The sequence below is a fragment of the Anguilla anguilla genome, chromosome 3 (genome assembly GCF_013347855.1).
Source record: "Anguilla anguilla isolate fAngAng1 chromosome 3, fAngAng1.pri, whole genome shotgun sequence".
In the NCBI taxonomy this organism is placed as follows: domain Eukaryota; kingdom Metazoa; phylum Chordata; class Actinopteri; order Anguilliformes; family Anguillidae; genus Anguilla; species Anguilla anguilla.
The window spans coordinates 68,153,764-68,215,141 of record NC_049203.1 but is presented as its reverse complement, the minus strand read 5'-3'; the positions used below and the strand labels follow the sequence as shown (position 1 = coordinate 68,215,141).

Below are 61,378 nucleotides of genomic sequence, written 5' to 3'. Positions count from 1 at the left end.
AAAAAAAAACAAGATGGAAGTCAACGAAGAAGGCGGGTTTGGCACTGCCCCTGCAAAGCATGGCGGCTTTAAATTTTAGGTACTGTGGTCAAGGGCCCTCAGGAGATGTTTTGAAAGATACCTGCCTGCTGCCCACCCGCCAAATCTGGATATTTAATCAGCAGCACTGCATAGGGGGCGGGTGCGCTTGCCAGTGTGTTTAAGAGGAGAAAACCGTCGCTTTTACACGCTGCTTCTGAGATCGCCGCAGTCGTCGTTCATCAAACTCAAGCTAACGTCCTCCGTGTTTATGTATCCTGCAGGGACTGGCATTGGATGTGGCCTTATCATTGAACCCTGTAACCCTCCCCCCCTCCCCCCGCCCCCCGGCCCTGGCCCCGCCCCTGCCCCCCCCCCCCGCCCGCTGTAGTGACAGACAGCGGAACAGAGGCCTCGGGAACGACCTCTGAACTGCCGTCCTTCTCCCGGGCGCGTTAGAAAAGAATGCGCGCGTCTTCGTTCCGCCGCGACGATGTTATCGCTACGGTAACTGGGTGGCGGGTGGCGGGTGGCGGGTGGCTTCCTGGTCGGGCCGCTGCCGCCGCCGTCGTGTGTTTGCGCGTAGAGAATTAAGGCCCCATTAGCGCCATTACGCTCTATTTGCGCACTGCCCCCATCTGTCCTGAACGGGCCCTGTGGGTAAACAGAGAGGCAATTCAGGATGCAGGGCAACAAGTGATCACGAGCTGCAACCCCTCAACAACCTCTGAACCCTCTCCCCCCCCCCCCCCCCCCTCACCATCCCCACCCCCCTTTCCCCCGCTCATTGACAATTATGTTTTATTTGCAACTTCCAGTCACATGGGCGGCACATACGCATCCTGTCGGCGCGCTCCCCAGAAACCCTGCATTGTGTGACTTCCTGCGTCGGGCTCAGGTTTTTCCCACACAGAGGGGGTCATGACTGGGGACAGGGGACAGATGCAGCTGGCCCTGCTCAGTCCCTGTTAAAAAAAAAAAACTCTGGTATGACTCTGGTATAACGAACTTGCGAACTTTTTTTATTAGTAATATACGTTTTAAATTGCAGCCGTTTGTTGCGCACAAACCGCCAGTCAATAAGATAAGGTGAAAAGTGGGTAGATGCGAGAGGGCAGGATTACGCGATTTCGGCCTTATGACACCTGTTTCCTAGCTCCCGGGCACCAGGGTAACCGGAAAATAAACTGTGCGATACGTCTTTTATTCAACCCGGGGATCCCATTGGCGAGGACGCCGCTGGGAGGGCGCGGTATGAGAGGCAGTGCGCAGGCAGGGCGTTCATATCTCAAGGAGCTTTGGTCAATGGTCCTGAATTGGAGGGGCCGGGATTTTGAACGAGGTGGGCGTGCTGCCCGTCTTGTAGCGGGTGGGGTTTATTCTACTTCGTTGGAGCTCAGCAGAGCAGAGTTTTTTTGCTCGTATTCCGGAGGCTGAGCTGCGTGCTACCGGCAGCGTTAGCGAACACAACTTGGAACTAGTTTCATAAATAGTTTTTAAATAAATAAATAAAAACGCCGCGGAAACGCAACAGGTTAAGCGCGTTCTCGAGGAATACAGAAACGCAACGGAGTGCCGTCGGATTACTAAATTTGGGAAAGAGAATCGAATAAGGGGGATGTCTTGTGGCACCTGAAACCTGTTTTCTTTTAAGAACTCAATGTGCGGACGCACTTTGTACGACCCCGGCGCTTAAGGCTGAAGAATTACTCTGATTCCTCGGGTAGATTTGGCTGACGGCATGGGAGCACTTACCGGAGATTTTTCTCGAAGAAAAAATAATCACAGAACACATTTTTGATCGTTAAATCTATTTTTTTTGTGGAGTTGTTTGTCGGGGACAGTGAACACATTTTTCCTTTGGCTGAGCTGTGGCGACTTCACCTGTCATGTGGAATATACAAGGCACGGAGAAGGAAAATGTTTGAAAAAGTTTTTACCCTTCGTAGTTCATTTCTGAAATACCGAAAAGGAAATTAATTTTTCTCCTGTTTATTTTACAGCATGGTGAATTATTTACACGTTAACCTCGGACGAGTCAGGTAATTTTCTTGTTCTTTTTTTACCCCCCTGACCCCTGCAATTCCACTCCTAACAGTCTTTAGTTTAATTTATTTACTGCACGACAAAGGTAGTTTATTTGCCGTCCTCGAGGAAGCACAAATACTTTTCTTGGTGCTGTATCTCCTTCTGACTTCCGCTGTGTTTAGAGTCACCGTGTCTTTGGTCGAGGCGCTCGCGCTGTTGCAACAAATATGCGCGCCTGGTAAGGAATGAAACTCGCTTCAGATTTATTGAAGTGAACACTGTGGACATGCTGTTGGAGCTATTACATTTTCCTCGAGGGATTTTATCTTTCCGAAATGCTGTAATAATTTAAGAAAGAAAGAACGAAAGAAAAAAAACTACCGAGAAAACACTCAAGCCCTTCGGTTTGTAATTTCAGGGGCTATTTACCTTTTTTTTTTTTTTTTCGTCCGTAAATCTTCCCCTTCGTCTCACTTTCCCGACAGTATGGCCGGCCCGGCGAAGCCGCCTCTGCGCGGCGTCGTCAGTTGGCTGCTGGTGCTGCTGCTCTCGCGGCTGCCGCGGCTCGCGCTCGCCGCCTCCAAGGACATAGTGTGCGAGCCCATCACCGTGCCCATGTGCAAGGGCATCGGCTACAACCTCACCTACATGCCCAACCAGTTCAACCACGACACGCAGGACGAGGTGGGGCTGGAGGTGCACCAGTTCTGGCCGCTGGTGCGCATACACTGCTCCCCGGACCTGCTCTTCTTCCTGTGCAGCATGTACACCCCCATCTGCCTGCCCGACTACAAGAAGCCGCTGCCCCCCTGCCGCTCGGTGTGCGAGCGGGCGAAGCGTGGCTGCTCGCCCCTCATGAGCCAGTACGGGTTCGAGTGGCCCGAGCGCATGAACTGCGAGCGGCTGCCGTTGCTGGGCAACACGGAGAACCTGTGCATGGACCAGAACACCAGCGAGAGCACCACCCTCTCGCCGCTCTTCCAGAAGCCCACCCCGAAGGGGCCCTCGGTCCGCCACCGGCCCCCGTCCCCGTCGGGCTGCGTGCAGGAGTGTCGCTGCCGGGACCCCCTGGTGCCGGTCCAGGAGCCGTCCCACCCGCTGTACGGCCGGGTGCGGGCGGGCCCCCTGCCCAACTGCGCCCTGCCCTGCCACCAGCCCTACTTCTCGCCGGACGAGCGCGCCTTCACCGCCTTCTGGGTGGGGCTGTGGTCGGTGCTGTGCTTCGTCTCCACCCTCACCACCGTGGCCACCTTCCTCATCGACATGGAGCGCTTCCGGTACCCCGAGCGGCCCATCATCTTCCTGGCGGCGTGCTACCTCTTCGTGTCGCTGGGCTACATCGTGCGGCTGGCGGCGGGGCACGAGCGGGTGGCGTGCGGCGCCGACGGCCGCCACGTCCTCTACGACGCCACGGGCCCCGCCCTCTGCACGCTGGTCTTCCTGCTGGTCTACTTCTTCGGCATGGCCAGCTCCATCTGGTGGGTGGTGCTGTCCTTCACCTGGTTCCTGGCCGCCGGCATGAAGTGGGGCAACGAGGCCATCGCCGGGTACTCGCAGTACTTCCACCTGGCCGCCTGGCTGGTGCCCAGCGTCAAGTCGGTGGCGGTGCTGGCGCTCAGCGCGGTGGACGGCGACCCCGTGGCGGGCATCTGCTACGTGGGCAACCAGAGCCTGGAGAACCTGCGCGGCTTCGTCCTGGCGCCGCTGGTGGTCTACCTCTTCACCGGCTCGCTCTTCCTCCTGGCGGGCTTCGTCTCCCTCTTCCGCATCCGCAGCGTGATCAAGCAGGGCGGCACCAAGACGGACAAGCTGGAGAAGCTGATGATCCGCATCGGGCTGTTCACCGTGCTCTACACGGTGCCCGCCACCGTGGTGGTGGCCTGCCTGGTGTACGAGCAGCACTACCGGCCCGGGTGGGAGAGGGCGCTGGCGTGCTCCTGTCCGTCCGAGCGGCAGCGGCTGGGGCCCGACTACGCCGTCTTCATGCTGCGCTACTTCATGTGCCTGGTGGTGGGCATCACCTCCGGCGTCTGGATCTGGTCGGGCAAGACGCTGGAGTCCTGGCGCAAGTTCGCCGCCCGCTGCTGCCCGTGCCGCGGACGCAAACCCGCAGCCGCCGCCGCCGCCGCCGCCGCCTCGGTCTACGGCGAGGCCAGCGCCGCCCTCACTGCCCGGGCGGGGACGGTCGGGACGGGGTCCTACCACAAACCCTCGCCCCCGTCGCACGTTTGAGCGAACCCCCCCCCCACTCCCTCCCTCCCTCCCTCCTCAGCAGTGCCCCCATGAGGTCAGGACTGTCCCTCCAATAGGGAAAGCACACTGGTGACCTCTGACCTCTGACCCCTAACGACTCTTCTCATACGGGAGGAGGGCGGGGAGGGTCTCTAATTTATTCCACAGGCTGTAAATATAATGTTTATATCTGCCCCCTCCACCTGCCCCACTGAACCCCCCCCCCCAGAGTCAGTTATGTGGAGACCAAAACTGACTGAAGGAAAAAAAAAAAGAGAAGAAAAAAGGGGGAAAGTGGACAAACTCAAACTGATATGAATTACTTTTAACAAAAGAGAGAGAGAGAGAGAATATGGCCGAGTTCATGTTTACTGTGGTACTTTTTTGAGTTTTTGCTGCTTTGGGTTGCATCGCTTACTTCGAGAGTAGCTTCTAGAGTGAGACGGAACGTCAGGCGGAGGGAAGGAAGGAGGGCGGGGCTTCAGAAGCAGCCTCCCTGACTGACAGCTGCTGAGACACCTTGGGAATGAGGTAATGATGTCATCAAGTAACACTTCAGACTTGCCTAACCCTGGGATTTGAGGTTCATTATTTATTTGCGTACAGACTGGGGCCTAAGAGGCCCCAAAGAGAGCTTGGGTCACAGAGATAAAAGGGTCTCATCTCTGCAGCAGTTTCCCCAAAAACGGGTGCCCCCTACCCCCCCTCACACCCTTGTTTTGGATAAAGATGGGAGCCCCAGGACCCTGGAGACAGAGCAGCCCCCCAAAGCCGTCTCCCTGCAGTTATTGGTCCCCCAGTGTCTCTATCCTGTGGTATTCCACCTGTTCCATATCCCAGGTAGACCAAAAACAGCCCTTTAGGGGTTAGATGTGATCTGTGACAACATTACGTTTATTTGAACCTTTTTTTTTTTTTTTTGCTTGCTGTGTCCGGTGAATTATCGTCCGAAATCACAGAAAAGGTTGTGTGCGTGTGTGTGTGTGTGTGTGTGTGTGTACACACTGTTTGTCGTTACATGTTCAGGACTACAATGGTTGCTAAAATCTAGATTGTACTTCTGTAGTTGTGCAAAAAATGTGCAGAACGGACAGGATGGTGGGACTGGTGATGTTAAGAATACACTGATGCTCTGTCCCAGAATGCATTGCAACCAGAACCAGAGGCAGGCGCAGGGAGTTTTCTAGAACCCCGGTGGGAAGTGGAACAGGCCAGTGTTTGGGCTGCTCTGAAGGACAGAGCTGATTCATCAGCCTCTTCATTTGCAGCGGGATCTCTGGATCCTGCGTACGCAAATGTATCTGCTGTCTCCGATTCCAAAACAGGTGTGTGTGTGTGTGTGTGTGTCTGAGAGAGACAGAGAGAGACAGAGAGAGAGAGAGCGAGCGAGCGAGTGTCAGAATAATAGTGTGAATAATTAGCAGCAGGGTCTTTTGGCTCTACTCCAGTTTTAAAGTAATGGCCACAAGAAAGAAAATTGTACAGTGTAAATACAAAAGAGTCCGTACTCACCAGCACTCTCCAGTAATGACGTGCATTCAGGCTAAATTTTGAGCTTCTAAATTAAATTAGGTTTTGATTGATTGAAAATGAGGTATTTTTCAAGTGTTCGTCTTTAATTAAGTCATTGGTTCTCTGATCCTGCGTGGTACTGGTACTGCTTCCTGGCATGTGCACCTAGTATTCAGGAGAAGCAGTGTTCAGGAGCGATGTTCAGGAGGAGCAGTGTTCAGAACACATCTGTCCCTGGCTTGGTGGCCTGGCCGTCGCAGACCCAATCAAACTCCTAGAAAGCGCTTAAACCACCGGCTCTGTGATCATGTAACCATGGTGATTTCTCATGGAGCACCCTGCCCTCTTGAGGCAGCTAGTTATAATTGCAGCCCCACCCTGCGCCCGTCCTCAGATGCTAATTGCTTTGAGGCTTCATGGCTTTTCGGTGGGTTTAATACCATTAGTGCCGGTCCCTGTACCTAACCTCTTTACCTCCCATTCACAACAGTTTACCTGTTAGTCTTAAAACTAGCTGTCACAAGATGGATCCCTTCGCAGCCAAGTTAACGAACCAATCCCTGCACTGCACTGTGGTCTCCTTAAAGAAGGCCTTGATTGGTTGAGCTGTGACTCTGCGGTGCGGTACACACCGAACATGGGGCCATAAGGCCTGGACTTCATCCCCAACCTGGGGGGGGGGGGGGGGTGGCGGCGTTTTGTGTTAACGGGGATCTAAGTTCTGGACTTTGATCCGAGATCTTAACCGGTAGACTGAAACGCATGGAGGACAGTTTGAAGATAAGGATCCCAGCCTGATTCCGATGAAAGTCCAAGCCTGTGTGTTTTTTTTTTAACTGTTGTGGAAATTTCCTGTGCCTGTTCAACAACAACCACATTTACAGGCTTGTGTTAAGTGTTTTGGAGAAGCTGTTAATTGAATGGTCAGGCTCTTTCAGAAGAGTGCATTGTGGCACTCAGTAGTATGGGGTCCGTGTGTGTGTGTGTGTGATTTGCAATGCATCTCCATTAGGATGGAGTCGGTCAACTCTGGTTCTGATGGGATTATCCTGGGTAGATACAGGTACCAGCTTTCACTGGCACCAAGGTCCAATCCAGCAAGAGAGGCTCCAAGGGTCTGTTCACCCTCTTTGTGTGCGAGTGTGTGTGTGTGTGTGTGTGTGTGTATGTAAGCGAGACTGTTATACATAGTATGCATTTATTCGTAACCGTCCATAACCACAACTTTGTACAACAGTGTATAAATAGAGCTTAAGTGGGTTTAAAGTCTTATTTATAAAAAGATATTGCCTGAGAGACAGCAAGGTGTGTGTGTGTGTGTGAGAGAGAGAGAGAGTGTGTGTGTGTGTCTGTTTATTTCACTCATGTAACACTTGTATGGTGGTCTTTTGCAAAGATGATCTACTGGAAATAGTCTGGACTGCAACCTTGTACGTATTCTATTTTTAAAAAAGATTGTGTCGATTTTTGTGAGATTTTAAAAAGAGATTGAGATTTTAGATATTTATGATGCTGTAATTTTCCTCTTAATTTCTTTGACTCGTTTGTTTCTCTAACTCTGGTAGAGAATAAATTGTGGGCCCGTCTGTGACCAAGTATGTGTCTAAAAAAAACCCTGCAGTGTGAGTCTTCTGTCTAAAAACAAAACCCTTCTGTTCAGCTTATGTCTGTTTGCATCCTTTTCAAGTAGGCCAGAGATGTAAAACTTACTTTCACTGGTTTAACCGTCAAATTGCTTCATGTAGAACATGGAGTTACACACATTCTATTTCCCAATTTACACTGCAGTAAATTATTTACTGAGCATGAATATGATCATTAGATCATCATCTCCGCATTTGTATAAAAACCCACACCAGCAACGCAACATTTTGACCAGGTAGGTGTTTGAAGGCATTTCAGATGGCAAAGCCCTTAATCGCTGTAACCTCCTCTCCCTGCTCACAGCTGATGAATTCATTTTTGGGAAACTGAATCTGGTCTTTGGGACATTTTTATTTTTTGGGGGGGGGGGGGTTTGCCTTTCGGTTGGCACCAGTGCTGCCTCGTGGATGAGCTCATCACGTCTCGGTGCAGCACTACAGGAATTATGCGCTTACTGTATGTCGCTTTGGATAAAAGCGTCTGCCAAACAAACGTGATGTAATGACCTGAGGCTGGGCGATGAACGCGTAGCTGGCCGGGGGTCGTGTGATTTCCCCAGGGCTATGAAATGAGATTTCTCATTCAGGTTGTAAACACTTGATCCGACAGGGCCTTTTGTATATACGCATACTGGCCTTTCCTCTAACTTCTGTTTATTAATTCGCTCAATAATTTCTGGCTTTTTTTTTTTTTTTTTTTTAATTCCAGTTTTGTGAATAACGCAGTTTCTCCAGGGACTGGATACATGCTGCTCTGCAGGTGCTGGTGTGTAAATGTGGAGACCTCTCACATCCGTCCCGTTAACTCCTCACTAGGTTCTCAACGCACGTTTACCTCCCATTTCACGGAGGACAAGCGCGTTCATGTCCACTAGAGACGGCCGAGCGGTTGTGTTGTGATGAAGGTCGATCGGTTTGATCCAGAGGGAAGTGGCCATCCAGCTCGTGAAATCTGCCACGTGAGCAGCTCTAGACTTTAAGACTGTTTCCCCCCCCCCTCACAGTGTTTGCTGGCCGGTCACTGTTCTAGGACAGGGGCAAGCTGGGCCTGAGGGTCGACTCCGACAAAGCAGCCGAAGAAAAGGGCAAACAATCGACCGTGAAAAAAAAACCCTGTTTGTTACATGGTTAGTGTTTATTTAAAATACTCCATCTGCAAATGATTTCAATTAAAAACTGACAAAGTTCACAGCTAGTAGCCTACATAGTAAGCAACAACAACCAAAAAAAAACAATTTCAACAATTCAGTCTCTATGAAGTTAGTTTTCTTTGCACCGTGGAGATGGGGGAGGAGCCTCCAAAGGTTCTGGTGCTGGCAAAAAATGGCGTGTGACCTTAGCATGGGTCAAAGGAGTGTACTGCCTGTATTCCGAATGGGTTCAGAGGTCAGAAGATGACTGTCAGTGTCAGGGAGGATTCTGGGGGCTGTAGTTCTCTTTTTGGCCCCTAGGAGAGCACGGCGTGGGAACGCCGGATGCCCACCAGGTTGTCCGCGCTGAAGGACCTCCGGATGGACGCCTTGCTCAGGTCCTTGTACTTGTCCTCGCAGAGTCTGGAGATGGCCTGGACACCAAGGGACAGGACAGTGAGCACCAGGATGAATAAAGCATCTGACTGTAGATGTACCACACAACTAGACCTCAGTATCCATCAGTCTGTACTGCTCTACTCCCCAAATCCACTCGTGTCTGTACTGCTCTACTCTCCCATAATCCACTCTAGTGTCAGTACTGCTCTCCTCTTCCCTAATCCACTCGTGTCTGTACTGCTCTACTCTCCCATAATCCACTCTAGTGTCTATACTGCTGTACCCTCCCCTAATCCACTCTAGTGTCTGTACTGCTCTACTCCCCTAATCCACTCTAGTGTCTGTACTGCTCTCCACTCCCCTAATCCACTCTAGTGTCTGTACTGCTCTACTCCCCTAATCCACTCTAGTGTCAGTACTGCTCTCCTCTCCCCTAATCCAGTGCAGTGTCTGTACTGCTCTACTCCCCTAATCCACTCGTGTCTGTACTGCTCTACTCTCCCATAATCCACTCTAGTGTCAGTACTGCTCTCCTCTTCCCTAATCCACTGCAGTGTCTGTACTGCTCTCCACTCCCATACTCCACTCTAGTGTCAGTACTGCTCTCCACTCCCCTAATCCACTCTAGTGTCTGTACTGCTCTACTCCCCTAATCCACTCTAGTGTCAGTACTGCTCTCCTCTCCCCTAATCCAGTGCAGTGTCTGTACTGCTCTCCACTCCCCTAATCCACTCTAGTGTCTGTACTGCTCTACTCCCCTAATCCACTCGTGTCTGTACTGCTGTACCCTCCCCTAATCCACTCTAGTGTCTACTGCTCTACTCCCCTAATCCACTCTAGTGTCTGTACTGCTCTCCACTCCCCTAATCCACTCTAGTGTCTGTACTGCTCTACTCCCCTAATCCACTCTAGTGTCTGTACTGCTCTCCACTCCCCTAATCCACTCTAGTGTCTGTACTGCTCTACTCCCCTAATCCACTCTAGTGTCAGTACTGCTCTCCTCTCCCCTAATCCAGTGCAGTGTCTGTACTGCTCTCCACTCCCCTAATCCACTCTAGTGTCTGTACTGCTCTACTCCCCTAATCCACTCTAGTGTCTGTACTGCTCTACTCCCCTAATCCACTCTAGTGTCAGTACTGCTCTCCTCTCCCCTAATCCAGTGCAGTGTCTGTACTGCTCTCTACTCTACCCTAACTCACTGCAGTGTCTGTACTGCTCTCTCCACTCCCCTACTCCACTGCAGTGTCTGTACTGCTCTCTCCACTCCCCTACTCCACTGCAGTGTCTGTACTGCTCTCTCCACTCCCCTAGTCCACTGCAGTGTCTGTACTGCTCTCTCCACTCCCCTAGTCCACTGCAGTGTCTGTACTGCTCTCCACTCCCCTAGTCCACTGCAGTGTCTGTACTGCTCTCTCCACTCCCCTACTCCACTGCAGTGTCAGTACTGCTTGCGTCTGTGCCCCGCCACGCCCCCCGTACCTCCAGTTTCTGGGCGCGCTCCTTGCTCAGTGGCTCCAGGGGGAAGCTCATGTTGTTGTCCTCGGCCAGAGAGCGAAGGTCGAAGTAGTACTTGGCGTAGACGCTGGCCGGGACGTTGATGTTAAACTGCAGCAGCTCCAGGAAGTGCCTCTCCATCTCATTCCTGACAGAGAGAGAGAGAGAGAGAGAGAAGGAGAGAGGGAGAAGGAAAAGGAGAACGAGGGGGAGACAGGGAAAGAGAGAGAGGGAGAGAGGGAAAGAGAGAAAGGGAGTGAGGGAGAGAGAGGGAGAGAGGGAAAGAGAGAGAGGGAGTGAGGGAGAGGAAGAAAGGGAGAGAAGGAGAGAGAGAACAAAAGAAAGGGAGAGAGAAAGAAGGGTGAGATTCCCTGCACAGCACAGGTACCACACCTCGCACGCCACACACAACGGGACAAGCGCACGGAAACTTCCGGAACGGAGATGAAAAGGGCGGTGCGTACAAACAGCGACGTTTATGCAGCACACAACACAAACCCCCGTGTGTGCGTGTCAACATCTCCACAGCAGGATCACAGGCTACATGTCTGCGGTGCACTCTAAAGAACAGGATCCGGGCGAAAGACACGCAGGACCGCGCTCACGCTTCCCTTCGTATCAGACGAAGACAAACAGAAAGGAGAGGGAGGAGAAGCCTGCACTCTGGCTAAAGATATTCATGAGGGCCACAGACGCACAGACAGCAGTCTATTGTGCACAGAAACAGGCCTTTATGTTGCTATTAGGAGCCTTGCTGCAGGCAACTTAAAACGTTTTACATCGTTTAATACAGTCAGAAAAGAGGGGCACTCTTGGGTCTCTTGTTCAACAAGGTTATAACGAGCACCCCCACTGAGTGTAGCCATTGGCTAGCCAACTGCCTGGCTAATAGCGAAAGTAGCCATTGGCTAGCTAACTGACCCGTTAACAGTGAGTGTAGATGTAGCCTAGCTAACTGACCAGCTAATAGCGAGTGTAACCACTGGCTAGCTAACTGTCCGGCTATCATTGAGTGTAGCCATTGGCTAGCAAACTATCCGGCTAACAGCGAGCGAGGCCATTGGTTAACTAACTGCCCCCGCTAACATCGAGTGTAGCCATTGGCCATCAAACTATCCGGCTAACAGCGAGCGAGGCCATTGGTTAACTAACTGCCCCCGCTAACATCGAGCGTAGCCATTGGCTAACTAACTGCCCCCGCTAACATCGAGCGTAGCCGTTGGCTAGCTAACTGCCCGGCTCGCAGTGAAAGGCTTCCCAGCAGATACCTGCGCCTTCCTCAGCCCCTAAGGCAGCATCTGGAGCCGATCACCTTGGCAGTGGCACCCAGGATGTTTACAGCACGCGGTGGAGGGGGGAGGGGGAGGGGGAGGGGGGGGGAGAAGAGCAGCTGGTCGCTAGGGGCAACTAATGGAGAGGCCGGGAAGCAGGGCTATTATCCGGGATCTGAGAGAGCACTCGAGCCGGGCCCGGTGTGCCTCTCAAAGAGCCTTCAATACACAGAGAAAATAAACCTACAGGCCTGTGATGTAGAGAGAGGAACACACACACACACACACACACACACACACACACACACAGATATGCACTCTCACACACACACACACACACACACACACACACAGATATGCACTCTCTCTCTCACACACACACACACACACACAGATATGCACTCACACACACACACACACAGATATGCACTCTCACACACACACACACACACACACACACACACAGATATGCACTCTCTCTCTCACACACACACACACACACACACACACAGATATGCACTCTCACACACACACACACACACACACACACACAGATATGCACACACACACACACACACCTAGCGAGGGTATGCTAAGAGTGCAGGTCAGAGAGGACAGACAGCGCCGGCGTATAAAAACACGCTCTTAATTCTGAATTGCGTCGCGGCCGTTTCCGTGGGGATGAGCGCGCGGACGTCCCGAGCGCGCTCAGTGAGGGTCTCTCTCACGACGAGACTCCCGCTCCCGGGACACTTCCCCCCCCCCCACCCCCACCCCCACCCCCACCCCACCCCCGAGCCCCCCATCGCGGAGAGAGAGAGAGAGAGAGAGAGGGAGAGAGAGAGAGAGAGAGAGTGAGAGAGAGAGTGAGAGAGAGAGAGAGAGAGAGAGAGAGAGAGAGAGAGAGAGAGTGAGAGAGAGAGTGAGAGAGAGAGAGAGAGAGAGAGAGAGAGAGAGAGAGAGAGAGTGAGAGAGAGAGAGAGAGAGAGAGAGAGAGAGAGAGAGTGAGAGAGAGAGAGTGAGAGAGAGAGAGAGAGAGAGAGAGAGAGAGAGAGTGAGAGAGAGAGTGAGAGAGAGAGAGAGAGAGAGAGAGAGAGAGAGAGAGAGAGAGAGAGAGAGAGAGAGAGAGAGAGAGAGAGAGAGAGTGAGAGAGAGAGAGAGAGAGAGAGAGAGAGAGAGCCCGTTCTGTCTCTCTCCGCCGGGACGTGCTCAACAGACCCGCCGGTGACACCGGAACACCGAACCGCCACGACCGCGCCACGCCGCCAAAACACGCGCGGGGTGAGAGGGCGAGGACACGCCCGCGTCAGGGAGGCGGGAAGCGGGGGGGCTGAATTCTCACGGCGTTCCGGCGGTAAAGCAGACGAATGTAAACGTGACACACGCGCAGTCTGCAGGACGCTTCACACACACACAGCTCTCACAGAGGACAGCAGACAGCGCCAGGGCAGAGGATCTCTCTCTCTCTCTCTCTCTCTCTCTCTCTCCCTCTCTCCCTCTCTCTCTCTCTCTCTCTCTGCTCAGCTGCACTATCAGGACATTTCACAGCGTGTCCTGTGTGGGGGACAGCAGGTTCTGGAACAATGAAACAAAACCGTCTTCTCTGTGAAGAGTCAATCTGTAGCATTCTGCAGCAACCCGACCAGATTACAGAGAAAACAAAGTATGGAGGTTACAGTCGATACAAAAAGCTCCTGGTTGCATCAGGGGATATCCAATGTGATCCGAAGAGGGCTGGTGTGGGTGCAGGTTTTTGTTTTAGCCCAGCACTGAGACACCTGATAGGACTTATCTAGGTCTTCATTGAAGACCATGATTGGTCAATTAGTTAAATCAGGTGTTGAGGTGCTGAGCTAAAGCAAAAAACCTGCACCCACACCGACCCTTTTCGGATAAGACTGGACACCCCTGTGTTACACCATCAGTATGGAATCCATGTGGCCTCTCCAGGCCGTGTGCAAGCGGGACGGGAAAGGGGAACGCAGTGGTGGGAACCGGGGGCAGCCCAATGCGCCGTCCCGGCCCTTCCCTGGCCGGGTGCTGCCCTCCCCCCCAGCGCTCACCCCCCCCCAAACCCCGACCCCCGCCCCCCCCCACCACCCCCCCCCCCCGGCCCCGCCCACTCACATGTCCTCCACCGTGATGTCCTTGAGGATCTGGCAGTAGTCCACGTTCCACACGGCCTGGTCGTCCCACACCTTGGAGGCCAGCAGGATGGCCCCCAGCACGATGCGCTTCCAGGTCGACGGGCAGATGTCCAGCTCCGCGTACGTCAGCAAGCGCTCCAGGTACACCTGCAAGAGAGGGGGTGTGGGGGGGGGGGTGAGCTGGGTCACGCTCGCATGCGTGCATACACACAAACACGCACGCATGCATGCACATATCCACAAACACATATGCAATGCATGCATTCACACATGTAAACACACATGCGTGCATGCACACATTCATACGCACAACACAATGCATGCATTCACACACGAACAAACACATGCATATACACACAAATGCATAGCACAGCTAAACTGAAAGACTCAGGAGAAGGTCTGTTAAACAAGCAGACCGGGCCAGACTGTTTCCCATAAAGCTGTAGGACAGCATTACACTGCCCTCTGGTGGTGTGTTGAAACATGACTTTGGCTGAAGAAGCATTTCGCACACATCTACTAGATAAATTACATTGTATATCTGTATTCGCCGATATTCAACACAATATGCCCAGGACAAATCTCACTGGCCAAAGTAGAGACCTGTTCAGAGAGCTACAACAGCAACCTGTGTGAGGAGATATCTGTGTATAGGAATGAATCGTGTAGGACATCTGTAGTCTATCAGTGAGCTCTTGATATTGAGGTTTTTTTTGTTTGTTTTTTTATTATTATTTATGCAGCCCTAGACAGCTCGTATCATAGTTTGAGAAGCTTGTGTAACGTTGTGATCTTGTTTTTATTTTAAAGAGTGATCCTACATTCTGTACAGGTCCATATTGTTGATGATAGAATATTGATCACAGATTTTATTTTTTAATTTTAAATCCACAGCGGGGGCTGTGATTGACAGGCGGCTCACCAGGGTGACGATGGCGCACTCGGCTGTGAGCTGGGCGGCGCTGAACAGCGTGCGGACGAAGCGGTAGATCAGCTTGTGCTCGGGGTCCACGCGGGAGTAGTCATCGGGAACGCGCTCTCTCTGAAAGGCAAGCGCGAGCGTGCGGTCAGAACAGCTCACCGCTCCCGCACACACACACACACACACACACACACACAGCTCACACACTCACACACACACACACACAGCTCACACACACACACACACAGCTCTCATACACACACGGCTCACACACACAAACACGGCTCACACACACACACACACACAGCTCACACACACACACACACACACACACACACACGGCTCACAAGCACACCGTCTGCTTTACACACACAGCTCACACACACACGGCTCACACACACACACACAGCTCACACACTCACACACACACACACACAGCTCACACACACACGGCTCACACACACACACACAGCTCACACACACACACACACAGCTCACACACACACACACGCCTCTCACACACACACACACGGCTCACAAACACACAGTCTGCTTTCTACAGCACACATATGATTACACTCACCCACCTTCCTGTTCACATTAGTCACCGATACACCTTCCCTCCTGCCATAAGTCCTGTAACATGGTTTATTTCCGATACACTTTTCAAACCTCGCCCACTGTCTACAGATACAAAATTAATCTGAGCCAACTGTGGAATATACTAGTTGCGCCAATATTTGTGTTGAAAATGGCACACTGTCTCTATCAAATACATATTATATATAAATGAAATACGTAATATTTAATACAGTATAAGACTACCACCTACTGCAAAACGTGGCTGCTGTTCAGTGCGGTATCTTTACATGCACGCACGCACGCACTCACACGGCTCACACACACACACACACACACAGCTCACAAACACACACAGCTCACACACACACACACAGGTTCACCCTTTCTGTGCAGGCCATGAAAGGTTGGTGCAGCCACAGCATCACCTGAGAGTACAGCCGCACACTGAGGTGAAGCGAGCGCTGGAGGTTTTATCACCAAGCCCCAGGCCCACAGAGCAAACGTAAAATAACAGCACAGAACTGACGGGTCACATCTACTGAGGAGGCCTGCAGCTGCGGTAATGGTGTCAACAGGCTGTTAGCCAGGTACGCTACTACTAGCCCTGCCTCAGTAATGCCTTAGATATACCCTAATGTGTGTTTATGTTTCCACGGTTCCATAAGACACATTAACTGTGTGTGTGTGTTCTATTAACTCTGTATACGCGGCTTCAATAGCGCTGTTAATGGACACTTGTATTGTGAACTTCACAGTAAAACTGTTTCCTTCCCCTTCCTTTTTTTTTATTGCTTCTGAAAGGTTCTATATGGTACTGAAACGGGAAGGGGGGGCCCAGACACTCAGTGAAAAGCAAAAGCAAAACCTGTGTGTTCGCCAGGAAGGCAGAGATGCTGATGATTCAACACTGCCCCCTAGTGGAGATTTTACAAATAGGCACAGTGTATCCTGGAAAAAGGTATCCATCAGGGGCTGTTAGACCCCCCCCCCCCCTGTAGCCCTGTTACACCCCGCCCCTCACTCACCGACAGGGGGTGCTTTTTCTCGTCAAATATGTCCAGCGACCGGTCTGAGTCCCTGGGGAAACAACCACATTGTGTTAACACACACACACACACACACACCACACACATCAGACACAGACACACACACAGACACACACACACACCCCATTAAGACTCTGTACAGACCTAATAGCCCCACGGCTGCGTCCACACACCCACACACACACACACACACACACACACATACACGACTGGGCACGGTTATGAAACTGCTCACACCCCACACGTATCCAGTGCGCTGGGCACGCGACACAAAGCCTCCTAAGATGGCGGAGCGTGCTGAATGTAATCGCCGCGGACCGCGAACGCGGGAGGAATGCGCCCTGACGCACTCGCACGCTTCTGCTCGAGCGACTCCTCCCCTCACCCCCGGAAAAGGGACGGCCAATCGCAGCTCTCACATTAAGACACACTTCACACAACACTACAGCTGGTGGTAGAAAAAAAAACCCCCAGTAAATAATCAGAAGCTTACCTGTTTTTTATGTGGTAGTATATTGCTAACGTTACACTGAAAAAGAAAGCGGAAAGAGAGGCAGTTAGCAGTTAAATCTCCCAGAAACCTCAAAGGGCTTTTATTGTTGTTAAAGATGACATTACGTATCGTGTTTGCACGGCTGGCTGGCTGGCTTTGTCCAGAGAGAGTATGCGCAGTGGGATTTCTAAAAAGGGCAACTGAGGTAAAGCGCATTGCGCAAGAACACAAAGACTCGGTCCCACCAGAGCCCACCCAGGCCTGCAGCCTGACCTCAGTCTACAGGGCAAACGATGTCATTTCACAGCGCCTGCCAAACATGAGGAGGAGGATGACTATGCCATCAGAGAGCAGGCAACGCTACAGGGCAGCCATCTTCATTCCTCGTCCTGGCGGGCTGCTGGTTTTTGCTTTCGCCTTAATATCAGCAACCAATCCGGACCCAAGAAACCAGGTTACGGTTCCCAATTAGACCCCTTAGCTCCGCCCCCCCTGAATGTAATAACCACGTAAAAATCATCAGAACCATTCCATGAGAAATTAGCACGACAGTTCACCTCCCACACTTCAGTTAGGTCCCCATCTCTAAGTACCCCCATGTCACAGCCTGAAGAACTTCATACTAAAAGATGCAAAACATGGTATGCTTCTTAAATATTCTTTCATAAAACTAAAGTATTATATAGGCCTCTTCATGTTCATCCACGTCCAACAAAATATCAAAGAATTTATCAGGTTATGAGATCTTTAAACTGGCATCAGGGTTAGCCTATAAGCAGGAAGATATCAAAATGTAATAAAGTCAAAATAACACGAGCACACGAAAGGGACTACTTCATATATCATATTCATATCTCATAACTGATAACTGATGTGGAATCGAAATGAAGTGTAGTCTAATATGATTTCATATTCTAATATTCTCTCATTTTTACACCACTCTCTCTTACTGTGCTCATTTATTCATTCCCATTACCATTCAATTACAGCGTGGAGCAATCATTCACTTCGCACGTGTGGATTAATTTCCAAATTACCATATTCAATATTTTACTGCCTGTGCTAATGAACTTGTGGCCTGAGGGACGGCGATCTGCAATAAAACTCTGGAGTATTAGCATCTGTATGCGTCAGTGCAGAAGATTAGAATTAATATCGAGTGTGATGCATTTTTAATTTAATGACCTCTAATGAGACTGTTCAGACTAAAATATGGCACTGAAACGAAGTGAAACTAATTTTACGACGGGGGATAAAAAAATTGCGGTTTGCTCCCAAGCTTCCAATTAAACTCTGTCAGCTCAATACCGCATAATTGCATTATGGGAAATCACGTTAGGCAAGCGCGGCGCCCCGCTCGCGAACTTGTGCTAGAAGCGTGCGCTCGCGAGCCTGCGCCAAAAGCGCGCGCTGTCACTGGGAGACGACGAGCGTAGATTCTAAATGACGTCGTACGGAAATTCCACTCGGCTAACGGCCGCGAACTCTCACTTAAAGAACCGCGCCGGCTAAATCCGGCAGCACTGAGGCAGGCAGCCGGTAGATGTTTAACGGTCAGTTCCGCTCACCATTTGATTGTGCTTTTGAGGTTGGGCTGGCTGACCGTGCTGTCGTCTATGAATATCGTGGAGCAGGAGCTGTACTTCTTGGAGAGGGGACCCGGGGACACCTGGGAAAGGAGAGCCAATCGTAATGAGCATGTAGGAGGGGGCGGGGCCACTCAGGTATCCAGGTGAACCGGAGACTCCTAAACTTCAGCAAACCATCGGGCCATTTTCAGGCCATGGATACAGCAGACCCAGAACATCACCAAGGATACATTCGAGCGTGCACATAAAAAGTAATGCAATTTACACCAAAAGCAAGCAGTATACCATTATTCCACAGACCTTCATTTTCTTCTATTAAAAGAAAGGGATTTATAACATTATTCCATCCAAAATCAACACAATATAATATTTACTGTTAATGTCAAACAAGTGGTCGAGTCTGGTCTTAAACAGTCGCCGTCGCGCGCACACCGCTGTTTTACACCTGTTTGTGCGGAGAAACTATGACACATTCCACACCGCAAGACGGGTCGTTTGAAATACTGCTCTGAGAAATCAGCTATAAATAACCCGCGATCGTACCGATGCCCGCGCTCAAGATAATGCCCTGAAATGTCACTGGATCGAGTGACAGGGCATGTGTAACTCCGCATATAAGAGCTAGGTTCATATAGGAGCGAGCAGAGAGTATGGCCCTGTCAATCTCCTGGAAGCTATGGCCCACGACAGCCACTAGAGGGAGCACCTTTACGGCACTACATCCACCGCTTGAGAACAACGCCGCTGCATTCAAATCTCAGCACAGCACTTGCTGTTGCTGCGATATTCTTAGACATTCTCATAAACGTTTCACCCCATTACTTGAAAAGACATTGGCTAAATATAGCAGCACAGCATAAGAGATGCTTAGAAGTAATTATGAAGAAATAGTGGAATATGTAGTTACCGAGTCATTTACAAGTAATAACTATTAATAACTTTTATTATTTTTATTTTCATAATTTCATTATTTACCTTTTATTTATTATTTTTCACAACAGGTTTATATGTCAAACAGATCAATTTTATCACGACTATGACTTTATCACGACGGAAATCTAATTCTCTTTCTCTGGTGACCACTCCATCACGGATATACCCTGCCGAAGGAAATTAACCAGGGCTGGTTCACAGCCACATACACACACACACACACACAAAGGAGAGACAAACACACACACACACACACACAATGGAGAGACAGACACACACACGTAAGAGAGAGAGAGAGACAGAGTGATAGACGCATACACAGACATAAGAAAGACACAAACACAAACACACACACACACTGGAGAGACACACACACACACACACAAACACAGGAGAGAGACAGACACAGACCTCACAGTCCACTGTGATGGACACAGTCAGTTAAAAGGCATGTGGGCAGTAAGGGGGGGGGGGGGGGTTGGTTAGCATACTGCGGGTAATCAGTAAAGAATCTGCACTCCCCCTCCCCATTCTCTCATTCTCTGCTGTGGGTGGGGCTGGGGGGGGGGGGGGGGGGGCAGAGTAAACAGGAATGCAAGACATGCAGGGAGCAGCGGAGGGGGGTGGGGGGGATGGGGGCGGGCACATCACAACTAATTCAATCATTAAAGCCGGTCTCTTTTTTTCCGCCACTACTGGTTTTTTGCAAACGTACATAATTTTCACAGTTAAACAGTTTAGTGGATAAATCTAATCACCCAAGCATCCTTTTCCCCATTAATTATTTACACAAAACATTTACACCAAACTGCTTTCTCTCTTCTTTTAGCAGTCTACTTACGTGGTTTATGTGATTACTTTTCCTTTTATCCCGCACTGGAAGAAAAGAGAAAAACAGAGAAGGTAGCGTTAAGGATGAAACTGAAACTATCGGAATCAGGAACAGACAAGTTCATTACTCGCAGGGTAGCAGCTAAAACCTGCTAAAGATTTCATGAGGCAGGTACTTTAACTCAACTCACTAAAGCATACTGCATTTCACTTCTCAGAGGAGAAAAAAAAACTCATGTAAAAGCAGAGGTCTGAATTGTAGGGACTGCACTGTAGTCAGGAGACTACAGCTCTGTTGATTTACAGGTTCCAGGTCTCGACGGATCTGTTTGAAGTGCGCTTTGTGCTTGGAGCCCTCTGGTGAAGTGCCTCTGTACAGTGATTTAGAGCAGTGTGTGTGTGAGACTATCAAAGCCAGCCTTCAGGGTCTGAGCTCCTACACTACAGTAACCCAACACTGCGGCAGGTCAGTGATAAGTGTGTGTGTCCTTCATGGCTGCTCCATACGGCACGGACCGGCTGCCCCCCCCCCCCCCGGGCTGTTTATTCATGATTACGGCCAAGGGCAAGGGCCCCCCCCCGAGTGAGAGCCGCACCGCAGACAGCAATGAGCTCATTCTGCTGACTCGGCACCCCCCAGCACGATCACAAAGCAATCTGATTTATTAGTTTATCTGACAGGGACACTGCACATCAATAACACTTCTGTGAATGAGCCACAGTTAGCCAGGCAGGCTCAATTTCATCTGTGCTATGTGTTTTTGGTCGTGGGAGAAAACCGGAGTACCCGGAGGAAACCCACGCGGATATGGGGAGAACATGCAAACTCCACACAGAGAGGATCCGTGCCAGCCGGGACTCGAACCCAGAACCTCCTTTTCGCAAGGCTACAGTTATAATTCTTAGAAGACACCGAGTGGCATGTTTATGCTACATGTGTGCGCAAATGCTAAGTCTTCTAGATGCACCTTAGACATACCTGGACATTTAACACTGCTTACCACCAAGTGTCAACTCCTTCAAATAATTTATAGGAACACACAGACAACAAAATAAAGTGTAAACGAGAATCAAAGAGCTGGCTCCATGCTCTTCCGGGTCATCGCCCGCTCACTCCGCCACAGGGCTGCCCTGCAACTTTCCAGCAGAGGAGAGGCTCTGCAGAACTCAGGTATAGAATTACCAGATTCGTCACGCTGCTTTGTACTCGACAGGCCTTCTAAATGCCCCTTACACTCAGGGGCACCAAATCAACGCAGCAACAAGAGAAAAGGTGTTCTAGAATTCCCAGATTAAAGCAAAGAGCATCTAACAGGTTGGTCCTAAGCCAGTGACAGCCAACCCTGTTCCTGGAGGTCTGCCTTCCAGTCGGTTTCAATTTCAGCCCTGATTTGGCACACCTGACTCTACTAAATAAGCAGCTCAACAGGATGCTGAATGATGTCAGCTGCTGAACGAGGTGTGGCTTTGTTAGGGCTGTAGTGAAATCCGACAGGACAGTAAATCTCCAGGAACAGGGTTGGTTACCACTGGTCTAAGGAGAAAAAAAGGTTTTCATTCCTGTGTTCAATTGCCTACCTGGCTGACCCTCCTCCCTCTGCTCTGAAAAGACGGTCACAATCGATTCGTTTGGTTTTTACGGTCAGGAGGGCGGGGCCGGTACTCACCGTCCGTCTGGGACTTGCAGAGGAAGATGGTGCTGGCGCGGGCGTGGTCTGAGGGGTTGGACTCCGGAGCCAAATCTGAAAGAGACGAAGGTCAAAGGTCACGGCGTACCACACACCTGATGTACAAAGTGCCTTTTCAGGGGATGCAAAGATTTATTACATTATTTCATTATTATTATTTGGCGCTAACACGGCGAACAACAAACTCTGACTCTTCACACTAATAAAGGAGCCTCTCCCTGCACAGCTCAGATATCTCAGACTTCAAGGCTGGTGTACCCGACAGTGCCCATGTCCCGACAGTGACCATGTCCCCACAGTGCCCATGTCCCGACAGTGACCATGTCCCGACAGTGCCCATGTCCCCACAGTGACCATGTCCCGACAGTGACCATGTCCCGACAGTGACCATGTCCCGACAGTGACCGTGTCCCCACAGTGCCCATGTCCCCACAGTGCCCATGTCCCGACAGTGCCCATGTCCCCACAGTGACCGTGTCCCCACAATGCCCATGTCCCCACAGTGACCGTGTCCCCACAATGCCCATGTCCCCACAGTGCCCGTGTCCCCACAGTGACCGTGTCCCCACAGTGCCCATGTCCCCACAGTGACCGTGTCCCCACAGTGACCGTGTCCCCACAGTGACCATGTCCCCACAGTGACCTGTATTAGATCAGTATCGCAGCGCTTTCTCCAGACCAACCCCATTCCGCGGCACCGTTAATGAACCACGCCCACATGAGCTGGCACTCCTGTTTGCTTTTACCCCCCATGTCCCTGTCCCGCTCGCTCTCGACCGAGCCCTTATGACATCACTCACTTCCTGTTTTCCGTCCGCTCGGCCTGCCCGTACTCCGAATCGGGAGATGTGGAGATAAAAAAAAAACATTTCTCAGAAATCAAGCTGCCGCCTCCCGTTAGGGCGTTTCTGAGAGAGAAAGAGCAGCCGGGACGCAACCCCATAACAGCCCGCTGTCTGCAGGGCACTGGGAGCGGGATGGGACCCCATAACAGCCCGCTGTCGGCAGGGGACAGGGACTGGAGTGGGACGGGACCCCATAGCACCCCACCGTCTGCAGGGCACTGTGAGCGGGATGGGACCCCATAGCACCCCGCTGCCGGTAGGGCACAGAGACTGGAGTGGGACAGGGGGGCGTGGCCACAGGCAGGGTGGACAGTGGGCCTTGTGTTCGGAATCCGTCTGGAATACTGAATGCCTCAGCTGCACCGGGGAACTGCAGGGGAGAGGAAAGCGTCCACCTCGGGAACCGGCGACACAAGCTTGGGAACACCCACTCACACACGCACACACACACCCACTCACAAACGCACACACACACACCCACTCACACTCACACACGCACACACACACGCACACACACACACCCACTCACACACGCACACACACACTCACACACGCACACACACACCCACTCACACACGCACACACACACCCACTCACACACACATTCTGTATGTGTGTGTTCTGTATTCCAAACATATTTCACGCATAGATATGCATATATATATGTGTGTGTGTGTATCACACAGGCAGTTTTTAAAACTCTGGCCCGACTGGGACATGCCTTAGTGATGGGCAGCATCCTAATGCCCCCCCCCCCCCCCCCTTCGAAACATTCCTGGAGCCATTCCTATCAACACACGGCATCTGTCCGTGGAATGGGGGGGGGGGGGTCTGGGAACTTCAGCCAGGAGTAACGGAGCCTGGTATGAGGTGGTTGCCATAGCGCCAACAAGCTCAACACTGCCCTAGGGGGCATACCCAAACAAACCCCCCCGACTGCCAATCTGACTTCGCTCTGCCTGGGAAAGGTGCGTCTCTGTTCCCCCCTCCCCAAACAGCATGCCGTGCATTTCAGTTAGTCTGCCTCAAATATGTGCCAAATCAAGTACAAGATCAAATATGTGCCATATCAAGTAAAAGATCAAACGTGTGCCAAACCACGTACACCAGCACAAGACACCGGTGCTGTGTATTCAGTAAAGAGAAATGAACCAGGATGCTAACTCTGACGCCTTTTCTGCCCTGGATAGGTAAATAAAATGGATAAGTACACCGGCTTGAAAAGTTTCTTTGGTTGCAACCAGAGTAAATTATCTCTAAGGGTTTCTATGGTACCCACTAGAGTATTCTATGGTACGCACTAGCTCTAAAAGTTTATTTGGTTGGCATTAGAAGACTGAGAATAAGTGCCCCATATATTTCAGCTTGGTGATAGTCAAACTTACTTTAGTCCTCTGAAGCCCAGATTGCTTAAATGGGACCTTGCCGTGTACAACTGTACAGCAGTGCATTAAAAACTCAGTCTCAAATTACACGGCTTTAGCCCACGTCTGTGCATTTACACTACAAATGCAGTAATTTGTGATTTGAGCTGGTGGTTATATTCCATTTCCTTTCAGACTATTTCAGACGGGTATGGCTTTACCCACGCCTGTGGCGTCTTATTAAAAAAATAAACGTTTTAAAATACAATGCGCGCGTACCCGAGGAGGGGCTTGCAACACACCCAATCCGAAGTGGCAAACGAGCATAGTGAATTAGCAGCGAATTAGCAGGCGTGTGTGTGTGTGTAGAACAGCAGATCTGCGCACCCTGGGAGAGACACAGCCCCATTCACCGCTGTGCATGGTGTTAAGCCTCTGTTGGCTCAATAGAGATCCAGCTGAACACACGGACAGCGGGTAAGATGTGGGCTAAGCTAAGCTACGCTACGGGGGGGGGGCCTTCATAAGGGTGCGGGCAGCCGGCCAGGTCAGCCCAGGTAGCCAGACTGATCTGATAAGAGCGCTATCGACCGCTGCCGTTGTTACGGCTGGAGGGCCCTCCGGGGGGGGGGATAGAAGTCATCGTCCCCGGCAACCCAGGGGGTCGTCAGATCACCTGCGGCGTGTGAAAACACTGTTGATCTCCCCAGCGATCTAAACCGCGAGGAACCCCCGCGAGGAAGCCGAGCCCCGGGTTCGACACGGGACAGCGAGGGCGGGGCTCTGATATAAAAAATAAACGAGTGCAGCTTTCACTACAGGGGTACAGCCCGGCCAAGAACAGCCAATGCACAGCCCAACAGGGGTGGGCGATATGTTGCTTATTCCCGATAAAGTAAGTTCAGCATTACCTGTAATGCGTTTAGCCTACTCTTCTTCAAAGCATATTGTGATCTCATGGTGTCAGGCGCCCATAAATATTGTGACATAATTCTGGTCCACATTTCCCTTTCTTTACAGCTCAAAGCAAGGAATCCCATCCCTGGTTTTCTGGTTTCTTCTCTGTTTTTTGTTGTTTTTTTTTTTTTAAAAGCCTCTCCCCCACAATTCTAAAAATGACTGTCACAAACCCACAACAACACCAACAACGCAGTTTGTTGCATCTCAGGATCTCAAGATGTTGAGCAAAGACGCAGCTTCCACTGAACCACTGTGTGGATTTTAAAATACGCCACGCATCTGACCTCTGAACCCTGATTACTGGCTGACCTGCAGGCTCCAGCCTTTTCGTCTGACCATCACTGCTTCTGAAAGCTTCTCCCCGTTTCAAATCAAAAGCTCCCTTAACTAATAAAAAATTCACTGCGAGACCTTATTTAGCAGGATTCTTTTTTGGTTCGTGGTGACCTAGACTAAGGCAGGATGTGGAAAAAAAAACCTACAGCTGTAAGTGACATCTTTTCTTTAATTCTGCACTTTGCTTTTAACCTAGCAGCCCCTCCTCATACACAGGGGAGGCTACAGTCTTAAATTTCTAACTTAATTCATCCCTTCACAAGAGAGCTTAAGCAGAGTCCATAAAATACTTGAATATGTGGCATATCCAACTTTTTCATAATCATTGATACATTTGAGTACCAGAGACTGTGAAGGGGAAGCTATTTATATGTATAAAGAAAAGTAGGAAATCTGTCCTCGTTTAGCATTTTCACACTTCACTGAGATGGGGGAGGAGGGGGAAGCAGAGGACACAGAGATGGAATCACAGTACTAAAAGAACCACAGACCTTACAGACACACAGGGCGGGGGGGGGGGGGGGGGTGTATGCTCTGAACAGAGTTATCAGAAATATCTAGAAAACAGAAATATCTACTCGACTTTTGCCCCCTAAAACCTTTCCCCCAAAATGAACTCAGATCAATTCTGACATGTTCACACTGGTCATTTATAAATCATCACTTCTGAAAGACAACTCCAGAGACGTTTCCCAGGGTGCACTTCAAAGCTGGACCATGTAAGATGACCTGTTCCAGTGGGATTTTCCACCCTTTGAAAGAGCAGGTTTTTTGGAATGTTTTTTTTTTTTTTTTTCCTTCCAAAGTTTGAAGTCAGTGTTCTAGAACTCCGTTGCTTTCAACTACCAGCAGCGATTGTGACATCAGCATTAGAATGTTCAGTTAAGAACATTCCAACCACGCATTTGTGATCTTGCTCTTTGAAGGGTTAACTGGCGTAATTGTGTGACCGATTTCAAGCTCTGCACCACAACGACAAATAAAATGCTGAACTTGGAAAGCGCCCAGGAGTCCTTGCCTTCCGCACACTTAGTCCCACAGCTCGATAACGTGCAATGAAACCCCAACAATAAAAATCTGACGTAGATAAAGGAAATGCAGCGGGTGTTCAGGACCATCCACGGCTTCACGGTCACTGGCCAGACACCACGGCAGAAATGTCCCACAACAACCCGAAAGTGCAGACGAGGTAAAGATCACGAGTTGTATGATTTCAAAATCAAACCTGTCCCCCTTTTAAAAAATAAATAAATAAATCTCTTCAACTTTCCCAGAGGTTTTTGATCTCCCCAGAAGCCCTTAATCTGTTTAAATATCCATCACGCTCCTTCTGAAGAAATCTTCACTAATAAAGAACAAAAAATAAAATCTTCAGCACCAATTCAACTAACAGTGTTTGTACGCGCCCACACTGGTCAAAAGATTATCTACTGGGGTAAAATGCACTCTATCACTAGATTTACAGCGACTATACTTCTGTGTATACTTAACAAACAGCTTGTCCTTACCACAAACAACCAACAGAATCTTATTTTCTCCTTGACCCACAGCTACTGTGCAATAGAAATGTTCGCAATAAGGCAAGAGAAAGTATGCAGTGCCATCAGGACCTCTTTCATCTGCATGCGTTTCTGTAAATGTAAATGTAAATGGACTGCATTTATATAGCGCTTTTATCCAAAGCGCTTTACAATTGATGCCTCTCATTCGCCAGAGCAGTTAGGGGTTAGGTGTCTTGCTCAAGGACACTTCGACACGCCCAGGGCGGGGTTTGAACCGGCAACCCTCCGACTGCCAGACAATCGGTCTTACCTCCTGAGCTATGTCGCCCCGTCGTCGGTTTCTATGCATGTCTGCTTCAGTCTACCTCTTTAGGGTTTTTTTTGCATCTGTGAATGGCGAGTAGGATTGCCTTGTTTTCATCGCCAGAGCCCCCCATGTGGATGCCCGCCCGTGTGCAATGAGGCAGCTGCTGCCCGGGTCGAATCCCGTAGTGAGAATTCCAAGAATTGCTGGCAGAATTCCTGGAGGCTCAGCCATTCCCCAGTCGACCCCACTCCTAGTCCCCCAGCAGGTAGAACACTCGCTGTTCAGGTACCCTGGAATGTCTCAGGATCGGAGGTGGCAACAGCTGAGGGCGAGGATGTGTATTGGGGGGGTGGGGGGGGGGGGCTGGGAGGCCGACGTGGATTATAAAAGTCAGCTGGACATTTTCAGGAGCCTATTTTTGTGTGTGACCGTAAGAACTTAACCCCAGTGAGTAAAAGTGACACTGAACATCAACAGCTGTAAAAAAAGCCATGTGACCACTGATCAATGCCGGCCAGACATAGGACATGACTTTTGACTGATGTCAAATATGGATCCTCTAGCCTATGTAAAGGTCTATTACTGATGCTTGGTGTGTGGCTGTGTCCGATTAAGAGAAGCCAGAAAGCGTTTTGTCGGTAGTCCACATGCTTCAACGCTTCCTTTACGGCCCTGAATGCTCATCGACAGTCTGTACAACCACAGCTGGAGACAGACTATAAAAGCTCCAACGTCTTTGTGAAACAGAGCAATAAAGTTCAGTCCTTTTGAATTGGGACAAAGAGTAAGGGTTAATCTACAAAAACGAGACAATTGCATTTTCAGTACTGTGCAAGGCACCATAGTAAGGAACACACTTCCATCTTATCACCAAGATACCAGCTGCTATGTGCTCTGCAAAGTTCACCCTGGCAAGAGGTGAGCACGGCATTAAATTATGGAAAAGTGCCTCGCTTGAAAGCATAATGAAACCCTTCAACGAAATCGCCTTTGAAGCATTATTTGTCAGCACAAACCTCTTGTGGTTTGGGCTTGCCCTGGGTACGCAAAAACTCCCTCGCAATCACGGGGACAGATTCGGGGCGTGAGCGAGACACCTACCGTCTGGCACCTCTCTGTCGCTTATGTGCTGCAGGTACGGGCCGGTGTCCTCGCTCAGGTCGGTGTTGACCTGGTAGTCTTCCTGGCGGTCTGGTGGTCTCGCGATCTTCGGGCTCCCCCGGGGGGACACGCAACACGCCACCGTGTTCCCCATTTCTGACTTCACACAGTCTTAACACTGGGGATCGAAGAGTGTGTGGCCGTTCCCGAGCTAGCCAGTTAGCTAGCTAACAGAGTACAGCGTGTTCAATATTCACACCTACCTACATTAACTAAGAACTTGATGGCGACCGATATTCAATTTGAGCACTAACTTAATTGGAACTGATTTAAAAATAGAAATGCTAAAACTGATACAAATGTAGTGTATGACTAGTTTTACACACACGAAATTATAGATAAAATTCAAATAACTAACTTGATTGATAATCCAAAATTAGTAACATGCCTTTCCCTATACGAGGGCGTGCTCGTATCCACATTTGGTGCTGGTATTGGTGCAGTTAAGACGCTTCAATACAGCTTTCGCGAGCTGATCTGACGGTCGTCAAAGCAAACGATAAATTGTTGATTGCAGTGAAGTTATCAAGTCAGCTACGAACGATTCACCTTAAAATCCGAACAAACTAACTAAGCAAGCAATCTAGACATGCAATCTAGGCACTCAAACCGATTGAGAACTTACTGAATATGGTAACTAATACAGTCGGCAACTCAATCGTTGTAGTCTTTCCAGCTAACCTATCAATAAGCTAGCTACATTCATTTAAAGACGATTATCTAGCTAGTTAAACTAACTAAACTGGCTAACGTCACAGAACATTTAAATCCCTTTTCCGTCCTAATACTGCAGTTGAAATTAAGCAAAACAAGTTACTGGCTAGCAAGCTCGCTTCCCGACATGCCGTTCAAACGGTAAATCACCGATTCGAATCCGAGTTCTCCAGCGGTCCACAGTGTCCGAGACTAGCTAGCAAGCCAGATCGCTTCCCACTCCCGATCGTTCAGAGAATGGATCAATCCCCAACTATATTCCGAGGCGGTAGGCCTTCAGAAAGTGCCTGTCCTTCTTTTAGTTCAGAATGATTCCAAGCCAGAGGACATGCAAGTCTTTATCCTGCTTGAGCCGTCCCGGAACTCGGTTGTTGTCCCCGGCCTGGTAACGAGGATCCCCCGCTATCCCCTCCGCCCAGCCGGCCAATTCAGTGATCCACTCCCCGCCACCAACGCCATCTGTTCCTAACGCCGCTACCTGGCAGGAATGGAAGACCCGCCCATTTTTAAATTCCATCAATTACGATTGGACCGACAATCAAAATAAACAAAAACCCTCTAGCCATTGGTTGAAATTCATGTCATTTAAAAGGGTCACGCGTTGATTTGCCATATACTTACACAGATCTGTCGTCTTATTTGTCTACAAAATGTAAAATAATTCACACATTTTTCTTACTGATCCATTGTTATGTCAATCATCTCGCACCAACCTTCAAACTGAAATAGATGTCTACCATTTGATTAAATGAATTATTTGATCTGATTGGACACAAACTGTGGTGTAGCATAGCCCACTTAATACTTAAAGCAACAGTATACTTGTTGCAACTGTGGCTTGAAAAAGTTTAAGTTCTTAAGTCATCCGTCAATAAATTGTTTATTCATTTTAACGGACCTGAGTTCATTTTCCGTTGGCCAAAAGAGACATATGAAAGGCTAGAAAGCGAAAATTTGTCGACAGCGAACCTATTTTCCGAGACAAGCTGAGGTTCTCTGTTCCGATGACGTGAACGAGCAAAACGCTAGCTACAGCGAGCAGGATTATACAGTAGCAAATGTCTCGCATCTGCTAAACCGTAAACCAAAGAATGTCATATTCCGCAAGTAATGTAGATAATCTATTGTAGGCGAACGCACGATAGTTTCGGTTGAGTTTAGCTTTAACTGTGTAATGTATATATTTCTATATTGGCTCGTTGGGTCGCTATCTAGATGCTAGGTGTCAGTATGTGTGTTCAATTTCACTTTCTCACTTTCGAGTGGACTCGTTTACGGCGAAATTAGCTTTATGTGATGGTTACTTACAATGTTAAAATATAAGTAATACTAACTAGCTCAGTGCTAAGAAAATTTAATAAGCCAATAAACACAAATTTTGTTAAAGACGAATCATCGACTGAGAATGGTCTGTTAGATTTACCTACGCATGCGTTCCGAGCAGTTGCCAAATTCGTAGACTACTGTGAGTATGCGATGATGTTGGCGTGCAAATGAGTGTTGTGTAAACTATAAAAAAAATAATTCCATTCTCTATTGCCAGCAGTTATTATTCTGTAATGTTGTCAAATGTTACATTGGGTGTGATTTAAGATAATGTTTTTTGTCAATTTTTGTCAAAGGCTTCTTTAGATGATGGCACTGGTACCCTATGATCGGAATTCTATCCCCGCTCTCTCCAAACTTCACGATCCTTCGGTCGAATTTCACTTCGCAAACCGCCGGTTGCGTCTTACTCAGGACTGGAACCGGCTCGGAGTGGCTGCCGTGGTGTGGGATGCAGTGAGTGTTGTAATTGTGTTGTTACTGCGTAAACTGCATCGTCGTGGTGTGGGTACATGGCACACGCTTACACTAGGTGACTCGATAGACAGGATGAACCGGCCAAACAGTTCAAAGGTACAAACTGCTTAGTTTTTATTTCAGATATTTACTTGTGAGCAGGCAACTTGTAGCCCGCGGATTCTGTCGGGAAGAAGGAAGAGTATTCAGTGACTTCTAAGATGCTGCTCTCTGGTTGGATCCACATGGGAATAGGCTAGATACACAGAAAGAGGTTTAGAGCCCATGGAAGCATGTCCAAAATGATGTTACCACGGATCTATACAGGACACATAGGTATTTACTAGACACACACACACACACACACACACACACAACATTACCAAGGATATGGAAACTAGATAAACACAGACTAAGCTGATGTTATTAAAAAAAAAAAAAAAAACCTGTGACCGGTAAATCCCCGTGAGGATGACGCATGCGTGCTTCTGTCTCCGGACAGGCTGTGGTGCTGTGTATGTACATGGAGCTGGGCCAGATCGAGCTGGCGGGCAAGACGGTCATCGAGCTGGGGGCGGGCACGGGGCTGGCGGGCATCGTGGCAGCGTTGCTAGGTGAGCGTTCGTACACGCGACTCCTCAGGCTTCACCGCTATAAGATACGATTTTGATTATTGGTTTGATTTCAACGGTTTAATATTTTCCAGTATCGCAAATTTTGCTATGATACGATCCAAAACGATCCAATGTAGTGAAAAACTATCTATATATGATCCAGCCAACACAATCTTGTTACATTGTTCACATACTTGGTGAGTCTGTTTCCACCATCTACTTGTTAAACTTGCACCTGAAGTGCCTTCCTCTGACTCAGGCCTATGAGAGAAGTTCATAGACAAGACTGGTGTCAGAAGTGGCTTCATGACACATTTCATGAGAGCACGTCTATCTGCGTTCTCTCAAGTTGGTAGTGGAGGTTGTAGGTGCACTTGGGCATTCCAAATTGAGAGAGAAACAAAGCATTGAATATAGTCAGCTGGCATTGTCTGCTGTGCGCTTGTGTGTCTGCCATGCTGTATGACCAGGCTAACTGTACTCCCCCCAGGTGCCAGAGTAACGATCACAGACAGAGAGCCAGCCCTGGAGCTCCTGCGTGCCAACGTGCACGATAACGTTCCTCCAGAGCAGCAGGGGGCAGTGGCGGTCTCAGAGCTCACCTGGGGGGAAGGGCTGGAGCGCTACCCGGCGGGCGGCTACGACGTGGTGCTGGGGGCGGACATCGTGTACTTGGAGGAGACGTTCCCGGCCCTGCTGCGGACCCTGGAGCACCTGAGCTCGGACGGAACCGCGGTGCTGCTCGCCTGCCGGATCCGCTACGACCGCGACGTCGCTTTCCTCGACACGCTGCGTCAGAGCTTCGACGTGCAGGAGGTGCACTACGAGGCCCAGAGGGACGTCCACATCTACAGAGCCGCGAAGCTCCAGGCCAGGCGGGAGCTCTGATCCGAGGCTCCCGGCCTTGAAAGACCTTCGTCGCGCGCCTGAGGATCTCGAAGGGAGTTTGATTCAGATGGACCGTATGGACTGGCATTTAATTCACGTGGCCTTGGAAAATAAACGCCAACGTCTTAAAAATGGTGAAATTACAACGCAAATGTGTGGGAGAGTATTGTAGCTCATGGTAATAATCCATTGTACGTGAAATGATACTGTATTCAAGATGCTCTAAATTTGGGCTGGAACCCAGAATTGTAAAGTCACTGCTTTGTCCAGCTATAATAGGATGTCCAGTACTGTAAAAATCCTCAAATACTGAGACTTGTTCCATTAATATCGGGCCTATATTTTAAAGGCATTCTATGCAGGATTTTTTAGCTTTGCTGTGGTCCTGTTTACAATCTAAGAAGTTTCCTCCTCCGTCTTCAGCCCTCACCCCAAGGAGGCTACCTGTCCAAGTCACTGACACTCTAATTCTTGAGAAACTACCGGTAAATTTCTCCCAACAATTACCGGGGATCACGAGCCGGACATCATGTACAAATATTTTGTGAACACTCCACTCGTAGGAAAGTACGGACACAGGAGCAACACGACACAGAGTGGAGTTACTTTGAAAGCAATTTAATGTGGCATTACATAAGTCTATAAAAGGCTGGTGCAATAGATTGTTGTCACAGAAGGCGCTAAAAAGGAGATGTGGGCATAGGTTATTATGGTAATGCGGAAGCGGCGAGCCTTCTCAGCATCAAAGTTAGTACGTACAGCGCAGTGCCAACTCACTGGAACACAAAAAACGGATGCTAGTCAGCATACAGTATGTACAACATATTGTTTAAAATTATACTTGTTAAACTGCCATTATACAAACTGCACAAAAGGTTAAAAAAAACTCTCCCCCTTATATGGAGCTCCAAAAACACTATAGTCCCACTCCCAAAAATAATTTTACAGTTTTCTCACTGAAGAGTGCTATTCTTTAAATAATGCAGAGAAAATTACTTGGACTTTTAATACAGGTGATTCGCTGAAGGTTCACGACAAGGTTGTCTTCTTATTTTCATCATTTAAAAAAATCTAAGAAATTTCTCATGTCTAAAATGGGAGCCACATAAAAATATTTTTGTAGTGGGAAAACATTCTTATATTGGGATCATTTCAGCAAGTATTATTAGTATATACAGAGATGTTATTTAATATACAAAAAGCGTTTCTTGCGGTCAGCTGCCGTCAATCTCGCCTTCCTCAACCATTCTCCATTCTGATTGGGCAGGAGATGCCACCGGGTTACAGAAACAAAGCGGCAACTGTTGCTAAGAGCTATATTTCCCATAACCATAAATGTCCGTGGCTGTCCTGCGCAGTCAGGCGTGCCTTGTTTAATCACATAAAAAATACAGTAAATACAAGCCACTGCTCAAGTCAGCTAGTTAACCCCACCCCGAAACCTCAATACAGCTGTCTAAATATATTCCCTTTTTATATGCGAGCTAAATCAGGGTGATTATCAATAGAAGATAATCACACTGCGTTTACTTTGGGGCAGTACGCTTCGCGGTTTTATGCTTCAGTGCTCCGTCATGTCGAAACTGTCAGAAAACAAACGGTCGAGAGAGCACCGAGGGAGGGAAATCTACGTGATTAAAGGTGTGCCGCCGCGTCGATTTCAGTTTCCCCGCGGTGAAAGAGCCACCATAAATCTTAAGCCTCAAAGCAGCCTGCCGTTGGTGATGACCACGGCCGTTTGTCATGCCGGGATTCGGTCGGGTGAACGCTGATGGCTGCGCGTGAACCGCGCGCCGAGGCGGACCCGGCTGATGGACACGGCCGTCGGCTGCGCGGGTCACAGAAACGCTATCCCCGGCAACACGCTATGACCATCAGCGTAGCCCCGGAGGCGAACGACAGCACACCTGCCTCCCTGCGGCAGCCTCCACACACACAGACCAGCGTTTCATGGCGGCTTTGCTCTCTGCAACCTTTCCCCATTCACAATATTAAACACATTAACACATGAATACTGTACATTTGAACAATTCTTTTATAAAAATAAAGCAAGCAAAGCGATGATGTATCAACGCTCTCGATATCCACAGTAAAAAATAGGGACTATACATGAAGAGGTTCACATACTTCTATTTTTTTTTCTTCTGCTCTATTAATTTTCCCTCCTCCAGATTATTGACAAAGGAAACCCTCCAGGCCGAGCGCGATAACTTAGCTGTTGTTATTAAACTAGTAATTATTTTATTTATTTATTTTTGGAAGAGGCTGAAATGAGTTTGGACATGCAGATCAAAATGAAAGACAGCAGCACCAGCCCTAGGAACCAACCCAAACAGAGGCAACAGACCTGCTGGTCTGATTACCTGTGTTCAACAATATGTAGCTTATGCAAAAAAAAAACTGTTACATAACCAGATCTAAATATGATTGACTCTGGATTTAAAATAAGCTTAAAAAAAGATCTGCCATTTATACAGCCAACCAGCCTCCTATTGTTTTATTTAAATGCATTTTATTATTGCAGTAGGCTAAGGTGCTGGTTGGACTGCAATCCCCTTTTAAATGTGCCGCTAAGAATCATGGGAGCTGTAGTTTTCCTCAACAGGGTTAAGGAATTAGCTTATTTTTTCAACATGGATTCCGTTTTAATGGAGTACAATCGAGGGATAAAATTTGTAACTGACCCTGGCTCCGTATATAGCAACATACATACAAGACCTGCTTAACATATGCGTACTTGCGAAACAGTCATAAAACTGTTTTTGTGTTGGTTTCTGAGGCTGATGTCAACACCCAGAGCGAAAATGCATTTAGATGCAAGCAAATAGATTCTACAACTGAGTTTCAAGACCCTATTCAAGGATGTACAGAAAAAATTGACACAAATTGACATTTGTGCTCTGTGTGTGTGTGTATGTATGCAATTTTGTCAGAAACCTACAAGCCAGTAAATTATGCTGGTGAAGTCATTCACAGAGTGGAACAGAACACCCAAAACACACTGATCCCCACAAAGGCGTCTTTTTTTTTTAGTCAAATAGCTGCCAAAAATGTAATAGCTTGAGAAACTGCACAGGCAGACCATATATATATATAATATATATATTGTATATATATATTTTCTATTTTGTTTTAAATACAAATAAAATAATTCCATATTGGTGGTAACAATAAGAAAAAAAAATATATATAAATGAACGAAAAACAGCAAACGGTTTTACAAAATAAAATACGTGTTGCAAAATTTGAACAAGACCACTGCTTCCAAGTAATCACAACAAAAGGTTGTGTAATAACACAATATGGCATTCCTTAATCCTGCACTTAACAGAATATGACATGTAAAACATTGTTTTGTATTTAAAAACAAAAAAAACAAAAAAACAAAAAAAAAATCGGTTCAGAAGATGGATCCCCAAGCTTGTTGTAAGAACAAGGACCAGTGTGTGATGACTTAGAGTGACTTCAGTGCTCTCAATAGCACTGGGTTCCCACTTCACCCATCCCAAATCTAGGACTTAAATCCACTCAGAGCAGTCCACTCAGACCAGTCCTCAGCATAACTGGATTCATTTCTGGCTGTGTTTCGGGGACAGTTGATGGGCGTGGTCCTCCTGGACTGAGGAGCGATTTTGCAGCGGGCCTGGCTGTAAAGGTACAGGTGGGAAGGGGGGGGCGGGGGGGGGGGGGGGGGCGCGCTTCTTGCTTGCTTCTCCGCTGACTCAACACGGGACACCTGCACTGCAGCCGGCTCTTCCTCGTCCCCACCCAAAACGTGAAATTATTATTTGTTTAAATCCCACAGATTGAACTGTGATGATGTAGGAACTGGAGCTGAGACGGGACTCTGAGGGGCCGTGTGGGACGAGGCCTAAATCGCGGGCCGGGTGCTCGTCTCCCCCCTGTCCAAAACGCGCTCTTCAGTGACCGGCCCAGACGTCTGCAGTGTCCTCATAACGGGGTCTCCTGTGCTTTACCGCAGGGGTGCAGTTCCACACGGTCAGAGAGACAGGAACGCTTCTGTTTGCAGGCACTCTCAAAGTCTCTCCTGTTCACCCAAAACACCCCACTCTCACATATCTGGGATTATCCATGCAGGAGGAAGCTGTTGTCCAGAAAGCACTGCAGCTTCACAGGTGCAAAGAAAGAATGCCCCAGACAGTGTGTGTGTACTGAAGGGTACAGTCATTTCGCAGAAAGATTTCTCAACGACAATAATCAGGGATCCATCTTCCACCTGGGTTTACAGCTAGCCAATTAACCATTTCTCAACCACACTTTTGTATAGTCAACAAACAAAATTTTTTAAAAATTCCAGAAATACAAAGAGAAAAAAAAAAAAAAAAAAACTCAGTCCACAACACCAAAGAGAGAAGATATTTCATGATGGGATCTGAACTTGGTAACGTTAGCAACTGGAGAACTGAAAAGAAAGGGGTAGTTTACTCACACTGTATGACACTGACTCCAGTTCTGTATCACACACACTGCATGTATGACACTGACTCCAGTGCTGTATCACACACACACACACACTGCCCGTATGACACTGACTCCAGTTCTGTTTTTCACGCGTATTTCCGTTCTGTGGATCCGTTGGAGAAAGATGTGGAAATCTGTCGTGAGGCCGTGCGGTGTTTTCCGGAAGGAGACACACAAGCCCCCCCTGAGCCCCACTGCGAAGCTTTCCGCAGTGGACTCCGATTTTCTGGGGCCAGACCTGGACCGCTCCCCAAAACGCCCAACCAAACGTCCCCCCAGCTGAACCTCCTGCATGTTCTCTCCCGTCACATAAAAACTCGTGGGAAGTAAAAACGAATACTCCGGACTGACTCAAAGTGTGTTCGGTTCCTCGTCTTCAAGGTCATGATCTTACAAGCAGGGACGGGGGAAATGAACACCTTCACACTCATTACGTTATTTTTTTTTTCTTCCTCCCTATACCTGTATTTTCTTATAGGCAGTTTGTAGCATTAAAAAAACAGTTAGAAAAACAATAGTCTGTCTCTGCCCAGATGGCTGAAGCCAAGCTGAGTGTGTACAGGAGGGGGGGTTTGGGGGGGGGGGGGGGGGGCGGGGGCTACTCAGATTTGTGGCAGTACAGGTCCTTAAGTGCCTTCAGTTCCTCGATGAGGGTTTTGTTCTGGTTCTCCAGCACCGCCACGCGGTTCTCCAGACACTTGACGTACTCCTTCTTCTTCCGGCGACATTCCCGCGCTGCCTCCCTGTGGCCGGGAGGGATATGACAGTCAGAGCAGGACACTGGGCAGTATGCATTTCTGGAGCCTGGAGCCACCCCAAAGGGGAGTGGCCTAGCTCCAAAGAGGGCTGGGTTAGGGTTACACTAGGGTTAGGGTTACATTGCCAGTTTGGAGCTAGGCCACTCCCCTTTGGAGCTAGGCCACTCCCCTTTGGAGCTAGGCCACTACCCTTTGGAGCTGCTCCAGGCACCAGAATTGCGCTTCTCGCTACTGGACAGTGAAGGAAGAGGTGAGGAGGGTAGTGCCCGTACGGTACATCTTCATCGTCTGACAAGCGAAATCAATTCCGCCGTTATTGAGCCATTAAAAATGAGGCCTGTCATAAAAAACCATTTCACAATGTTTCAGTGTTAACCGAAAGCGAAGCGGAATCTTAAATCATCAGCAGACGAAGCGCATTAGGGGCGAACAGGCTGGTTATGGCCGAGTGGAGGGGATAAATACACCACTCGGGCTACAGCGCTGAATAAACAGCCCCGCTGCAGGGCGTCGGACGGAGCGGCGTGATTCATCGGGACGATTCAGGTGCTGCATTGTGATGGCTCTTAATGAACGCTGGCAGGTCACGCTGCCTCCTGGCCTCTGCCAGGCTCATTTACGGGCTATAAAACCCGCCTGGCAAAACGAAAACAGAGCTCCTGTAATGGCTAATAAACGTGACAAACAATCGCAACCTAATTATGGAAACGAGGAATGCTAATGGACGAGATGCGCTTCGTGTGCTTTCCGCCCCTCTGGGGACTACACTTCCCCCTCGCCCTCCACCAAGGGAATCACTGCTCATTCAGCCCTGAGATCTGAGCTTGTGCTTGCGCTGCCCTCTGGGTAAGAGAGTCCGCTACATTTCTAATGTAAAAATAAATGTGTAAAAGCACAGGACTGGAGGTGTGTTACGCAGGAGAGAGGCAGGTGGTAGAGACTCGAGCAAATGAAAAACTGACAGACTTTATTGTACTGACAGACCTTATAGTACTGACAGACCTTGTGGTACTGACAAACTTTATGGTACTGACAGACCTTATAGTACTGACGGACTTTATGGTCTTATAGTACTGACAGACTTTATAGTACTGACAGGCTTTATGGTACTGACAGACCTTATAGTACTGATGGGCCCTGTTTTACAGACAGACCTTGTGGTACTGACGGGCCCTGTTTTGCTGACAGACCTTGTGGTACTGACGGATCTGACGGTACGGACTGAGGATGGGCTTTATCCTTTCGGGGCGTACCTGTTCTTCATGAGACGGACTTCTCGCTTGCGGGTGGCCTCTTCGGGGGCCCCCTGGCTGGGCAGGGCAGGGGAGGAGGCCATCACCACCCCGGGGGCGATGGTGCTGGTCGGGGCTGTGCGGATCTGGTAGGCCTGGACGTCCCCAGAGGCAGCTGGCGGGAACACGGGTTCGAGTCAGTACACGGAGAAAGGCGGAACTCCTCCTCGGGCAGTGTGTGTTTGTGTGTGTGTTAGTGCGCGGGCATGTGTGTGTGTGTCTTTGTGTGTGTGTGTGTGTGTGTGCACGCGCGTGTACATGGGTTTGAGTCAGTATAAAGAGAAAAGCAGAACTCCTCCTTGGGCAGTGTGTGTGTGTGTGTGTGTGTGTTAGTGCGCGGGCATGTGTGTGTGTGTCTTTGTGTGTGTGTGCGCGCGTGTACATGTGTTTGAGTCAGTACACGGATAAAAGCGGAACTCCTCCAGGGCTAACCTCTACAGGCAGTGTTGTAAAACTGCATGTGTGTGTGAGAGTGTGTGAGATTGTGTGTGTGCGTTTGTATGTGTACGCGTACATGTATATGAGTGTATATGTGTATGAGTGCATGTGTATGTGTATGTGTATGTGTGTATGCGTGTGCGTGCATGTGCATGTGTGTGTGTATGTGTGTATGCGTGTGCGTGCTTGTGTATATGTGTGTGAACGTGTGTGTGTGTGTGTGTGTGTAAACGTGTGTGCCCTCACCTTGCACCACCACCTGGTTGCTGGGCACCAGGATCTGCTGCCCGTCGGTGGTCTGGGCGTACTGCAGGATGGTGGTGCCCTGCTGCGCAGCCGCCGCGTTGGTCATGGTCAGCGTCTGCAGGCCCTGCACCCCGTCTGTGCCGTTATTGGCCAGCTGGATGGCCCCGCCCTGCGTGATGGCGACTGCGGAGAGGGGAGAAGGGAGAAGGGGGGGCGGCGCAAAGCGACGGAGGCGTCAGTGAGGATACCTGCACACACCTGCTCAAACACACCTGGATATGACATCACAGCGCAGCAACACCTGCTCAAACGCACCTGGATATGACATCACAGCGCAGCAACACCTGCTCAAACGCACCTGGATATGACATCACAGCACAGCAGCACCTGCTGCTGCCTCAGAACCCCTCTGAATGAGCGCGCTCAGTCCAGCTCTCACACAAGCGTCAATCCATTCAGGGCTTTTGTTGTTCTAATACACGGCTGTCTTGAAATGATTTACTGGTCTAAGCCATAGTCTAGGGATACTCATATCTGGCCATTGAGGCCAGTAGTGCTGTTGGTTCTCATTCTCGTCACATTCGCATGTGTGTGTGTGTGTGTGTGTGTGTGTGTGAGAGAGCCAGAGTGCATGTTCATGTGTGAGCTTGTGTGTGTGAGTGTGTGTGTGTTTGTGTGAGAGTGTGTGTGTATGTGTGTGTTAGTGTGTGCGTACATGTGTGAGAGTGTGTGTGTGTGAGTGTGAGAGAGAGAAAGCACAGTGTGCATGTGTGTGTGAGTGTGCGAGTGTGTGTGAAAGGGTTGAGGGGTGACGCACTGTACTGCCCGCTGCTGGTCTGATAGATGGGCGTCGGCACGGTAACCGTGGTGATGGCGGGGGCGCAGTCCTCCTCCGATTTCTCCTCCTCTATCCGGGGGACCCCGGGGGCGTCTGACGACAGGTCGTTCAGGATCTTCCTGCAGAGGGACGGTCACCGTGACAACACGGCAATGCCGGGCGCGCCCGCTAAGCCTACGCACAACTGTCAATCTGGGGGTTCGGCCAATGGGCTCGTCCGTTTCGGGCAACAGCGGACCTTTCTGGAAGCGCCGTGCCAAAGAGGAAAACAAGGCTACAGGGAAGTTATGTCACTGTGTGAAGACGTGGCAGAATTTAGAAGGTGCTGTGTGTTTAATTGTAATGAACCTTGCAGTGACTGTGTAACTGGTATGTACTCTAATCGGGAAGCACACGGGCAGACACTTCTCCAGGGCTCAAGACCAAGGCCATTTTGGCACACTCGCCACTTACTAATGAGTATACATGTCATATGCAACTTGTTTACTCGATAGTCGATTCGGACACGGCCTTCACTTGAATGTCTCCGTGTTAATTAGGTCTCGTGTGAAGTCACAGCACAAAGTCGATGAGCCTGAGAACCTGCTCCAGACAGACCGTTTATACGGGAGGGGGAGGGGGGGGGGAGGGGAGGGGGGGGCCGCGCACCTGTAGGACGGTCGTCTGGACAGGATCTCCCGGCGCTTCTGCGAGTCCGTCACGCTGTCCACCGACTCCTGGGAGTCCTCGCTCTCCGCGATGGTGGAGATCTGAAACCAGGTCATTCAGCTGAACGGATACGGCCGTTTGCAATGCCTTCACCGTGCGCTCGCTGGAGAACGTCTACATCAAGGCCCTTTCATTATGTACAATTTAAAAAAATACTTAACAATTTTTTTCCTGCCAGGTATAAAATCTCTAACTGACATGCAAATGCTTATTTAGTGTGGAGGTGGCAGGTTCCTATCGCAGGCACATCTCGGAACAGCGCCCCCTGCAGGCCGGCCGGCCGCGCCCCCGGCTCACCTGGACGGTCTGCACCTGGGGGGACTGGATGACGGAGGGCTGGGCGGCCTGGATGACCCCGTGCACCTGCACCGTCTGCCCGTTGGGCAGCTGCACCAGCGTCACCGTGGGCCCCGTGGAGGTCCCGTGCCCCACCGCCATGGAAACCTGCGGGACAGGGGGCACAGGCACACGCTGTTGCTCGGAAACAGGCCCCACCCCGCTGCACGCTCGAAGCAGTCCGCGGTAAATAAAAGTGTTAACCGTCTCCCTGGAAACGGGACGGCGACCGGGACCTCTTTCATGTGTGCGCTTTGAAGCTGAACCACGTGCACACCTGTTCAGGGTTAAAGGCACACCTGTTCAGGGTTAAAGGCACACCTGTTCTCAGGTAAGGGCAGCTCCCGTAAGATGAACAGGGGGGTCTGGCTGGTTTGGGGGGTGGTTCGGCTGGTTTGGGGGGTGGTTCGGCCCGTTTGGGGGGCGGTTCGCTTGGTTTGGGGGGCGGTTCGGCTGGTTTGGGTTTGTGCAGGTGGGCTTTCACTGGACCACAATCAATCCGTCTGAGTCTACAGGGGGCCGTTTGTTTCAATGCTCAAAAAATTCCTCCAGACCTCAACTGTCAGTGAGCACTGAACCCAGAAGCATTGTTTAACATTACAGTCAAACACAAAAAAGGACTGAGCAGTCATTGTTACGTTACTGGAGCCAAGAGTACAAAGAATACATCAGAGTTATAAAGAAACAAAAGAGCTAGCTGGGGCAGTCAGAGTGTTAGCTTACCAGTTCCTGTTACAGAATGCGGCTTGCCGATTCCATTCCAAAATAATAAAACCACCAATCGCATGGAAATACTGGGCAGTTTAAATGCTTGGCTTGGCCTCACTGGCATCGCACCTGTGATTGGTTGGGCTCTGGTCATGTGATCTGTGTGGGCCTGCCATTTTCATTTGACTCAGCGGAAGCTTCACCATTTGCAAATAACGGCGACTCGCCCCTTTCAGTGAACGTGCACAGAGAGCGGGGGCGGGTGCGTGTGCTTTTTTGGGGGGTGCTCACCTGCGCCAGCGTGGCGATCTGCGCCTGGGTGATCTGCTGGCTCTCCGTTTCCGTGACAGCAGTGTCCCCCCCCTGCTGAGAATCTGCGGCCGATTCCATGGTCATTTAGTTAACTGGGGACACAGAGGGGAAGGGGAGGGGGAGGGGGAGGGGGTGATGCTCTACTGTCACCGTGGAGAACCCGCTGACATCACAATAAAGCCCTGACATCACAATAAAGCCATGACATCACAATAAAACCTCCTGTGTTCTCCACGGTGACAGGCAGCATTTTACCACACATCACTCTCAGATTTGACCTGCATTTCATTAATGAACCAGATGCATGAAGTGGAAACTGCGTTGAATTTAACCTTTAATTTAAGTCGTAAAATGCTCCTGGTAGGGCAGAATCGCTTCTGTTCAGTGTGGTTCATGAAGAAATAACAGAACCATTTGATGCCAAGTCATAAAAGTAACATTATTGCACATTAACAATGTATGAGTTACCCACTAATTATAGGCTACTTGAATCTCAATTTTACTTTCAAATATAACAATATTACAACTCTAAATGGAGGCTATCCTGGAAAGCATAACGTTAAGTATTCTCTATTGCAGTGAAACGTAGCATTTTACACAATGTAACACGCCAAAGGCATCCATAGTTTCTTCTGGTAATGTTGGATGATCCAAACCCAATGTTTAATTACCCCAACTACCACAACAAAAATGGCTGACGCAGCGGGACGGTCATGTCTGTCGTCTTGAATCACTGACAGAACTAAAAGGGCACTACCTATGACAGGGTCTCTGGGAAAGGCAGAACTGCTCTGCTCATGACCTCATGTTCACAACATTCCAGGTTGCTGTGGAAACCGACTGCACACCACACTTGCATTTAAATATACAAATATATAAACGGTTGGTAGTGTCTAAGGAGCCCGTCTAGCAACCTAAAGGTCACAGGTTCAATTCCCAGGTAGGACACTACCGTTGTATCCTTGTAGCAAGGTACTTAACCTGCATGGCTGCAGTATATATCCAGCTGTATAAATGGATGCAATGTAAATGCAATGTAGAAGTTGCATAAGTTGCCCAGAATAAGAGTGTCTCTTCTTAAAGAACGGATGATGAAGTGGGTCTGTGCATGAAAGATGTGTAAAAAGTTCAGCGTGCCAAATAAACTCCCCTCACCTTCTACCCAAAAACGTCCCGTTTCTGACGCAGTTCAGACCCCTAATCCTCCACACGTTCCCACCACACGTTTGCCCTGCGCAAACTTTTTTTTTTCTTTTTTCTTTTAAGGATGGGCCGTCCTCACTCACTCAAACAACTGCCTGCACTTGCGTACCACCCCAGTCTTAACAAACTGAGCCTGAACGCTCCTGCAACGGTTCCAGAGCACAGGCGTGTGGTCCGTTCCAAATGCTACTGCAGGACAGATCGCTCCCTCTGGCGTCCTTAACCAAGATCACCCACTGAGGGGTAAGCGGCGGTCGATCGCGGCGGCGGGTGCTTCTGCGCTGGGCGGAGCGCGGCTTGGCTCTGAGAAGCGCTCAGCGCTCAGCTGGGAGGGCTCGCTATCCTCTGAGAAGTGAAAGCTAACCCATGAGCCTCCTGCTCTGACCACAGTAACACAGACTGCATGCAGGCCTATGGAATAGCGCTGGTGTATGTGAGGTCACAGGAGAAGCATCACTGGCTCAGCCTGAACGGGAATGACTGTGACAACAACAAGGACACACAGGGCCATTGATGCAAAGCACCTTGAGTGCCAATAGCTCCCCCTGGTGGAGAATCTTCAGGCTACGCAACGTGAGTGAGTGAGTGTGTGAGTATGTGTGTGCGTGTGTGAGTGAGTATGTGTGTGCGTGTATGTGTGAGTGTGCGCGTGCGAGTGAGTGAGTGTGTGTGTGAGTGCGTGAGTGAGTGAGCGAGGGAGTTTGTGAGTGAGTGAGTGTGTGTGTGTGTGTGAATGCGTGAGTGAGTGAGCGAGCGAGTTACAAGCCAGGTCCATGAGGTGCTTCACATCCAATAAAAACATACAACGCTCATTTGGAGTTTCCGAGCTGGGAAGTTAAGGGTTCACTCCAAATTCGAAATACTCTCCTAACGAACCGTCTTTGGCTGAATAAACAGAGAGCTGGGGTATAGACCAAAGAAGACAGAGACAGGCCATATCAGCCGTACAGAGACAGGCCAAGCTTCCCTCCCGTGCCTAATTTAAGGCTCATTCCGACCCAGGTCCAATTCAGTTGCCGTGTGAAACCTTCAGCGGGTCCACAGCTACCTAGTTTCACTGGGTCACGGCTCCAATGCAGATGCAAACTAGAGCTTTTCAGGGCCACAGGAGACGCGAATCCTATGGCTAGTGAAGGCTACGAACTGCCTGTGAAGTGAGGGATGATGGGGCGAGCGAGTAAGGGGCTTAATGTTATTAGCACCGCTGGAAATTCACTCGTGTGAACCACAGCTTTAAAACAAGGAGCTCAGCCTTCGCTCCGTGTTGGAGCGGTCCACGGGAACATCATAACTTGTGAAGGAGAAGGATTTTCTGTGAGTGTTAGCTGATATTTGCCTGTTAATCACAGTATTTTACACAGACCCCCCCCCTCTCCACAATGAAAAACGACCCATCAGCCTGGGGAAGCAGGGAAGCACTGTGAGGCGGAGTGTGTAACCCAGTGAATAAGGCCGTGGGGAGGTAACGCCGTGTTCACTCCTGCTCACACACCGCCGAGGCGAACACCTCCCATTACCCAGCAGCCCCTGCTTCAAAAGGAGGGGGGCGTTAAATGTCAGTTTCCCGCAGATGGTTTCGAAAACCGGACTGGCGACGGGAAAAGAGCGGGTCCGGAACACCGCTGCCGCGGGAGAATTCCACAATCCGGATCCGTGTGCGGAATGGGGGGGACGGGAACGCCTCCGGGACCCCGCTCGGCCCGGGAACACCACGAAAACTGGGGGGAGGAGGGGGCGCGTACGATTCTGCACCCGCGATACCATCCCCCCTCCCCCGCTCACCCCCATCCCATCCGTCTTCGGGGGGAGGAATGTGTCACCTCAAACCCCAGGGCTACTGAGCAGGTTAGGCAGTTTACCTCTGCACAGGCAAGCCCACGTTCAGCCTGCTGCCCTCCTGCAGAGCCGCGTGTGGTACACGAAACGGGCGGGGTGTGTGTGTGCGTGCGTGCGTGTATGTGTGTGTGTGCGTGTGTGGGTATATGTGTGTGTGTGCGTGTGTGCATGTGTATGTGTGTGTGTGTGTGTTTGTATGTGCGTGTGTGTGTGGGTATATGTGTGTGTGCGTGTGTGTGTGGGGGGGTATGTGTGTGTGTGTGTGCGTGCGTGCGTGCATGTGTGTGCGTGTGTGTGGGGGTATGTGTGGGTGTGTGTGTGTGGGCAGGCAAACGGGTCGTCTCGTTTCATGTAAAGGTCACTCAGCCACCGCAGCGCACCCACAGTTTCACAGCTTGGGACATGACATGCAGTGAACTGCCTCTGTCTCTCTCTCTCACACACACAGCCCCCCCACACACACACACACTCACGCACACACACAAACGCTTACACGTATACACACACAGCCCCCACACACACACACACAAACGCTTACACGTATACACACACACACGCACGCACGCACAAGCTATTCCCCCACCTCAGACCATCTTCCTAGCATGGCCTTCCGTAGATGTGCCGTAGCAGGTCTCTACACTAACATTTTCACCTAATTTTCGCTCAGGTGCTCCTAAATTGAAAATTTTAGGAACGTACCAATGCATCCCAACTAGGCGTGCTCCTAAATTATTTTTCCAGCCGGCACTCATCAATTACATGAGCGAATGCCCCTAAAATGGGAGCACTGTAGAGCCTTGTATAGAGTAACACCAGTGCACACCACAGGCAGCTGACAGCGTAGCTAAGAGAGGACGGGGTTTGGGGTGCTCAGAGACCGTGCAGGGGTCTGCTGCCACTGCCCTGTCACGAACCAGAGGCACCGTGTCAAAATTTTACCCGTCAAAGCGGCACGCGCTCAACTCACAAACTGTACCCGCGGACAGAGAGGGTCAACCATTGCACTCACTGCCACAAGCAAAAGCACTGCTCATAGTACTAGCGCTGGTGCTGCGGCTAATATTAATGTTTTTAAGGGCTGAGAGTCTGTGGTCATTGTGGTTATTTCTGTGGGGAACCCTGAAAAGTGCCAAACTCTCGGTGCTGTATTAGGTATGGGGCATGCCGCCCCGCCGAGGCGTAACTTGGCGGGACGGCAATACCTGCAATCCCAATTAATTTACGCCACTGCATAGAATCTTGAGCTCATTGAGGCTACGCTAACCAGGCCAATTTGTGGTCGTCATCAACACTTTCTAAACTCGAGCACAGGTTTAGTTTGCGCAGCCAAAACCAAGGCTTTCATACCATCGATGCAGATCACCTTGGTTCTGGTGGTGTTGGTACAAGATAAAGGCACAAGCCATTCGTTTTTTCCTCACCAGGTGTGATCTTAAAACCAATTTTAATGTGTCAATCACATGAAATGGCACTCAGAACCTTAAAAGCGCTTTAAAAAAAAAAAAAGAATGATTCAAGTTGTCAAACAACACTGTACATTTATATGGAGTTTCCTGGAAAAATGCAGGTGAACAGATCGAATTTACCAGTGATTGTTTTAAATAGCTCATGAGAGGTCATTTAACCCACTGAAATAGCTGTTCATTCACAGAGGAATAACCTGATCCTGTAATAGTTGTAGACACAGCGACCGAATAGACTGACATTCTGTAACCAGAACACGTGTGGATATGGATAACATGCCAACAGACGGCATTTTTATCCCCGCCGAAAAAAAAGAGTAAATAAAAATAGAAATTGGTTGTGTTCCACCATCGAATCTAATACCGTAGCCGTTAAACCGTGCTTGTCATATTCGTGGTTGTTCAAATACTTCTCGCGTCAAATTCTTTTCCAGGCACATCTAACACCCGTTCGTCATTCTTTGTGACATTATGCATAGAATGTATACGTCCTATAGCTGCGGTATCAACTCGACATAAAATACGTGAGTCTTTGAAAAACCATTTTACATTATTTCAGCATTAGTAAGTGGCTCTCAGATAGCAAAGTAACTTATTTAGCTATGCCGTAAAAATCAATTTGAATACCAGTTACAGTACCACATTTCACGATTTGCCGCCTTTTTTACTGCCAACAACTAGCTAGCCAGCTTGTTAAATCGAACAGATTTATATATTTAGCCATGTAGTAATACTTTTAATAAATAACTATGTGCCTAACAAACTAGCAGCATACTACTAATAAAAAGATGCGCAAGTTTATCCCAAAACTGGCCAATTTTTATGTAGTGCTCTTATAGCTAGCAGAATGGATTAGCAAGCTATCAAAATGATCAGAAGCCCATGCCCGAATTGCTGGGGAAAGACATTCGTTTAGGCAATCCGTAATGTACACACGCATCTCCAACATTATTCACTTTTTGAACCAAGCCTGCCTTTTCAGCAATAGGTAACGGGAATAAATAGCGATTGAGACCGTTTTTTTCCCAAGACTGTTTTTATTTCTGGAAAAACCTCCCACTACATCGATGCACGGAGGAACCCAAGATCAGTAAAAAAATTAGGCATATAGCGTTGCCACTTAAAACCAGCACTGCGTCCCACGTTTAAAGCTCGCATCACACGGACGGGCATTTACTATCTTAGCATTTCGGCATGCACTGAGCGCGAGCACGCCAGCCAGCTATGTCCCGCTCCTGGCTCGGAGTCTCCGCTGCCTGCCTGCCTGCCCCAGCCGCAGCCTCCCCTCCCCGCGCGCCTGACTGCCTGCAACAAGACCGCCGCCGCCATGATCTCTTTGTTTCCTCCGGGCCGATCCGAGCGGCACTCGTACCCTCTCCGGGACATTCCCTGTCTCCCTTCCCCCCCGGACACTTCCTTTCTCTTACCGATACAGACTCCCTCCGTCACTCCCGGGCCCGCGGAGCTCCACTTTTATTCAGGCCGACACGTAAGAGACCGCGTCAGGCTACACCTCCGTCGCGTCACCGAGAACAACAACACGGAGAACGAGGGAGACGAAAATCAGCTCAGCGGCACTATCGAGAACAACCGAGTCCGACGCGGAGGTGGCCGAAACCTTGGCGGAGATGTCCGATCCGGGGCCGAGTTTTGCCGGAAACGATCGAATATGAATCCCCGGGGTTGCATAAATGTCACTGAGGGGGAATGTACTGTAATGCAAAATTACAGTACGAGAGCAAACTAAATTCAGCAAACTAGATTCTGTCATCTACTAGTGTGAGAGAATAAATCAGTTGTTCATTCACGAGAATGGGTGATCTGTGCATAAGGGATTTTTTTAATGCAGAAGGCGGCTCTTAAAAAAAAATAAAAATCACAGCCATGATTTGATTTATTCGGACATGAATACATGACACATAATCAGCTTCTCTGATCTTGGTGCTCAGTAGTACGTGGCAGTGGACTTAGGTCTATCTTATACATCACACTGCTGTCATTCCACTTCTCAGTGATAAGAGATTGAGGCCTCATCTTCATTGACCCCAAAATGGCTACCGTGTGTGCTATCAATAAAAGAAACCCCCTATGTTTTATAGATTGATTTTATAGCCTGCAGTTCAGTGTGAATTCACAGGGAGCCTGGACTCATTATATGGTAATTGTCGGGGATAATGCTGTAACTAATGGGATTAATGTAGCGGATCCAAAGCTTGTGGGTGGGAAGCCAGTCGGTGGGTCACGGGCGGGGTTGAGGTGGAACATGTGGATGACTCATGAAAGAAATAACTCACCGTATGTAATGCACTTTCCACTGGTGCTCAAACCTGTCACATCAAACGTGACATTACGTGCAATTCGTTTAGCGCACTCTTATACAGAAGCAACAGCCATGAAACAGGCAAAACAGTCACAGTCCACAGTCCGATACGGTCCGGCAAACACTTATAGGTAGCCAGAGTGAAATCGCTTTAAATCCCACTTTTTTTTTTAACATGAGGCAAATCTTGCTTTTTTATTTGAAAGCATAAACTAGTCGAAGGTGAGTAGGAGGAACAGAAGACTGTACAAAATCCTTCTGCTAAAATATATGTCAAAATCTTAAGACACTGCTAAAATGTGTGAATTCGTGTTTTACTGTTATTCAGTAATAAAAGTGTCATGGTTCTGGGGTGTAGTGGCCTTGTGCTGCCACTAGAAGGCACCCGGCCTTTGAGAACTTCTTAATTTGTTCCAGGTGTCTGATTCCCAATTATTTTCACCTGGGGAGGTGCCTTTATAAGCACTGACAGAACAGCCATCAGCGCTTCTGTGTAAAATCCTGTTAAACACAAAGCCGGTACGGTAGAGGTATAGGTGCTCGTAGGACGGTTTACAGAATTGTGTTTGTGGGTGGTTCTGTGTCCTCTTTTAAGGCGATTCAGTCTCTTAGCGCAGTGAGCGCATTCTGACGCCTTAAGAGTATTTATACTTTTATTTTGAGCTCGTGTGAGCCGGTGGGTATTGGGACGTTGTCCCTGGTAATGTATTTTGTTTGTGTGCTTCTGAGCTGCGTCTCAGGTTTTTCTTTTCGCTGAGTAAGTTTTTCTACTCAGTTGTCTTTTCTTTTAAGACCAGTTTTGGGTTTGGTACCAGAGCTTCGCCTCTGTACCACTGGTCCTCTCTTTCCGCCCTGGTTTTCACTGGTCGCTTTTGGTTTCACGAGCCAGTTTTACGGCTGGACAAGGTGGTCCTTCGGAGTGGCTTTTTACTCCGTGTTTTTTGTTTATGATCCTTTGTGTGCGGGAGTTGCTCTCCCAAGGATCTTATTTGTTTTGTGTTTTACTTGCGGGTGTTCCCTTTCCTTTGTCCTTCGGGACTTTGTGGATAACGCTTCCGGTAGCGTTAACTTTTCGTTCCCCTATATTAGTCGCTTCTGGTTCTCCAACACCCCCACCCCATTATAAAAAGATCACTGTTAAAATTTTTTATAGAATGTCAATGCCATTTCTTGATTCAGTATTTCTTTAATTTTAATTATTAAAATGAGCATTAAGAGCTTACTTGTTAATAAATAATTTGATGGACAGTAAGATATATTTTCCTATGCATTAAGTAAAATGTACTATCATCTATACCTCTGCATTACGCGTAAAATGTGCCATGTGCATTGATCTGTGAATTAACATGTAATGATGTGAAATGGCTGTAATTAAATCACTAACAGTTTGTTCAGGTAAGGAAATGTGATAATAGTAATGATGGCTCATCAGTTCGCTTGACGAGGAGGCTATAGCACCATCTTGTGGCTGGAGGACTGCATGCTATAAAAAAATACCCGCTGGCAATGCAGGTCCTTATAGCCATCAGTGACTCATTGATTAGAACCAATCACAGTGCATTGTGATTGAGAGTGGTCTGTTGTTTGGTCCATGCGAGTCAATGATTGATAGCATACTTCTCTGCCCATTTATGGAGTTGCCTTTCGTTACTAACTTGTCATCACCTGCTTTCCTTGACGTATCACAGTATGATGCTTGCTACCACCATTTCTACAGTGTTGTGCGAGGATGTAATACGAATGGTTATTAAAAATATAAATACAAAAGGTAGAATGAAATCCAAGCCGCCAGCGCTTTGAACAGACACTGAATCACAGTGCTGCAGTTCTTTAGCACAGAATAAAAGTCTCAACTGCTATAATTCAACCCCAGTGACTTTCCACTCCTAAGCATTTCTCTCACAACATCAGGTGCACCACACAAAAGTTCAGCACACCAGAAATAGACCTGAAAATTGTTTTCAGAATTAGTGTCTAATATAGATTTTGTGGCCAATGAACCCAGTACATTTCACAGCCAGCTTTATTGAGTTATAATATTTATTTTTAGCTTTCTAGAGATGGAGCTCTGACTTCATTAGCCACAATCAGAAGCCAGTCCGTAAATTATCTCGCTGGCTAATGTCTTGTAAAACATCCCCGGGAAGCATTATGAGTTTCACGGTTGGGGTACGAGGGACGCTTGAGAAGGACACAGAGAAGGGACAGGTTTGATGGCTCAGAGGTCCCAAAATGGACACCATTTACAGGGGTTAGTCAGAGGAAGGGTAACAGTCCCCATTTTTTTCAAGATTTGTAGATGAAAAGGGCTATTTTAGCAATGGTGGAGAAGTACATTTTAAACTGTGGAATATGAAATGGTCTTTCACTCTTAAGAGGGAGGTAAACCTAGTATCAGTCTTTGTAAACTTGTGACAGAGGCAGATTTAGATGTTTACTGGATAAGGAACTGAGCATAATTTTGCAAGTTGAGTTAAAAATAAGTGTCATCAGTGGCATCATATAAAAAAAATTATTGAAATCCTGGTCTATTATCCATAGGAACACCCTTCAGGGCAAACAACTGGTGTGAGAGATCACCCACTGGTGGGTGATATCCATTAAAATATCACTGTGACCTCATAAAACTAGTCCTGTGTGTATAATGGCCTTATTTTGTTGATGCACAAAATTACACCATATTCAGAATTGAAAAATCATGTCCACTTGGCGGCAGTATAACTCAACTTTAATCAAGCACTGGTGTCAAGAACAAGAATCCCGGTCTTCGTGAAATAAATTGCATTGTCGTTCTTGTCCACAAGGGGGCAGGCTCTCACCTCTTAAAACCGCGCGCGCGCCTGGCCGTTGAGTCCAAACACCTTTAACGGCGCGTCGAGACAGAAACACTGCTCCGGGTGTTTGTGGGTTTATTGAGGCAATTCTTTTTATAATCCTCCAGATGCCTATTTCATATGTTTTATCTATTTAATAGCGCTTTGCTGCCACAACCCATAAAAAGTGCCTTTTATTGTGACATGAACCAAGCTATATGGGGAATTGACCCTGTTGGGCTAATGGGCGACTGGGGATTTGCAGCTGGTGAAAGAAGGAAGGGAAAATGGCAATTTTGACCAATATATGGAATAATCTTTACAGGGGGACTTTGGTGCCAATAATAAAGAAATATAAGCACACTTACATAAACACTCACTCAGTTGCACTGCCGCCCCCCCCCCCCCCCCCACCACCACCACCCTTGACACACACACACACACACACACACACAGTTTCATACCTGAGTCAGCTTATTCTATTTATTTTCCTTAAAATAACCCATTGGTGCAATTTTTTTTACATTTTCATAATACTATTATATATAATAATAATACACATGTTATAAGTACCTTATGACCTCTTTTGCATAGGTACATTCAAAATTACAGTCACAGGCAACAATCCATATTGTATTTCAGTTCACATGGGATACGTGTGTGTATAGATGATATAGATGAGAATTTAGATGTGTGTGTGGGTGAGTGTGTATGAGTTTGTGTGTGTGTGTGAGAGTGTATAGGAGTGTGAGTATGTGTGTATATTAGTGTGTGTGTGCGAGAGAGTATGTATGTATATGAGTGAGTGTGTGTGTGTGAGTGTGTGTATGTAAGTTTGTGTGTGTGTGAGTGTGTCTATGATTGTGTAAGTGTGTATGAGTGTGTGTATGATTGTGTAAGTGTGTGTGTGTGTGTGTATGATTGTGTAAGTGTGTGTGTGTATATGAGTGTGTGTATATAAGTGTGTGTAAGTGTGTGTGAGTGTGTGTATATAAGTGTGTGTGTGAGTGTGTGTATGATTGTGTAAGTGTGTGTGTGTGTGTATATAAGTGTGTGTGTGTGAGTGTGTGTGTGTGTGTATAAGTGTGTGTGTGTGTGTGTATATAAGTGTGTGTGTGTGTGTGTGTGTGTGTGTATATAAGTGTGTGTGTGTGTGTATATGAGTGAGTGTGTATATAAGTGTGTGTGTGTGTGTGTGTGTATATGAGTGAGTGAGTGTGTGTGTGTGTGTGTGTATATAAGTGTGTGTGTGTGTGTGTGAGTGTGTGTGTGTGTGTATATGAGCGAGTGTGTGTGTGTGAGTGTGTGTGTGTGTGTATATAAGTGTGTGTGAGTGTGTGTGAGTGTGTAGCTGATTGACCTTGAGGAAGCTGGCGCAGTTGGAGGGGGGCTGTGCTCCCGCTGCGTGTCTCTCCAGAGTGAAAGCGCTGGCGCTGGCTCTGCTCTCAGCGCCCCCCCCCCCCCCCCCCCCCAACCCCCCCCCACCGGCGCTGAGCCCCCAGCACCCCCCCCCCCCCATCGGCACAGAGCCAACCTGTGCCTCTGCATTTCTGTCTGTCATTTAGGCCCGCTTCACAACACGCTCAAGGTGCTCCCGAAAAACACACAGAAGCTTAACTGCACCCCCCAACTGCACCCCCATCTCTGAATGTGAATATCCAGTTTGAAATTCAGCACAGATGCTTTGATTAAAAAAATAAAATTAAAAAGAAAGCGAGAGCGTTTGGCCCCTGCTTGGAACGGCCAATCCCACATCCCGTATTCTAGGGGGCAAAACCCAAATATTTTTTCCAGACAAAACAAAAAACAAAATTCCATCTCGACGTGTATGTTCAAAAATAATAAAAACATCAACTTTTCATTTTCAGGGCTATATTGGTACAGCACAGTATGCTTTACACACAAAGCAAGGGATTTAAGGATGCTTTTCAATTTTTTTCACAGCAGCAATTTCGACTGTAAGATGTTTCTGGAAATAAGGGACCTGCCTACAAGCAGCCGTGGAAGGCTGCAGTGTTTTTGGGTCTCTCCTGTTCTGTCCACTTTTGGTGAAACAGCTCAACTGCTGCTCTGTGCCTCTCTGGTGGAGCTTGTTTCGCTAAATCACTTCTCTGTGGAACATGGTCCACTTTGTAGATTGCACACATTTGGCACCTTTATAAGGTTAGTACACACAGCCGTACCAAAGCTGAGTTCAGAATGATTTGTATTTGCACAGGAAGTGACCCCCAGAAAATACAGAGAAGCCTGAGCTTTCATTGTGATGAAAAATGAATGAAAAAGGGAACAAAGTAATTGTGTGTGTGTGTGTGTGTGTGTGTGCTACGTGTGCATGATGTGTGTTGGTGTGTGTGTGGATGCGTATGTATGTTTGTGTGTGTGATTGTGTATGTGTGTGTGTGTGTTTGTATGTGTGATTGTGTATGTGTGTGTGTGTGTGATTGTGTATGTGTGTGATTGTGTACGTGTGTGTGTGATTGTGTGTGTGTGTGTTTGTATATGTGTGTGTGATTGTGTATGTGTGTGTATGTGTGTGTGTGTGTGATTGTGTATGTGTGTGTGCGTGTGTGTGTGATTGTGTATGTGTGTGTGTGTGTGTGTGTGTGGGTGTGATTGTGTATGTGTGTGTGTGTGTGGGTGCGGGTGTGATTGTGTATGTGTACGTGTGTGTGACCCCCTGCAAGGCACCCCTCCTTCTTTTTGACCAGAGGAAATGGCCAGAGATTCCAAAACCAGAGATCTCCGGGAGACAGACCTGGTTTCATTCCCAAGGTCCGGCAGGCCGCTGGCTGAGAGAGATGCAAATTCCCCCCGTAAACCGCAGCGAGGGAGCGCCCGCGCTTCCGAACGACACAAAGGAGGAACACGGGCAGGTAAAGCTTCAGGTGCCAGCGGGGCAAACAGGAGCGGCGCTGCTCTCCTCCACCCACGACCCGTGACTCTTATCGTCTGCAGCTCTGACAGAGGGCACATCTCTCCACACGTGCAGGAGGGACTAGCTTTGGTGTATCTGCACAAACATTTTCATTTCCACCACCCCCACCTCTCCATCTCTCCTCACAAATAAAGACAGTCACTGTATGAATTTCAGTAAGAAGCCAATAAAGCAAAGGGGGGGGGGGGGGGGGGGGGGGGGCAAAAGGATCTTCAGATTCTGGACGAGATTCTTTGGGGGGGGGGGGGGGGGATTTTTCTCTTCCTCCTTGTCAGTGAGGAAAAGCAATAACTGACCTTGCTTTTGAGAGAAGCTGGAAATTCCAGGTACACAATAAACAAGGTCCTCGTGTGCCGCTCAAAAATTATTATTATTGCAGACCAGGAGGAAGTGGCAACGTTGCAGCAACGACATCTTTTTCCGTTGCGCAACTACGGACACATTTTTATTGGCCCTTGCGACTGATCTGTTATCGGCTGATGCTAACCCCGATTTGGGATGGGTACGGTCATCCGGATTATTTGGTTGGGGGGGGGTAAAAGGCACCCAGGGGCCCCCCCTCCCCACCCCAGCATGATATGCGGGGGCCAACTTCCGACTGAAAACGGGGGGACTTCTCGTCCAACCAGCTTCCCGCCCCCCCCCCCCCCCCCCCCACCCCCATTCTGTCTGATCCTTTTCCTTTTTGCGCTTTCCATGACCCCATCCAGAGCAATTTGAATCAAGCAGTCAATCTCCGCAAACTGTATCGAAGCCTGAGCCATAATCTGATTGTTCATTGCGCCTGTGGAAAAAAAAAAAAATTGACCCAGAAATGAACGGTCAGTGGTTTTTATAATGTTGGAGCAGGCAGGGCCATCATGGGCAGACAAGAACTAATTCTGACTGACTGTGTAGAGAGTGAGAGAGAGAGAGAGAGCGAGAGAGAGAGACAGGGAGAGAGAGAGAGAGAGAGAGAGAGAGAGGAAAATTACCCCTGGTTGACACCGGGACAAGGGGCAATATTATGACACGGGCTATTACAGAAAGACAAACAGGAAAAAGTTGAATTGCTGATTGAACATGTGAATTGCAGGTCACCAGGTTCGAATGGCTCGTTACCGGAATGCCACAGGATAACCTTTTGATTGCCGCTCATTTCCTCTGAATTCTAACAGGGAAACGTATGCGCCCTGGCGTCTACGCCAACGTACGTACTGTGTATTTACACGTTTATAAAATGCACGTCGGTCACTCCAGACACATACTGTGTATGCATTTGAGCCGGGAATTAATTGCTAAATATTTATTTGGTCATCGTCGTTTTTGTACATTGTTTGTGGGATGCTAAAGAAATGGCCAGACACACTGCCAAGCTCACAGACGGACTAAACACAAACTGGCCCAGTAAACGTGGAAGTGTTATCTGTGCCGTTGCAGCTTCTGTTGAAACGAGTTAGTGCTGCCCAATATCTAGCTCAACACAAAATCTTTGTGTACTGTACGCCTCGAAAATACAATCTAGAGCCACTCACGCTGTTCCAGCAATAATTAGGCCACGGTGAAATTTAGATGGCCATTTGATGCAGGAATATGTGGATCATGGAGGTGGCATAATCAAGCTCATGCAGATGGGGGTAATGTGTCATTTTTGCTGCCACAGAAGACTGTTAAACAGAGAGACGACTTTTTAAAATATATTATCTTTTTAATGCACTGCATGCGTCCCAGTGGCCATTCAGCTCCACCTCCACGACAATCATCACGGAATGTATTATCCAGCCATTAATTACTGAATATTTTACCCGGCTGCGAGATTTATCCTTCCAAAGTGACATCCTGATTTGCACATCTTCCCCAACCTTTCGAGCATTTATCGTGCGCTAAAAATACTCATGCTACCTAAGTGATTTTTTTTTTCATGTTTCTGAGCTGTGAAGTTTTGGGAGAATTGACAGTCAAAGGATTTTTACTATTTTTTTTTGTGAATATGAAAAAAATGTCCGGGGGAATTCTGAAACTTGATTTATTGTGAATTCATTATTTATTATGAATGTCCTTGCCCCCTCCCCCCCCCTCCCCCCACAAACACACATGCATGTATATACATATGTATCATGTATAGCATGTACTGTATATTCTGGATGTCTATGTATGTATGTATGTATGTACAGTAAGTATGTATGTATGTATGTGTGTCTGACTGTCTGTATGTATGTATAATGCATGCATGTACGATATGTATGTACAGTAAGTATGTATGTATGTGTGTGTGTATGTACAGTATGTGTGTCTGACTGTCTGTATGTATGCATGTAAGCTCTATCCTGTCCTTCACCTTGATCTCACTAGCAAGCACACAGGCACACATCTGCACTGCATACACTCCACACACAGAGTCCTTCCTCGCCCCTCCACTAATGACATTTGCACTGAACATAATGAGAGTGACCGTTATTTCACAGTGCGGACAGGGCCCCCGGATTTCAGCGGGTGGGGGGGATGGGGGGCTCGGGGGTGGGGGCGCATGCAACGCATATAATAAATAACCCTGGAGGCAAAGATCCCATCCCATAACTGTATCTGAAAACAGACATTCGATTCGATCCGAAACACCGAATTTTTTTTTTTTTTGCGTACACTATACCTCTCGTCTCCCGGGGTCATGTGATTTGAATGAATGTAAATACCCGTAACAGGGGCTATAATTAATGCATCGGCGGCGAGACGGTGGCAGCAGGTTAGAAATGTGACTAATGAACGAAGGATGAAGACCACGCTCTGAATTCACCGCAATGATTAGGCTTTAATTACCGCGGGTCGGCCTGACACATTCCCAATAATGGGAAATATTTAAACCCCTTTCTGCTCGCGACCGGATACAAAGGAATACATTAGAGCCGACGGTGGCCCAGGTGTGACCTTCAGGACGGGGAGCAAACGGCACGATTAAAGATCATATGTGTCGAAAGAAAAAAAAAAGGCGCTTGTGAAAGAAATATGTAAAAATCAGAAGAAAAAAGTTAACGTATTGCTTAAAATGGAATGAATGTAGGCTATAGTCCCATGTTTTATTTTTGGGTTTATTTAAGAAGGTTCTAATCTAAGAATCTTCTTACGATGGTCGCTAAAATTGATTCACCTCTTATGTAAATACTTGTTCATACACTTCATAAAAGGTATAGATACATATGCATGTTTAAAAATAAAAAAAAACACTTAAAGAAAAATTAGTTTCTAAAAAAGGAAAAACTCAAAGTAAATTTTATAATGAGGATCATATTTTCCTGCTGATGTAGGTCTACAGAATGAAACCTGAATTTTACAACCTATATTTGAATTAGTCCAAAAATTGCTTTTCATCGTAAGGGTGCCCACGGGAGTAGCCTACATTGAAATTTAGTTTCAACCACTAATCAGACATCTTACGCAAGGAAAAACAAGGGTTTGCACTTGTTTACATTTCTTCTGCTTTGGAGGGAAAAATAAAATAGAGTCTGCCCACAACGCCACAAATGTTTTTATAGGGATGACTCACACGCTAAAATAGCTGCCCATAATTACATACCTGGTGGAATCAGAATTACGCAGTTTCGAAAGCAAAAAACGGATAAACAAATAGCCTATTGCGTTAATTAAATGGATTACGGAGTTTCTGCTAGAAAAGCTAAGGGTCAGAATTTCTACAAAATTCAAGTTTGTCAATGAGAATATCCTTTCGCACAAGCAACGCATTGTAGGCTAGTCTGATACGAAACAGAACCCATCGGGCTGAAGTTGGTAGGAATCTGAGGCATTTGATGCAATAATATTTTTTGATTGCACAGAGCCTCGCCTGCGTAGCCGGTGAGAACTTAACGTATATCTTTCTTTTCTCCGAACGGAGTTCTTGTTTTGAGAGAGACGGAGGAGGACGTATTGCCGTGGAAACCCAACGCATGCCGCGGCTCAATCCCCCGGTTCTGTCGTACATAATGGAGCTGTAGGGCTCGGGAGAGATAAACAGGGGAAGTCTGTAATCTGTTTCCAGTGTGTGCGCTTGTAGACACGGCCCGATGCGGCGATAGCATCCTTAATCTGCCTCGCAGCCTGCCAGAGCTGCCACGGCTGCTAATGATTTTTTTGTTGTTGCATTACACCGATCGGTCCGTGTGAGTTACCGCGCTGTTCGCCACTTACATTAGCTACTTCGCGGCGCCGAGACGCCGTCCGCGGGTAGTCTGCCAGGCTTGACAAAATACCAACTGCAGCTACCGCAGCATTCCGAATGACGTAGACATTCCACGCGGCATACGTGAAACGAAGGCCAAACGGTTTTAACGACACCGAAGTCAGCTGTGTGTGTGTGTTTGCATCGCGGCCAGAAATAGAACGCTTCTCGTGCGACGTTGCCATAGCAACGCCAGCGTATCAGTGTTGTGCTGTGTACTTTGGGTGGCACACCTGCGCACGGAGACTAGCGCCCAGGTGCACAGGTGGGCAGTGTGACGATTCTGTACGCATGACAGGGGAAGAGGAAGCTCTAATGATCAGCTGAGCGAGCACAGCACAGCCTGAATTCCGGGAACATAGCAACGGTGAGAGATGAAGAGATAACGAGGGAGTCTCACTTGGGCCCTCACAAAAAAAAAAAAAACAAACAAATAAGATGGAGGCTGATAGCAATCGACGAACCTGTCTGCTTCGGTTACTGCTCACCCCTCTCTGCTCTCTGCCATTATCGGGCCTCAGTGCAGATCGCGGAGTTCGTACGGCGAATGGAATGCGCTGGTATGACCCGCGTGAGACAGACACTGCGAAGAGAGAGAGATTGGAGGGGTTTTTTTTAAAAAAACAAACAAAAAAAACGGTTGTTTTGTTTACCCTGAGTCGGAGTTGGCTGCGCGTCTAGCGATAATGCCTTTCCAGACACGTGCTCCTGCCATCTGGGTGACCAGGAGGAGCTGGGGCAGGAGCCCGCCCGTCCCACGCCTGACCTTCGCTGTTCGGTGAGGCGGCAGAAGGGGGGTCCACCTGTCCCCCCCCACTCCTGCCCCCCCCCCCCCCCATCATCCCGGGCCATGAACAGGCAGGGACTGGTGCTTCAGGAGACAGGCAGATTGAAGGGGTGGGGGGGGGGGGGGGGGGGGGGCAGAGGGAGCAAGTGAGAGGAGGGGGGAGGAGAGAAGAATAAAAAGAGAGGGGCAGAGAGAGGGAGACAGACAGTGAGAGGGAAACAGAGAGAGACACATACAGTGAGAGGGAGAGAGAAAGAGAGAGTGAGAGAGAGAGAGGGAGAGGGAAACAGAGAGAGACACATACAGTGAGAGGGAGGGGGAGAGGGAGACAGTGAGAGGGAGAGAGAAAGAGAGAGTGAGAGGGAGGAAAGAAGCAAATAAAGAAAAACAGCAAGAGGTGGGCGAGAGGGAGAGAGAGAGATGGACAGATGGCAAGAGAAAGGAAAGAGATTGTGTGAATGAGACTGTGTCCAAGGAAAGATGGTGTGTGTGTGTGTGTGTGTGTGTGTTTGGTATTTGGTGTTTCTGTGCGTGCGTGCATGCGTGCATGCGTGTGTGTGTGTGTATGTGTGCGTGTGTGTGTGTGTGTGTGTGTGGGTGTGTGCGCGTGCGTGTGCGTGTGTGTGTGTGTGCGTGCGCGTGCGTGTGCGTGTGTGCGTGTGTGTATATGCGCATGCGTGTGTGTGTGTGTGCGTGTGTGTGTGTGTGTGTGGGTGCGTGTGTGTGTGTGTGTGTGTGTGTGTGTGTGTCTCTGTGAGAGGGAACTAAACACGCAGCACATTCTCTGCCAGAGCCTGGCCTTCCCATGCGAGCCGGCTTTAATAAACCGGAAAGGAAATGGTGGTGGGTGGGGGGGAGGGGGGGGCATTATGGGGGGGCATTTGTTTTTTGCAGGCCTCATTGGAGCTGCAGACTGTTCCCTTTTTTGGCAGGAGGCAGAGGGTTAAACCTGGCTGCCAGGCCCCCCTCCCCTCAGCTCAATTCAGATGTCATTTGTGTATTCTCCCCGGATCAGAGGGAGGTCACATTAATTAGCAGATCTCAAGCTCCTCTGCCAGAACCTCCGCCCCCTTCCTCCACAAACACACACACACACACACGCACACACACACACACACACACAAGCTCTCTCTCTCTCACACACACACACACACACACACACACAAGCTCTCTCTCTCTCTCACACACACACACACACACAAGCTCTCTCTCTCTCACACACACAAACACACACGCACACACAGACACCAACTCTCTCTCTCTTTCTCTCTCACACACACACA

General features: G+C 48.7%; 4 protein-coding genes across 6 annotated transcripts; 2 read left to right on the top strand and 2 right to left on the bottom strand.

Moving 5' to 3' along the window:
* The first annotated feature begins 1,113 nt into the window (after positions 1–1,113).
* fzd5 (frizzled class receptor 5) lies at positions 1,114–4,279 on the top strand. Its single transcript, XM_035408526.1, has 3 exons — positions 1,114–1,923; positions 2,022–2,060; positions 2,532–4,279. Exons 2-3 carry the CDS (start codon positions 2,023–2,025, stop codon positions 4,276–4,278), a joined length of 1,785 nt encoding a protein of 594 aa, XP_035264417.1. The 5' UTR covers positions 1,114–1,923; position 2,022; the 3' UTR covers position 4,279.
* A 4,270-nt stretch (positions 4,280–8,549) lies between these two features.
* Positions 8,550–29,712, bottom strand: ccnyl1 (cyclin Y-like 1). Its single transcript, XM_035408527.1, has 10 exons — positions 28,374–29,712; positions 21,938–22,012; positions 20,281–20,315; positions 18,486–18,586; positions 16,918–16,953; positions 16,404–16,455; positions 14,797–14,916; positions 13,855–14,021; positions 10,442–10,604; positions 8,550–8,997 (listed from the first exon to the last, which is right to left on the bottom strand). Exons 1-10 carry the CDS (start codon positions 28,525–28,527, stop codon positions 8,881–8,883), a joined length of 1,020 nt encoding a protein of 339 aa, XP_035264418.1. The 5' UTR covers positions 28,528–29,712; the 3' UTR covers positions 8,550–8,880.
* Positions 29,713–29,940: 228 nt separating this feature from the next.
* mettl21a (methyltransferase like 21A) lies at positions 29,941–34,443 on the top strand. 3 transcript variants are annotated; one of them, XM_035408531.1, is made up of 4 exons: positions 29,941–30,612; positions 30,780–30,929; positions 31,432–31,543; positions 32,034–32,431. In XM_035408531.1, the coding sequence occupies exons 2-4, from the start codon at positions 30,780–30,782 to the stop codon at positions 32,429–32,431; spliced, it is 660 nt and encodes a 219-aa protein (XP_035264422.1). In that variant the 5' UTR covers positions 29,941–30,612. The 3 variants fall into 3 exon arrangements, with proteins under 3 accessions (XP_035264422.1, XP_035264420.1, XP_035264421.1); XM_035408529.1 differs by having other exon boundaries at positions 29,942–30,555; positions 32,034–34,443; XM_035408530.1 differs by having other exon boundaries at positions 29,942–30,612; positions 30,770–30,929.
* Positions 34,444–37,493: 3,050 nt separating this feature from the next.
* Positions 37,494–48,636, bottom strand: creb1b (cAMP responsive element binding protein 1b). Its single transcript, XM_035408528.1, has 8 exons — positions 48,479–48,636; positions 42,529–42,641; positions 41,491–41,637; positions 41,134–41,234; positions 40,465–40,604; positions 39,648–39,830; positions 38,925–39,078; positions 37,494–37,656 (listed from the first exon to the last, which is right to left on the bottom strand). The coding sequence occupies exons 2-8, from the start codon at positions 42,631–42,633 to the stop codon at positions 37,512–37,514; spliced, it is 975 nt and encodes a 324-aa protein (XP_035264419.1). The 5' UTR covers positions 42,634–42,641; positions 48,479–48,636; the 3' UTR covers positions 37,494–37,511.
* Between the last annotated feature and the right edge of the window lie 12,742 nt (positions 48,637–61,378).

Excerpts from the sequence above, each read along its gene's own strand:
- creb1b (XM_035408528.1), bottom strand. The coding sequence starts at position 42,633 with ATGACCATGGAATCGGCCGCAGATTCTCAGCAGGGGGGGGACACTGCT. Across the intron at positions 40,605-41,133 it reads TCCAGACGACCGTCCTACAG|GAAGATCCTGAACGACCTGT; the intron begins GTGCGCGGCCCC and ends GTCCCTCTGCAG. Across the intron at positions 39,079-39,647 it reads CAACCAGGTGGTGGTGCAAG|CTGCCTCTGGGGACGTCCAG; the intron begins GTGAGGGCACAC and ends TGTTCCCGCCAG.
- mettl21a (XM_035408529.1), top strand. Across the intron at positions 30,930-31,431 it reads CTGCCGTGGTGTGGGATGCA|GCTGTGGTGCTGTGTATGTA; the intron begins GTGAGTGTTGTA and ends GTCTCCGGACAG. Across the intron at positions 31,544-32,033 it reads CATCGTGGCAGCGTTGCTAG|GTGCCAGAGTAACGATCACA; the intron begins GTGAGCGTTCGT and ends TACTCCCCCCAG.
- fzd5 (XM_035408526.1), top strand. The coding sequence starts at position 2,023 with ATGGTGAATTATTTACACGTTAACCTCGGACGAGTCAG. Across the intron at positions 2,061-2,531 it reads GTTAACCTCGGACGAGTCAG|TATGGCCGGCCCGGCGAAGC; the intron begins GTAATTTTCTTG and ends CTTTCCCGACAG.
- ccnyl1 (XM_035408527.1), bottom strand. The coding sequence starts at position 28,527 with ATGGGGAACACGGTGGCGTGTTGCGTGTCCCCCCGGGGGAGCCCGAAG. Across the intron at positions 10,605-13,854 it reads GACATCACGGTGGAGGACAT|GAATGAGATGGAGAGGCACT; the intron begins GTGAGTGGGCGG and ends TCTCTCTGTCAG. Across the intron at positions 8,998-10,441 it reads AGCGCGCCCAGAAACTGGAG|GCCATCTCCAGACTCTGCGA; the intron begins GTACGGGGGGCG and ends CTTGGTGTCCAG.